The 71,434-nt window shown below is 43.3% G+C and overlaps 1 protein-coding gene and 2 long non-coding RNA genes across 10 annotated transcripts in view; 2 read left to right on the top strand and 1 right to left on the bottom strand.

Moving 5' to 3' along the window:
* Nucleotides 1-1,312, top strand: part of LOC139044136 (uncharacterized) — a 13,566-nt gene extending 12,254 nt beyond the window's left edge. Inside the window, exon 5 of the long non-coding RNA XR_011501189.1 lies at nucleotides 1-1,312. This exon is cut by the window's left edge and continues 1,643 nt beyond it. This is a non-coding gene — a long non-coding RNA (uncharacterized lncRNA).
* Nucleotides 1,313-21,889: 20,577 nt separating this feature from the next.
* On the top strand, nucleotides 21,890-69,271 carry LOC123278831 (protein piccolo-like). Of its 8 annotated transcripts, XM_070503701.1 has the most exons (6): nucleotides 22,468-24,780; nucleotides 38,189-38,364; nucleotides 61,681-61,841; nucleotides 62,612-62,853; nucleotides 64,364-64,493; nucleotides 65,417-68,601. In XM_070503701.1, exons 1-2 carry the CDS (start codon nucleotides 24,433-24,435, stop codon nucleotides 38,270-38,272), a joined length of 432 nt encoding a protein of 143 aa, XP_070359802.1. In that variant the 5' UTR covers nucleotides 22,468-24,432; the 3' UTR covers nucleotides 38,273-38,364; nucleotides 61,681-61,841; nucleotides 62,612-62,853; nucleotides 64,364-64,493; nucleotides 65,417-68,601. The 8 variants fall into 8 exon arrangements, with proteins under 8 accessions (XP_070359806.1, XP_070359802.1, XP_070359801.1 ...); XM_070503700.1 differs by lacking the exons at nucleotides 64,364-64,493; nucleotides 65,417-68,601 and having other exon boundaries at nucleotides 62,100-64,187; XM_070503705.1 differs by lacking the exons at nucleotides 61,681-61,841; nucleotides 62,612-62,853; nucleotides 64,364-64,493; nucleotides 65,417-68,601 and adding an exon at nucleotides 45,832-53,990 and having other exon boundaries at nucleotides 21,890-24,780; nucleotides 38,195-38,364.
* LOC139044135 (uncharacterized) lies at nucleotides 52,998-61,674 on the bottom strand. Its single transcript, XR_011501188.1, has 2 exons — nucleotides 57,020-61,674; nucleotides 52,998-55,345 (listed from the first exon to the last, which is right to left on the bottom strand). It is a non-coding gene; the product is annotated as an uncharacterized lncRNA (long non-coding RNA).
* Nucleotides 69,272-71,434: the final 2,163 nt, after the last annotated feature.

The raw sequence follows: 71,434 nt of genomic DNA, 5'->3' as shown, positions 1-71,434 counted from the left end.
TGTAGAATATTTTTCTGTAAGTCATGTCAGAACTCTTGTTCAAGAAACCAAAGGACACTTGTTATGTCTTAAAGTAATTTTTACAGTTTTGTGTCATTGCTACAGTCTCAAGGAAGTAAATTAGCTACAATTCTATTGTTGTGACAGTGGATTATTTAGAATCTTCTTGATTCCTTGTGTTTTTGTTCATATGCTTCAGAGTTGTTTCCTTACTATTTAAATTAAGATAAGGTGATTATTTACTGAAATCACTACAACATAACTCAGAAGCTAAGGGAACTTTCTAGGAGTGTGCAATTAGTGACATAGTTGTTTTCGATCAGAAAAGTTTCCTTTTCTAATCTCAAAGTAGTTTGTATGTGTTCTTTGTTCTGATGTACAGTTTCTACTTTGGATTTGCATGCTCCATAGTTTTGACTCTGTTTTAAGTTCCATAACCAGTTTAACAGTATGACCTTTAGGGGTCAGAATAAATTCCATTTGCTAGGTAGAAAGGTCTTGATGCCTACCTATAGCAGGAGGAAGTCTGGAATAGGAGAAAAAAAGTGAGAGTAAACCAATTCTAGTCTTCTATAAAATTTGAGTAATTTAAACTAATCTTTCTGCTGTGAAAAAATATTCCTTATTTGACCTTTCCATCGTATGTCTTATATTAGAACTTGGAATTCCATTTCTTTATTACCTATGTGATTTTATTATGGTGAAAAATGTGGAATAAGTTAGAAGTTGGCCAAAGAACAGTTACCCTTCCCTTACATTCTTTGATCAGAGTGGGGAAAGTCCAGAAGCTTGGATCAGATTTATGGAACTCATGTCAAGTCCTGGTAACTCTCTTACTACTTTCCTAAATGCACACTATAATAATAGATCAAGAAATATGGAGGTACCCAGAAGATTTAGAACTTAATTGTCCATAAAAACAAGGATCAGTATCTTTCTACAAGATTATCGTTTAATGGGGAGCCAGGATTAGTTACACCTTTAATACTATAAATAGTTGAAACAGCTTATTTTATCTGCAAAGTAAAAAACATCCAACTATACAAATAAGATAAGGATTGTTTTAACCATTCAGCTTATTCAGCAAATACTTATTAAATGGCTATTTATTTACTAGGGGATACAGTCGTGACGTCCATACTATCCTGTGGCTCTAGAGAGCTGTTTCTTTCTAGTGTCATATGTATTTGTGGAATTTTTATGTAATCAAGTAGAATATGTTTAATTATAGCTGTGTTTGATTTGCTGTAAATTCAGGACATTGGACTCACTTGTTTAAAGCCCCCATCTAATTAAAACATTGCTAAGAATTGTTTTTCCTGAGTACTTTCTTTTTTTTCTTTTTTTCCTGAGTACTTTAAAAATCTCTCCCCATTTTTTACTTGCTATATTAAATGAAAGCAAACCTCTACTTCTTAAGTACTTTGTAATTCAGATCTGGCTAAGGTATGATTTGGGAGTTATCAACTACATTTAGATTCTGGCTCCACAATTTATTTACATTGTGACTTCGGGCAAGTTACCTAACCTCCCTGTGCCTCAGTTTTCTCATCCGTACAATGGAGATAATAATAGTACCTATCTTATAGGGTAGTTCTGAGGATTACCTGAGATAATGCGTGTTAAGCACTTAGAACAGTGCTTAACCCAGTAAATGTTACCTATGGCGGTTGAATCTTCTCTAGGAACACCCAGTGAGGTGTAAGGGCAGGGGACGCTTGAAATGAATGACTTGTATGTTTTTATGTCATGAATTCACAAATAAGCATTAATCCATGTTTAACTGAATATAATCAGAAGTGTGTGAGTTTAAATTCTAGATTTCCTTACTTATATAAATGCTTATCTATACAAATTTGAGTACCTACTGTTTATAGGCCACTTATTCTAGGGTATAGAACACTGAGCTAGGTGTTAAAATAATATTCTTTATATATTTAACTTTCTTATTCTGGAAAATCACAAGTGTATTCAAAAAGAAGAAAATAGAACCCTGCCAAGTACCTGTCACCAAGCTTCAACAATTACCATCTCATGGTTAGTTGAATTTCATATATACCCACCCAGGTCCCCCCTCACTGGATTATTTGGAAACAAATTCCAGACATCATATTATTATATTGAATTTTTTTGTTTTTTAAAAAAACTGTGCCGTAGAGGGTTTGCCTAAAATGAACTATTTGCAAAAAGACAAGTTGATTTTTTTTTATTTTCTTTTGGTGCCAATACAAGAAACAGGTAGCATTCTTGATTTCCTTTAAGTGGTAGTATCTTTGGTGTTTGGCGTCCATCATAATTGTAGTTTAGAGGTTATTATACTCTTCATGTTATTTTTTTAAAGATTTTTTATTTTTTTCCTTTTTCTTCCCAAAGCCCCCCAGTACAGAGTTGTACGTTCTTCGTTGTGAGTCCTTCTAGTTGTGGCATGTGGGATGCTGCCTCAGCGTGGTCTGATGAGCAGTGCCATGTCTGTGCCCAGGATTCGAACCAACGAAACACTGGGCCGCCTGCAGTGGAGCGCGCAAACTTAACCACTCGGCCATGGGGCCAGCCCCTACTCTCATATTATTGAAGTATAAATATTTCAACATTTTATTATGAAAAATTTTCAAACTTACAGCTAGATTGAAAAAATTTTACATATACTTACTGGAGTCTACCTTTAGTATTTTACTGTACTTATTTCATCACATATTTATCTATCTATCCAACTCTCCATTGATGTAACAATCCATCTTGTTTTCTTATTCATTTCAAAGTAAACTGAAGAGATCAGGATAATTGAAGTTTAATTTTTAAAGTTGCCTTTTCAACTAGATTTTATCAGATTTCTTGTTCTGCATAAAATTTGTTGTTGTGAATGATGGTTTATATCTGAAGTTCTGAGTTGTGACAACTCATTCTCTGTGGTTTCAGTGCTTCTCATTTTGAACTTTGCTTTCATACACTGGGAACCTTTCTTAGAGTATTTAGCTTATGTCCCAGTAATTCATATTTAGCCAACACTAAATAGAATGAATAATGAGGGTTTTGCATGTGTGTTTTCACTGGTCTTTTAAAAAACACTATTCTAGGAAGTCCTTGTGTGTCCCAGGGTGATACAGCAAACTAATATGCTATTTTAGGAATCTCCTTTAAATTTTTCCATTTAACGATTATTTTGAGGGCCAAAAGTCGCTGTTTTGGTGTGTAGCTCTTTTTCTTGGATCTTGGTATTCTGTAAAGTGCCTAAATATACTTTGATCTCCACATGACTGTGTAACTTGTGACAGAAAAAGCTGTTCTCCACACCATGAGCTTCTTGAATGCTAATGATAGCCATGTAGTAAATGCTTATTGAGTAAATAAGTAAGGCAAATGTATCAATTTTTATCTTTATTTTGTTTTTTGAAGTTTTCGTTTCCCTTAAAACTTACATGAAGGAAAGAAGGCTACTTTTATTCTCTGTAGAACAAAGTGAAGTAAGTTGTTTATATTCTAAATACTTCGTTAGCATATTTTCAGACTTAAGTTATTGTAAGGTAGAGGTAATGAGAGTTCTAGAACATGCACACTCTGAATTTATTTAATTGTGAAATATTCCAGACAAGAACACAATATAAATACCTTTCCACCTACTACCCAGCCTTATGAAATCTTATGTCACATTTGCTTCAGATTTCTTTTAGAGAAGTAAAACATTACAGGTAGACATGAGGTCTCATGGATTTTAAAATATTGTCTACATATATGAACATATAATGGACACGTTTTTACGTAGTCATAAACATTATTTAGAATTCTTTTGGTTTCCTAAGTTTAAGTTGCACCCTACAGTACATATTATTTTACAGCTTGCTTTTTTGTTTAGTGTTGTTTTGGGGAGTATGAAGTAGCCTCAGATCAGCACTATCCAAAACAATAGCCACTATCTCTGGCTATTGAGTATTTGAAATGTAGCTAGTGTGAATTGAGATGTGCTGGAAGTGTATTTGCACAATGGGTTAAGACAAAATGAAAAAATTATGTAAAATCTCATTACGAATTCCTTTATATTGTATATTGAAGTGATAATTTGGATATATTGGGTTAAATAAGATATTAAAATTAATTTCACCTGCCTTTTCAATTTCCTTAACTTGGCTTCTAGAAAATTTTACATTATATTTGTGGCTCATGTTTGTGGCTTACATTACATTTCTTTTGGACAACACTAATCTAGATTGCTCACTTTTCATTCCTGTTTAGTATTAAGTTGTATGAGTAAACTGTAATTTATCTACCCTTGGTGGATTTTTGAATCTTTTTCTAATTTGGTGCTATTAAATGTGGTTCCATAAACACTCTTCATCATGTCTCCTTTGAACATATGCTAGCGTTTCTTCAGGAGATCAATTTTACTTAGGTCATAATAGTTTATAACATTGTGAAATTCCAGTTGTACATTATTATTTGTCACTCACCATATATATGTGCCCCTTTAGCCCTTATCCCCACCCCCGAACCTCCTACCCTTAGGTAACCACTAATCTGTTCTCTGTCCATGTATTTATCTTCCACATGAGTGAAATCATACGGTGTTCATCTTTTTCTGTCTGGCTTATTTATCTTAACATAATATCCTCAAGTTCCATCCATGTTGTTTCAAATGGGAAGGTTTTGTCTTTTGTTATGGCTGAGTAGTATTTCATTGTATATAACTACCACATCATCTTTATTCAATCATCAGTCGATGGGCACTTGAGTTGCTTCCACATCTTGACTATTGTGAATAATGCTGCAAAGAACATAGGGGTTCATGGGTCTATTTAAATTGTTGATTTCAAGTTCTTTGGATAAATACCCAGCAGTGGCATAGCTGGATCATATGGTAGTTTTATTTTTAATTTCTTGAGAAATCTCCATGCTGTTTTCCATAGTGACTGCACCAATTTGCATTCCCACCAGCAGTGTATGAGGGTTCCCTTTTCTCCACACCCTCTCCAACATTTGTTCTTTTTTGTCTTGGTGATTATAGCCATTCTGACAGGTGTAAGGTGATACTTAGTGTAGTTTTGATTTGCATTCTCCTGATGATTAGTGATGTTGAACATCTTTTCGTGTGCCTGTTGGCCATCTGCTTTGGAGAAATGTCTGTTCATATCCTCTGCCCTTTTTTTTTTTTTTTTGGGTGGCTCAAACAGCAGAAGTTTATTTTCTCATAAGGAGGCTGTAAGTCAGAGATGAAGGTGCCACCAGAATTGGTTTCTGGTGAGACCTCTCTTCTTACCTTGTGGACAGCCACCTTTCCCTGTGTCCTCACATTCCTCTGCCCATTTTTTGATTGGGTTGTTTGTTTTTTTGTTGTTGAATTGTATGAGTTCTTTATATAGTATGGAGATTAACCCCTTGTTGGATATATGACTTGCAAATATTTTCTCCCAGTTGGTGGGTGGGTTGTCTTTTTGTTATGTTCTTGGTTTCCTTGGCCTTGCAGAAGCTCCTTAATCTGATGAAGTCCCATTTGCTTATTTTTTCTTTTGTTTCCCTTGCGAGAGTAGACATGGTATTTGAAAAGGTACTGCTAAGACCGATGTCAAAGAGTATACTGCCTATATTTTCATCTAGGAGTTTTATAGTTTCACGTCTTATCTGCAGGTCTTTAATCTCTTTTGAGTTGATTTTTGTGTATGGCGAGAAAGATAATGGTCTACTTTCATTCTTGTGCATGTAGCTGCCCAGTTTCCCCAGCACCATTTATTGAAGAGACTTTGCTTTCTCCATCGTATGTTCTTAGCTCCTTTGTCGAGGATTAGCTGTCCATAGATGTGTGGTTTTCTTTCTGGCTTTCAGTTCTGTTCCATTGATCTATGTGTCTGTTTGTGTACCAGTACCATGCTGTTTTGATTACCATAGCTTTGTAGTATATTTTGAAGTCAGGGATTGTGATGCCTCCAGCTTCATTCTTTTTTCTCAGGATTGGTTTCACTGTTTGGGGTCTTTGGTTGCCCCATATGAATTTTAGCCTTCTTAGTTCTCTTTCCCTGAAGAATATCATTGGGATTCTGATTGGGATTACATTGGATCTGTAGATTTCTTTAGGTAGTATGGACATTTTAACTATGTTTATCTTCCCAATCCATATGCCTGGAATATTTTTCCGTTTTATAATGTCATTATTGATTTCTTTCAATAATGTCTTATAATTTTCATTGTATAGGTCTTACCTCCTTGGTCAAATTTATTCCTAGATATTTTATTCTTTTTGTTGCACTTGTAAATGGGATTGTATTCTTGAGTTCTCTTTCTGTTAGTTCATTATTAGAGTATAGAAATGCAACTGATTTTTATAAGTTGATTTTGTACCCTGCAGCTTTGCTGTAGTTCTTCATTATTTCTAGTAGTTTTCCAGTGGATTCTTTAGGATTTTCTATATATAAAATCATGTCATCTGTAAACACTGAGAGTTTCACTTCTTCATTGCCAGCTTGGATTGCTTTTATTTCTTTCTCTTGCTTAATTGCTCTTGCCAAAATATCCACTACTGCATTGAATATTAGTGGAGATTGTCTTCTTCCTGTTTGTCTTAGAGGGATGGTTTTCAGTTTTTCCTTGTTGAGTATGATGTTGGCTGTCAGTTTGTCATATATGGCCTTTATTATGTTGAGGCACTTTACTTCTGTACCCATTTTGTTGAGAGTTTTTATCATAAATGGCTGTTGGATCTTGTCAAATGCTTTCTCTGTGTCTGTTGAGATGATCATATAGTTTTTATTCCTCATGTTGTTAATGTGGTTTATCACATTGATTGATTCGCAGATGCTGAAGCATCCGTGCATCCCTGTATAAATCCCATTTGATCATGGTGTATGATGCTTTTAATGTATTGCTGCATTCAGGTTGCCACTGTTTTGTCGAGGACTTTTGCATGTATGTTCATCAGTGATACTGGCCTCTAATTTTCCTTCTTTGTGTTTTCCTCATCTGGCTTTGGGATCAGGGTGACAGTGGCCTTGTAGAACGTGTTAGGAAGTGTTCCATCTTCTTGAATTTTTTGGAAAAGTTTGAGAAGGATAGGCACTGACTCTTCTTTGAATGTTTCCTAGAATTCTCCAGAGCAGCCATTTGGTCCTGGACTTTTGTTTTCTGGGAGGCTTTTGATTACTGTTTTAGTCTCTTTGCTTGTGATTGGTCTATTCAGATCCTCTGTTTCTTCTTGACTTAGTTTTGGGAGGTTGTATGAGTCTAAGAATTTATCCATTTCTTCTAGATTGTCCCATTTGTTGACATACTGTTTTTCACAGTCTTCTCTTATAATCCTTTGCATTTCTGTGGTATTCGTTGTAATTTCTCTTCTTTCATTTCTAATTATATTTACTTGAGCCTTTTTCCTTTTTTCCTTAGTGAGTCTGGCTAAGGGTTTGTGAATTTTGCTTATCTTCTCAAAGAACCAGCTGTTAGTTTCATTGATCTTTTCTACTGTTTATTTGATTTGTTTCATTTTTTTCTGAACTTAGTTTTTATTATTTTCTTCTTTCTGCTGACTTTGGATTTTGTTCTTCATTTTCTCTGTTAGGCATAGTTTAAGATTGCTTATTGGAGATTTTTCTTGTTTCCATGGTGGACCTGGATTGCTGTGAATTTCCCTCTCAGGACCTCTTTTGCTGCATCCCATATGACTTTGTATGATGTGTTTTCATTTTCATTTGTCTCCAGATATTTTTTGATTTTTCCTTTGATTTCTTCAGTGATCCATTGGTTGTTCAGTAGCATGTTGTTTAGTGTCCACATATTCATGACTTGCCCAGCTTTTTTCTTGTAGTTGACTTCTAGTTTCATAGAATACAGTTGAAAAAGATGCTTGATATGATTTCAGTCTTAAGTTCTTGAGGCTTGCCTTGTTTCCCAACATATGGTCCGTCTTTGAGAATGTTCCACGTGTACTTGGGAACAATGTGTATTCTGCAGTTTTTGGATGGAATGTTCTATACATATCTGTTAAGTCCCTCTGCTCTAGTTTTTCATTTATATCCCATGTTTCCTTGGTGACTTTCTGTATGATCTATCCATTGATGTAAGTGGGGTGTTAAGGGCCCCTACTATTATTGTTTTGCTGTTAATATCTCTGTTTAGGTCAGTCAGTAGTTACTTTGTGTACTTTGGTGCTCCTGTGTTAGGTGCATATACTTAAAAGTGTTATATCCTCTTGGTGTAGTGTCCCTTTTATTATTATATACTGCCTGTGTTGTCTCTCATTGCCTTTTTTATCTTGAAGTCTACTTTGTCTGATACAGGTATGGCAAGACCTGCTTTCTTTTGTTTTCCCTTAACTTGGAGTATTGTCTTCCATCCCTTCTAAGCCCGTATTTGTGTTTAGAGCTGAGATGTTTCCTGGAGGCAGCATATTGTTGGGTCTTGTTTTTTTAATCCATCCAGCCACTCTGTGTTTTTTGATTGGAGAATTCACTCCACTTGCATTTATAATGATTATTGACATATGAGGGCTTAATGCTGCCATTTTATCACTTGTTTTCTGGTTGTTCTGTATTTCCCTTGTTTCTCAATCCGGTGTATTTCTGACTGTGAATTAAGTTTGGCGACTCTCTATGAGGGTTTTCTCAGTTTTGTCTTTATTTATCATTTGTGTCTCTGTTCTGAGTTTTTGTTCAGTAGTTATCGTGAGGTTTGTATAAAAGATCTTGTAGATGAAATAGTCCATTTTCTGATAGCCTCTTATTTTCTTAGTCTGAGCAGGTTCCATCTCTTCCTTCTTCCCTGAGTTATTGTTGTCACAACTTAATCCGTTTTGTGAGTTTTGGTTAAAATGAAGTGATTATAGTTATTTTTGATGTTTTCCTTCCCTTTTTCTTTAACGTTATAATTGTTTGCTAACCTGTTGTGATAGAGAGTTGTAATATTCTGTTTTTGTCTATCTCCTCGCTCAAGGCTTGGTTAACCCTTTTTTTTTGAGGTATGAGGGCCTTCGTGATCATTTCTTTTATGTGAGGTTTTGTGGCAGTGAACTCCTTTAGCTTTTATTCATCTGGAAAAGTTTTTATTTCTCCAGCATATCTGAAGGATATTTTTGCTGGGTAGAGTATTCTCGGCTGAAAGTTTTTGTCTTTCAGAATTTTGAATATATCATTCTGCTCTCTCCTAGCCTCTAAGGTTTCTGCTGAGAAATCTGAAAGCCTGATAGGGGTTCTGTTGTAGGTTATTTTCTTCTGCCTTGCTGCCCTTAATACTTTTGGTCTTTGATTTTTGCCAGTTTTACTAATACATGCCTTGGAGAAGGTCTTTTTATGTTGATGTAATTAAGAGTTCTATTGACTTCATTTACTTGTAATTCCAGCTCCTTCCCTGGCTTTGGGAAGTTCTCAGCTATTATTTCTTTGAACAAGCTCTCTGCTCCTTTCTCCCTCTGGAATACCGATTATCCTTATGTTACATTTTGTAATTGAGTTGGATATTTTTTCATTTGTTTGTAGTCTTACTTCTATCTCCTCATCCTTCTGAAGCATTTGCATATTTCTTTCTTCTAAATTGCTAATTTTGTCCTCCATAATATCACCTCTGTTTAAAGACTCCAAATTTTTCTTTATCTTATTCATTGTGTTTTTCATTGCCAGCATTTCTGATTTTTTTTTTCTATATCTCATTGAGTTTTTTTGTGATAGTTATTTTGAATTGTCCGTCAGTTAGATTGTAATTTTCTGTGGCTTCAGGATTCATTTCTGGGTCATTTACTTTCTGGTCTGTAGTGTTAATATATCTCTTCATACTATTTGATGGGGTGGATTTGTGCTGTTGCATAGTGGTAGTATCTAGTCACAGCTGCCTCTTCCCACCACGGGAGGGCCGGGCAGAACCTGTGTATTCTGAGCCCACTGCAATCCCTGGCAGGTGTGCTTGTCCTTTGGAAGTTGTGCTGACAGGGCCCATCTGCATTTGCCCACTGGCCACCGCTGCTTTACACACATAGGTGTGCAGGCGCTCTGGTGAGAGTCCCTTGCTCTGGATGAGCTGATGTGCCAGGCAGGGGAAGGCTGCTTTCTTTTGCTGCGTGATCCTGGGGGTGCTCCTGCTCTGTACTCACTCTCTGCCCTTCTGGGCTGCTCAGCTTGGGGAAGACGCCCCCGTGATTGCTAAGCCTCCTCTGTGTGGAGTGTTGCCACAGGCTGGGAGACAACTCTGAGATTGAATGCGTTCCCCTGGAGGGCTGCCCTTTCCCCCTCTCTTCTCTCAGAGCCATGCATGGTGTTATGCTCTAGATTGCTGCCGTTCGAGGGGCGACAGGAGATCCCCTTACCTCCTTCCGCTGCCTCCTGTGTGGTCCAGCACCTTCATCTTCAGACATATGGCTGTGTGGATCTCTCAGACATCTCTTGTATTGTGTCAGTTTCCTCTGTTGGTTTATGAGTGTCCTTTTCATTGTATCTTAGGGGGGGAGAGTGTAAGGCAAGACCTCACTCTGCCATGATGCTGATGTCACTCCTTTGTTTCTTATTAGAATTGCCAAATTGCTCTCCATAATGACTTTATTAATTTACACTTCCACTGGCAGTTTGAGAATTTTCTTGTTCTGCAGTTCTTTATTGTGGCCAGTGTGTTTTTGTAGACACCTATAACTTACCACTGAAGTTTTTAACAGCGCAGACAAGCATTGGTAATTCTTTAAGTGAAGATAAAATAAGTGTCACCATATTTTTCTCAGCGAATCTTTTGTAATAGTTAATACACGTAGCCCTTATTTTTGTGGTACTTATGATCTGAATAAATAAAAATTGATTTTAAAATTTACCAGCTGTGCTATATATCCTATTAGTATGCAGCTGCAATTCTTACAATGAAAGCATATCCCTCTTTAAGTGCTGTTAGCTGGAAAAAAATCTTATGGCATCTTTACATGATGGAATACTATGCTGCCACTAAAAATTATGTTTTAGAAGAATATTTAATGATGCAGGAAAATATTTACAGTATATTAATGGACAGGAAAGGTTACAAACCAGTAGAGTAACCATTCAGTTTTGTTAAAACCAAATGTGTGTTAACATTTTCCCCTACGATTATCTCTGGATGGTGGGATTTTAGATGACATTCTATTTTGTACTTCACACTTTTCTTTATATTTTACTTTCAGTAGTGGATTTATCATCAGGGAAGAAGGATGTGGAGGAGAGTCCTTAGTAACCATATGCTAAAACTTCCACACCTGGACTATTGTTATAGAAAAGATAAGTGAGTAAATGAGCTGTAATTGTTTTCATTTTCAAAGACGAATTAGTGCTTTTCTTTTATTAAATATCAGGCTTTCCTTAAGATGCAAATGGAACCAAGCTATATTATTGTTTACCGGTTGTTTTTCCATTATTAGAGGAATATTTCAAAGAATATCTCATAAATTATTGAGGGATTGTCATTTAACTTAAGTAAGAGGTCTATTTGCATTTGGTATTTTCTCTTCTCGGGGAAAGGAAGTAGAGGAAAATCGATTAATCTCCAATCCTTTGGAATACAATTCAAATAGTTTGAGCTCTACTCTCAACTTGCTTTCATTTGGAATTACATGATATAGCGATAGATTTGGGTTCAAATCCAATTCTCTTGCTTTGTAACTTTGGGTGACTTTGGAAAGTTGGTTTTTCATCTGTGCAATGGAAACAATAACACCTAAATGAAAATCTTTATAAGATGTTTAGCATAGTGTACGCTCTTAACAAAATTGACTAGCTTTCTTTTCTTTTTTTTTGAGGAAGATTAGCCCTGAGCTAACATCCGTGCCCATCTTCCTCTACTTTGTATGTGGGACGTCTACCACAGCATGTCTTGCCAAACAGTGCCATGTCTACACCTGGGATCCGAATCGGTGAACCCCAGGCCTCTGAAGCAGAATGTGCACACTCAACTGCTGTGCCAATGGGCCGCCCCTCCCTTTTCTTTTTCTTAAGATTTTATTTTTCCTTTTTCTCCCCAAAGCTCCCTGGTACATAGTTGTGTATTTTTACTCGTGGGTCCTTCTAGTCGTGGCATGTGGGATGCCGCCTCAGCATGGCTTGATGAGCAGTGTGCCATGTCTGTGCCCAAGATTCGAACCAGTAAAACCCTGGGCCACCAAAGCAGAGCCCGTGAACTTAACCATTAGGCCACGGGGCCAGCCCCTTGACTTTCCTTTTTTGCTCCTTTTCTATTTTTTGGAGTGGATTTACTTAATAGTTGGAGAGAGAATTGATTAGGTATGAATTCTATGAAAAGAGCTATGAATAGCTGTGATGTACATATCCCAAAGTATGGAAGTTACCATATAAGTTGATTCTGATTTTTCATACCTTCCTTCTCAGGTGTCTATCACCTGGAGTATCGAGTTCACTACATTCTAAAGATGAGCTGAACACTGTTTTTTCGAAGATGATCTAATGTGTTTATATATCTTTTGCCTCTGGCATGATGGTTTTATTGCTTGTGTAAAAAGCTTAATATTATTTCAGAGCTTAATTAATATTTTTCAAAACTCTGTTTAGTTAGCCACTTGTGTTGCAGATTTTATCTGATTCAGTTTTTATTGATTAGGGAAATAAGCTTTGTTTTTATCTGGAGAGATTTGCTTTTTAGCACTCTCTCAAAATTGAGTAGTAGTCCACAAATTAAATGGTTACCATAGTAGCTTGTGGATGGGCTTAGTTATGACACTAAATATTTAGCTATAGAATAGGAACGTGACTTTTGTTTTCTCTCAGGAAATCTAGATTTTGGTTTTCTCCACTTTCTTCTTTACCAAAAGAGAAATAAGGCTTTTATTTAAACTGGGTTTAAGTACTCTTTGTATGACAATATATAGGGATATAAATTCACTCTGAATCAAGTTCTAGAGGAAAATAGATTTTGTTACAATGAGTAGAAGTAAAATTGTATTTCTGCTTCATTTGAGGGTAGTTTGTCTTTTAACTTACTTAAATCTAAATTCATTCCCTTTGAGCTAAAATAAACTTCATCCTGTTAAAAACCTCCTAAAGGTTTCCTTTTTTGAAAGAATTTAGCATGCTTTTGTAGAAAATAAAGGCAGTAATACTTGTTTACTTTTTGTGTTAAAGTGAATAGAATGTATTGAATTTGGGTAGATTTGCCTTGAATGGAATGATAAATCTAAGCTTTGCAAATATTTACCACCTTCAAGTGATCTACGTTTTCCCTTGACTTTATGTTAAACCATTACACCTTTCTCTTTTAATACAGGAAACATTTGTGGTTCAGTGTTTGCTTTTCCAAGGTATTCTTTCAGGAAATTCCTGACCCTCTAGCAAATTTTGGTTCTTAAAATGGAGGTTAGCAGTTGTTGGAAATAAGGTAAAGAGTTTTAACCCTAAAGGAAGCTATATAAAAATTAGGTGTAGTCAAAGATTTAAAAAGCATTAGGTAATTCATAGTTATAGGGATGGACCCCCCCTTTCTTCCCTAGATTACTCCTGGGCTACTTAACAGCCTTTTTTCACTATTAGATTGTGAGTTCCTTGAGGTGAGGTCTTAATATATTTTTTATTCCAATACCAAGTGTCCAGAATAGATTCAGCATTTGGTAAATATTGTAAAATGACTAAGTGAATCTAACTCCTCATGAATAAGACGTGAAATCTGACTGGTTAACTGGGTTTAAAACCCTTATCAATTCGGGAAGAGTTTAAATGGAAGTTTTCCAGGCAACAGATATTTGTGAAGGTGACCTGAATTGCCTTTGCTTTGTAATTTTAATGCTACACGGTTACTTTAAAGGATTTTCAAAAAAGCATCAACCATTAGAAAGTTATATCTATTAGTCTTGTTTCCTTATTATATTGTTACTCCTAGATTATGACTCATCTTTCCCCTGAGGCATCAGCCTGCTAAAACAGACCCATATGACTTTTTCATGTGTTAAACCAGACTGGAAAATTCGAAACTCAGGATCTTTGGCCATTTCTGAATCTCTTTTATTAATCATAATGGAATTATAAGAAAACCATTTAATAGTTAAAGAAGATAGGCTATTTGCATTCTGGGAGTGGTATTAATTTTAGTTTTCTGAGATCGGTGCCATCAGCTGAAAAGAAATGAATGAGGAAGTTTAACCAGAGTGACAAGGAATGAGTTGTAGTTTTGGGTGGTAAGACGAGAATTAGGTTTTACGTACAGGGCAAGATGCTCAACTATCAGAATGAGTACACACAGACTAGGAACTCTAGTTGTCTTGAGGTAGGAGGATTAGAGCTGATGTTGGACAGGTTTGTTGGGTTGTATTCTACTCCTCATCTATCAGAATTGCAGAACTTACTGATTTTCTCTTGTTTCTTCTTAGTTGAGCCCTCTCTTTATGCTAATCTTCATGTAACTTTAATGGTTAGGCACGGCGTACAGAATTAGTTTGCTTCTGATCAACTCCTTATGAATTCTTCCGTTTACTTCTGCAAAGTCTTAAGATGGCTTCTACAAAATGTAGAACCGCTATTCTGAGTTTTTACTCAAATGAGTTAGATCCAAGGTTTTGTGAAAAAAAAGGATCGCCTCCTTTTTGTTTTTAGAGAAATCTTCAGTGGTATTCAAGAGATTTTCCGTGGCTCTTTGTATGCAGGATACTTATTTGTGAAGGACTACCTTTTAATGTATCTTGTGTGAGGACTCAAAGAGAAGGTCTTACGTTTCAGTAATGCCATGTTGGTTGTGGTAAACTTTGGACGCTGTCTTTAGAAAAATAAAATTAATCTTCTAAGATGACTATTCTGTGTTACCCATGCTGGTGTGACCTGTTGTCTCATATACTTAATTTTTATATCCTTAGATGGCTGGGAGGCCTGAATGATTTTTTGAGATGATGTAGAATAGACACCAGTCTTGTTTATTTCTTGTTTCAGTATTTTCTCTTCCCCTCCTTTTTTTTCTTTTTGAAAAGGAACAAAAGTTTGTTATATTCCCAGAAATTTTTGAAGTTTAAGATGTTAATATTTCTCAAGGGTCAAGAGAAGCACGTGGGTTTAAAAAGTCTAGGTCTTTTAGAGGATCTCTAGAGAGATCTCTGAAGAATTAAAAAGGGAAGATACCATTTGACTTCCCTTACTTGTGGCACAAGCTTCCTGCCAGACTGTCTGGTACTTTGGTCCTTTCTGTGTCCCAGTACAAAATTAATATTAAGCAATTAATGTTAAATAGAAAGTAATACAATAATAAGATTCAAGTAGAGTTGAAGGCCAAAAAATCTTATTATAGAGAACAGAAATTGTAAAATCACATTGTAAAAACCTTGTGCCCTTGATGAACATAAAGTGTGGACACTTGGTTTTTTTCTTAATACTGAATGTGGAATTTTTCAGAAAGCAGAGCTTCATTAAAGAGTTGATATCCTAGGGTGAGATCCTTGGTGGAAGGAACTTGTGCTGCTTCTGCTCATTTTTAATATAGTCAATCAATGTTCACTACTGCTTGGCCTCAAAAGGCAACAAAATAATTGTCTTGACAGATAAGTTAAAAAATATGTATATTTATAACAGATTATTTTAATTTCTATTTCCATTCCATAATTTTATAATCTCTGCTGAAGCAAAAAATTCAAGCAATTACAGATTGATTACTTCCTATTTATTCCTTTTAAAGCTCAGGATTCAAATAATATTTTCAGATCATGTTAAATCTTTTAGTTTGAGTTAGGTTTTTCCTCCCTCGTTCTTCTTTGGGCTAGAAATTGTATTAAAGGACAAAATTCCAGTGCAATTACTGTCAAAAGATCTATCAGCAATTCAGTTAATGTGCGTCATTTTTTTAAAATAACAGCTTTATTAAAATAAATCACATTCCACACAGTTTACCCATTTAAAGAGTACATTTCAGTGGTTTTAGTATAGTCACCACAATATTTATCACTCCAACAAGAATCCCCATACCAATTAGTGGGCATGCCTCATTGCCCCTCACAACTTCTACCCTGGATCCTAACAACCACTCTTTTACTTTCTATCTCTATGTATTTGTGTATTCTGAATATTTTATATAAAAGGAATCATACAACATGTGGTCTTTTGTGACCAGCTACATTCATTTTAACATAATGTTTTCAAGGTACATCCACGTTGTAGCATGACTTAAAACTTCATTTCTTTTTATTGTTGAATAATATCCCATTCATCATTTGACAGATATTTGGTTTGTTTCTACTTTTTGGTTATTATGAATCGAATTATGAGTGTGTATAAATTTTTGTCTGGGCATATATTTTCTCTTCTCTTTGGTATATACTTAGGAGTGGAATTGCTGGGTCATGTGGTAACTCTGTTTATCTTTTTGAGGAACTTTCAGAACTGTTTTTCAAAGTGACGATACTATTTGACATTCATATCAGCATTGTATCATGGTTCCAATTTTTCCACATCCTTACCAACACATCCTATTGTCCATCTTTTTTTATTATACCCATTCTAGTGGATGTGAAGTAGTATCTCACATTTATTTTTATTGTGGTAAAATATATCTAACACAATATTTATAATTTTAGCCATTTGTAAATGTGCAATTCAGTGACATTAAATGCATTCACAGTATGTAACAATCACCACCATCTATACTCAGAGCTCTTTTATCATCCCTGACAAAAACTGTATACCTTTCTTGATAGTCTCTTCAGTGAATGGTGCTGGGTCAACTGGATATCCACATGCAAAAGAATGAAGATTGGATCCTTACCTTATACTTTATACCACAACTCACAATGGATCAAATACCTAAATTAAAGACCTAAAACTATAAAACTCTCAGGAGAAATCATAGGGGCTAATCTTCATGACCTTGGATTTGCCAGTGGTGTCTTAAATAAGATGCACAAAACACAAACAACAAAAGAAAAAATAGTTTGGATTTCCTTAAAATTAAAACCTTTTTTCACATCAAAGGGCACTGTTAAGAGAGTGTAAAGATAATCTACAGAATGGGAAAAAATATTTGCAAATCATATATCTGATAAGGGTTTACTATCTAGAATATATAAAAAACTCTTACAACTCAGTGACAAAAAGACAAACAACTCAATTAAAAAATGGCAAAGGACTTGAATATACATCCCTTTACTTTTTAAAAAAATATTGTGGTGAACTACCCATACATAACATAATATTTACCATTTTAACCTTTTGTTGTTGTTGTTGTTGTTGAGGTAGATTCACCCTGGCAACATCTGTTGCCAATCTTCCTCTTTTTGTATGTGCGCCACCACCACAGCGTGACCACTGACAGAGGTCTGTGCCTGGTAACTGAACCCGGGCTGCCGAAGTGGAGCGTGCCAAACTTAACCACTGGGCCACCTGGGCTGGCCCCCATTTTAACCTTTAAATGTACATTTCAATAGTGTTAAGTGCATTTACATTGTTGTGCAACCAATCTTCAGGACTTTCTCTTCTTGCAAAACTGAAACTTTATACCCATTAAACAACAAGTCCCCATTTCCCCCATCATCCCTTTACTTAAAATCACTATGGTTATGTTTATTTTTATTTACTTATTTATTCATTTATTTATTTATTGAGGAAGATTAGCTCTGAGGTAACTGCTGCCAATCCTCCTCTTTTTGCTGAGGAAGACTGGCCCTGAGCTAACATCCATGCCCATCTTCCTCTACTTTATATGTGGGACGCCTACCACAGCATGGCTTGCCAAGCGGTGCCGTGTCTGCACCTGGGATCCAAACTGGCGAACCCTGGGCCACCAAAACGGAACATGCGAACTTAACTGCTGTGCCACCGGGCCAGCCCCAATATTGTTATGTTTCAAGTGGGTTTCTTGTAGACAACATATAATTGAGTCTTGTTTTTTAATTCATTCTGACACCTGATTGTATCCACACTGACACTCTGACACACTCTGACTCTTAGTTGATGTATTTAGATCATTTACATTTAAAGTTAATTTTTATATATTTGGATTAATATCTGCCATGTTTGTAGCTGTTGTTTATTCATTGCACTTGTTCTTTGTTTTCTTTTTATCTTCCCCATTTTGCCTTTGGTTTTAAACATTTTATATGATTTCATTTTCTTTCCTCTTTTAACTTATAAATTATACTTCTTTAAAACAATTTTTATTGGTTGTCTTACAGTTTGCAATATACATTTATAACTAGTCTGAGTCTACTTTCAAATAAAACCATACCATTCACAAATAGTGTAGGTACCTGATAATAGAGCGTTCCCAATTCTTCCTCTTATCTGTAAGGGGATCACACTCACCCGATACATTTTTGCTATTAGGTAAGTTAAGAATAAGAAACATAAAAGATGTTATTTTCCCTTCATTTATTCCTTCTCTAATGCTCTTCCTTTCTTTATCAGATGTGTGTTTCTGACGTATATAATTTTCTTTCTCTTTGAAAAACTTCTTTTAACATTTCTTGCAAGGCAAGTCTCCTGGCAACAGATTCTTTAAGTTTTCATTTGTTTGAGAAAGCCTTTATTTTTCTTTCGCTTTCAAAGGATCATTTTGCTGGATACATTGTTCCTGCTTGGTGGTTTTTTTATTTCCTTTAAACACTTTAAATATTTTATTCCGTGCTCCTCCTGCTTGCATGGTTTCTGACCACATGTCAGATGGAATGCTTATCCTTGTTTCTCTTTAGATAAGGTGTCTTTCTTCTGCCTTCTTAAAATTCTTCTCTGTCTTTGTTTTTTTGCCTGTTTGCATATGATATAGCTCGGTGTAGATATTTGGTATTTATCTTGCTTGATATTCTCTGTGCTTCCTGCGTCTGTGGTATCTATCATTAATTCTGGAAGATTTTCCACCCACCATTATTTCAAACATTTCTTCTGCTCTTTTCTCTCTCTTTCTTATTCCATTATGTGTATGTTACAACTTTTGTAATTGTCCTATAGTTACTAGTTTTTCTGTTTTCTTTTTTTCTCTCTTTTCTCTTTTGCATTTCAGTTTGGAAAATTTCTGTTGACGTATCATCAACCTGACTGGTTCTTTCCTCTTCGAGCTCATTGATTCTTTCCTTGCCTGTGTCCAGTCTATTGATGAGCCCATCAAAAGCATCTTTATTTCTTTTACAGTGTTTTAGATTTATAGCATTTCCTTTTGTTTTATTTAATAGAGTTTCCATCTCTCTGCTTATATTACCCATCTATTCTTGCACGTTACCTGCTTTTTTTTATTGGAGACCTTATCATACTAGTCACAGTTATTTTTAATTCCCCTGTCTTATAATTCCAAAAACCTGTGTCTTATCTGAGTCTGGTTCTAATGCAGTCTTTGTCTCTTAAGATTGTGTTTTTTCTTGCCTTTTAGCATGACTTGCAATTTTTTTTGAAAGCCAAATATGATATTTCTGGTGATAGGAACTGAGGTAATCAGGCTTTTAGTGTGAGCTTTTATGTTAATCTCACTAGGAACTGGGTTGTGTTTAATATTTGCTGTACCCGTAGGTGACAGAGGCTTCATTTTCTTCTAGTTTCCTTGTTTTAATTTTTTTCTTCCTGTTTTCTTTGGATTTCCCTAAGTAAAAACTCCTTCTTAAACAGAGTCTGTTATCTTGCTGTATTCTCACTTGTAATTCACTGTTGTTATGGTGGATCCCTGTTGATGGGGTGATAAGCAGTTGGGGAGGGAAAGTGTTCTGTAATCTTACGATTAAATCTCATTTTTTTCTAGTGGTCCTGAGTCCCTGGACTGTGACCTTCAAAAGTGTCTTTTAGCCCTCCCTCCCTCCCCCAGCTTCGGTGAGACAAGAAGGCTGGTGGAGGCTGAGGTTGCCTAATTGCTCTTCCTCCAGGTAGATGATGCTCTGCTAAAGTACTTTATCTTCAGGGTGTGACTTTGTTAAGAAGAGAATGTTCTGGGCATATTTCAGTATGGTTACTTTCCCCTTCTCCTGCTCAAAGCAGAAGAGGATTTTCCTCAGATCTTCATTGTGAAAACCTGAAAACCTCCTAGGGTTCCTGGACGTAAAACCCAGGAAAGTGTGGGCCCCCCCCCAAAACTGGGACCCCAAGATATTTTAACTCTCAGGCTGATCCATACTTGGTCTCCTACAGTTTGTCAGTTACTGTTGAAGTGTTCCCACTCCAGATAAGCTGTGATTCTCTGTATCTGCCTGTCTCCAGTGTTTTCAGTGGTGATTTGCCCTGTGACCTCAGTTTTCTAAGATGTTATTGATTTACAGTTTCCTTTATCTTTTTTCTTGTTGTGAGCATAGGAGTGAGGACTTATAAGCTCCTTATGGGCTGTAGCTGACTGGTTAGTGTTTTTTGTTTTTTTTTTAAATGGTCCTATGTGAAATGCCATAGCTGTCTGTGGCTTTAGTTTTCGTACTGTCCTTTGTTTGAAATACTTTTGTAACGCCTGTCAAGTCTTGGTCTTTGTGAGGATCGGTTCCAGTTTTAGTTGGAAGTTTTAGGAATTGATTTTAAAATGATTTACTTTTCTTATTGTTAGTGATTTATCTTTAGTTGCTGCTATGTCCAAGTGAAAATAGTGTGGTAAGCACAGTGGCTTAAGCATGAGCAGTAAAGCCAGAGAACTCGGGTAATTTCATGTGTCCATAAAGTGTCTTATTAAAAAAGTAAATTAAATCAATGAGCGTATATAAAACAATAAAGATAGCAATGAACAAAGATGAAAAACTTTGGAAAAGTATGCTCTAGTAACTGAAAGCACTTTCATGGACGTCTTAGTTTGTCCATAGTCCTTTTAAGTACAGACGGTTCCCAACTTAATGGTGGTTCAACTTAACGATTTTTTGACTTTACAATGGTGCAAAAGCGATACACATTCAGTAGAAACTGTACTTCAGATTTTGAGTTTTTTGAGGATTATCTTTTAGGGTAACTACTTTTTCTATTCATTAAATTATATTTGTCACTGTGCCTGGAGTTCCCCTAAGGGGTGCAGTATAGCGTAGGCTTTGGTTGGAGATAGAATTCCTAATTTTCCACTTAGTAGCTGTAAGTGCAAATTATTTAACTCCCTTATTGCATTCAGCAAATAAGTGCCTTTCTGAGCCTCAGGTTCCTGTAATAAAGTTCTCATGAGGTTTAAATCAGGTCAGTGTGCATAAAATGCACATGTTAAAATTTGGTAAGTTTTTGTAAGGAAACCCAAGACACGTGGACCCACTGAGAAAAATTCCACCATTTACCCTAACAACCGGAAGCAGTGGTTAAGTATTCAGCAGCGTAGTGGAAACCTGTATGGGCCTGTATCACATTTGCGACTAAAATCAAGGCATAAAAAGTTTATAGACAATTAGACTTTATTTTATATGCTTATGTAATTAATACTTGGAAGATTTTGATAGAATTTCTTATAATTTTACTTGAATAAGGACATAAGATTTCTAACACTAAAGCAAGGAGTAAACTTGTAAATAAAGGAGGTGTGAAAAGCTAACTATCAAATACTGTTTGATTTATAACTGAAGTTATTATGGATACTAACAAATAAATGAGCTGTATATTTTATAATGCATTGTAAATAGATACTATAATTTTAAAACTAAAAACACATGCACATATGAGTAATTTCTTGAATGGGAGTGGATTACCTTGCAAAATCTTAGGAAAATTAAGTTTTCAACTTTTAAGTTTAGTTTACCTCATACATCTCCAATCTTCATTTATGAACTATAAAAGAAAATTACATGAATTAAAAAAGAAAACAGAACTTTTACAGCATAAAAGCGATAAATTTATAATATGAAAAGGTAGAAAAAGATCACCTATAATATTATCATCTAGATAACACCTACTATTAATATTTCTGACAGTATTTTACTGTAATAGTTTTATTTTATTTTATTTTATTTCCTTTTTTTTTTGGTGTGTGTGAGCAAGATTGGCCCTAGCTAACATCTGTTGCCAATCTTCCTCTTTTTGCTTGAGGAAGATTGTTGCTGAGCTAACATCTGTGTCAATCTTCGTCTATTTTATGTGAGATGCCGCCACAGCGTGGTTTGACAGTGGTGCTAGGTCTGTGCTCAGGATCTGAACCTGTGAACCCCAGGCTGCTGCCAACTTAACGACACTATGCCACCAGGCTGGCCCCCTATTGTATTTTTTTTTGTTGAGGAAGATTGGCCCTGAGTTAACATCTGTTGCTTATCTTCTTTTTGCTTGAGGAAGATTGTTGCTGAGCTAACGTCTGTGCCAGTCTTCCTCTATTTTGTATGTGGAACACCGCCACAGCATGGCTTGATAAGTGGTGTGTAGGTCTGAGACTGGGATCTGAACCCATGAACCCCGGGCCGCTAAAGTGGAGCACGTGAACTTAACCACTATCCCACAGGGCTTACCTCATGTGCTTTTAAACATAGTTGTGATCATATTTTGTCTACAACTTATAGCCTGCTATTTTTGGTTAGCATTGTAGTGTGAACTATTTTCCATATTATAATTGAACTTTTTTGAATTATTTTTAATGGATGGTATGATATTGTATGACTTTTATGCATACCTGTTTATTTAGCCATTATTATACATTTTAATTATTTACAGTGTTTTCGCTGTTGTAAATAACTCATAGATCAGTATCTTTTGTGAGTAAAGTTATTTATTAAGAATTATTTTCTTTGTATAGATAAAAAGAAGCAGAATTACTCAAGAGATCAAAGGCTTATTGCCAAGTTGTTTTCTAAATCCTTTTATTACCACTGTCCATATGTGAGAGTGTCTACTTCAGAGTAAGTTGTCCTACAATGGGTAGTCTTTTTTTCCCTTAAGTATTTGATAAGTAAAAAAAGATATACATTTAACACTTTTTTATGGAGTTAATGATAGGTTACAATCTTGTGAAATTTCAGTTGTACATTAATGTTTGTCAGTCGTGTTGTAGGTGCACCACTTCACCCTTTGTGCCCACCCCCCACCCCACCTTTCCCCTGGTATCCGCTAAACTGTTCTTAGTCCATAATTTTAAATTCCTCATATGAGTGGGGTCATACACAGATTATCCTTCTCTTGCTGGCTTATTTCACTTAACATAATTCCCTCAAGGTCCATCCATGTTATTGCAAATGGAATGATTTTGTTCTGTTTTACAGCTGAGTAGTATTCCATTGTATATATGTACCACATCTTCTTTATCCATTCATCTGTTGCTGGGCACTTAGGTTGCTTCCACATCTTGGCTATTGTAAATAGTGCTGCAATAAACATTGGGGTGCATAGGACTTTTGGGATTGCTGACTTCAAGCTCTTTGGATAAATACCCAGTAGTGGGATGGCTGGATCGTATGGTAGTTCTATTTTTAATTTTTTGAGGAATCTCCATACTGTTTTCCATAGTGGCTGCACCAGTTTGCCTTCCCACCAGCAGTGTATGAGGGTTCCTTTTTCTCCACAACCTCTCCAACATTTGTTAGTATTAGTTTTAGATATTTTTGTCATTCTAACGGGTGTAAGGTGATATGTTAGTGTAGTTTTGATTTGCATTTCCCTGATGATCAGCGATGATAAGCATCTGTTCCTGTGCCTATTGGCCATCAGTATATCTTCTTTGGAGAAATGTCTGTTCATGTCTCCAGCCCATTTTTTGATTGGGTTGTTTGATGTTTTGTTGTTGAGTTGCGTGGGCCCAGGCGACTCGGCCCCCACTGCAGCCTTGGTCCTTCCTGCGGGAGCGGGCGGAGGTGCCGGGTGTCCGTGTGTCCGCTGGCCGCATCCTCAGTGCACCTGCTGTCTGCTGCCCTGTTGACGTTTATGTGACTGGCTCCTACCTTATGGTGTGCGTTAGCGCTACATCCTGCGTTGTGGTTACGTTCTGCCCTGTTGGTACTTTGTGCACTGTCGTTATTTTGGACGTTCTGGTTACTTGGTACTTTGTCGTGACGTTCCACACTGTCGTTCCATATTGTTACCTTGTATGTTGTGGTACTTTCTGCCCTGTCCTGACATTCTACGTTTTGTCGTGTGGAACCGGCACCAAGACTACAGAAGCCAGAATACTCACCCCCTCACCCGATTTTTGAAGAGAAAACTTTCCGGTGTCCTCTGCAGCTTCAGTATGTTTTCTCAGCCTCTAACGAGCAGGGGAAGCTGGGGCGGGCAGACCCCTTTGTTCCCAGTGCGTTTTCAGGGAGGGAACAGCTGCTTGGCTGCATCTGGGTCCCAGGCTGGGGCCTCAGCGTAGAACCCGCTCCTCCGCGAGGAGCCTGTGGCAGGTCCCCTTTAGTCGTGGGCGGGCAGGCAGGCTTTGCTTCTGGGGAGAGCGCCACCTCCCCGCTGTGCGAGCGCTGGCAGGCGGCCCCAGATCTGCCCCAGATCGGCTGTCCTTGCTGACCTGTTTGTGCCCTGTGCGTCCACACTGAGCCACAGCCGGGGTCCCTGCAGACACCGCCCCCTGCAAGGCCTCCCGCACCCTCAGCAGCCTCGCAGAGAGCTGCTCCGTCAGGGCGCGCCAGCTGTCCCCTCCCACCTGCACAGCCGCCGGCCCGCCCGCCCGCGGGAGGGGTGGCCTGCCACCCCTCCTCCAGCCATGTGCCCTCCTCAGCCTGTGGAACGCGCGCCGCCTGGGCCGGCCCCCACAGCGCCTGGCCAGCGACGCACGGAGTGCGCTGAGCCCAGCCACCCCAACCGTCCTGCCGGGCGCAGCTGCCGCCCCGAGCCCAGCGGCCCCAGCCAGGCCCAGCCCCGAGAGCAAGAGCCAGAGCGAGGTGCCTGGCCCGGGCCCTGGCGGCCCACGCGAGCCGACATGCGGCTCCACGAGCCGTCGCTGTGCCAGGACCCCAGCCTGAGGCAGGAGCTGGCCTCACTGGCCCGCGGCTGCGACTTCGTGCTGCCCTCCCGCTTCAAGAAGAGGCTCAAGGCCTTCCAGCAGGTCCAGGTCTGCCGCATGTCACCCCCCCGGCCCACCCGGGTCCCTCCCGAGTCCCTCCCTGGTGTGGGGGGGGCGGGGGCTGCTCGCACCCACCCGTGCAGGGAGCGTGGGTCCCGCGTGAAGTCGCTGGGAGAGCTCCTAAGAGCTCGCCCGTTGCTGGAGTTTTGGCGGCAGGTGCCGCGGTGTGGCCAGGATGCAAGCCCCCAGCGCGTGGACAGGTTCTGGCTCGGGTGGGGACCTGACCCTGTGGTCCCGGTGGGAAGCCTGGCCCATGGTCACGGCCATCTCCGTGATGACACGGCCCTGTGGGACGCCTGGCCTTCTCGGCCACATGGTGTTTACTGGGCTGTGGGGATCTGCACACATGGGCCGGGCAAGTGGATGGCTCGGTGCTGATAGTGAGTAGTTGGCGTGTAGACACCCTCTCCATGGTTGTGTGTGCTCGGAGGAGTAAGACCTGCTGTGTCTACACCTTGGACGTGTTACGAGTTAGTTTGAGGGACCCAGTCGTTTGGAAGCATCAGACAGCCCGTGATCCCCAGAGTCTGTCTGTGACTCGAGGGGTCTCCGTGGCATATCTTGTCCTCGCCTCAGCTCTGGGCCGGTGCTGGGGGCAGGGCCACAGGGCTTGGGGCCGGGGCTCCTGCTCCTGAACGCCTCACCTCTTGCAGTTAGACACCCGCACTTTTTCTCTAGGCCAGGACTTAACGTCCTGTTGTGGCCAAAAAAAATGACATCCAATCAGACCGGGCCATCTGGGGGAAAAAAAGACCTGCCTTCTGCTGATATTTTAATGGGAGTTTTTCTGGGATCATATCTCAGCTTTTACACAGCTTGGGAATTTTTCCTGTCTTGTGTCTTCCAACTTCTGAAGTTTTGTCTGCAGCTGGGGAAGGTGTGAGTCTGTCCCTAGATTTTAAGGAAAGTGCCTGCATTTGGAGACCCAGGAGTGGAATCTGCCCCACGCGGGTCCTGCTTTGACGATAGGAAAACAGATGTGGGGCAGTTAGGGTTTCTCCTGATGGTCCACTGGGCTGTGTGGGAGACCCGGAAATCCCTCCAGCCTCGCCCAGGATGGTCGTGCCTGGGGGCCCGGCTCCCCACAGAGCCCATGCAGGAAAGTCTGCATTGCTTTAGGGCTGCTGCTTATCAAATGAAAATCACTTTTTGGGAATCAAACTTTATGAATTCATTTCATGGGAAGTTGTTTCTTGTCACAGAAAACATGTCTCAACCTTGCTTCTCAGCCGTGACGATGTGCATTGCGTAACGTGAGTGCTCCCTGGGCTGCAGGCGGTGGACCAGTGGGTCTTTCTCATGGGGGTTGTGGGAGGAGCAGAAGGAGAGTTCTCCTGGCTCCTTTCATCCCAAGATGTTGGAGGGCGGATTCGGGACACAGCCTTGGGGGGGTCAGCCAACATCTTTGGGAGAGGCTGGGGGTAGAGGGAGAGGCTGGGGGTGGAGGGAGGGAGGTGGTGCTTCAGCCTGACGGCCACGCCACCCGCTCAGTGGGCCCCCCTGGCCCGGAGCAGAGGACCCTGGGGCACGGCTGTGCCGTCCACAGTGGAGCCATCCCTGCTCCCGCCTCCCATGTCCACCCGCCCACCCTGCCCAGGGATTCTCGGGCCTTCTGGGCGCCGAGCAGCGCCAACTCCCGGTGGTCACTGCAGGCTCTCTCAGGCCCAGGACATGCTCGGCTCACCCCGCTGGAAGGGGTCCTGAGCGTCCTGTACCCCGGGGGTCCCATCACCCACTCTCCACAAACAGGCTCAGGCACAGTTGACGGGCGCCTCTGCTCCTCCACTCTGTCACCTTGCTGTGGGCCCGGACACGCTGTCCAGCCTCCCTGCAGGGTCCTTCAGGGCACACAGACCCCGCTGAGCGTCATTCCAGACCCCAGTGTGGCCACCCCCTGGGGACAGTCCTGGACTCTGAGCTGACCTCCCCTCCCTGGGGTGACAGCGTGGCCTCCCAGCTCTGCCTGTCCCAGATGGCAAGTGGGCCACAGTCTGGGGTCCTAGTCTGGGTGGGGTCACAGTACCCTGCAGGAAGGGTCATGAATACCCCCTTTGATCCACATTCCCAGGACCCTGGCAGCTGGAAGCGGCCCCTCTGTCCACTCGGCTGTGGATGCAGGTTCCCCTCACAGGCCACTCCAGAGCCGCACACACGCCCCCTTGGGAGCCCGTCCTGTGGGGCAGGTGCAGAGCCAGGCTGACAGTGTCCAGGCCGGGGACCCCGCTCAGCCGGGCTCCCCCGTCTGTGTCAGTGTTGGGAACACAGCTCTGCTCCCTCCTGTGAACGCGGCTGGCCCAGCAGCCTCCACAGTGAGCCCGGCCCCTCCTGTGCTGGAGGGAGATCCTTCGCACGAACCCGTGTGCAGGGCCTGGCTCCCCCGTTGTTGTCTTTGGCTCCCCTGTGTTAAACTTTGACCTCTGGCTCCCATCTGTCAGCGTGGAGTGTCGTTCACGCGTTTAGTTGGCGCACCTCCTGCCAGCTGGGGTGGAGGGTCCACGGGAGCCGAGGAGAAAGCTCGCGGCCCACAGGGGCCTCCTGTTGGGTGCAGCATCTTTGGGGCCTGGGCTCACCTGGAATCCACAGGCTGTCCCCCTGAGCTCCCTGGCCCCGTCCAGGGCCCCGTCCCGGCCTTGCTGCTGCATCCGGTCTCAGACGGGGCCGCCCAGGACGCTGCTGGGCTTGGCCGCTCCGGCCCAGCGTCCCTGCCTGGCCTGCTCTCATTCTGCCACCTGTGCCCTGTCCTGGCCCGTTGGAGTCGGAGGGACCCATCTGATGTCCCAGCATGTGCCGTCTGACCCCTCTGGGACCTGACCGTCCGAGGCTGGTGTTGGGAGGTGTGACCCCAGAGACACAGCTGGACGGATTTCTGCTGGGCTCCCCCATACCCTTCTGCGGGAGAAGAGATGCCTTTGCTTTATCCCAGGGCTTGGATTTTGGTCGTGGGGGCACCGCTCCGCCCCACTGTGTGTTCTGGGAGGCCCATGGGCGAGTCTGAGGTCCCAGGAGTGGGGTCGAGTCAGGGAGCAGGCGGCTGGGGCCCTCTACAGAAGTAGCTCTCCGTGAGGCCGTGCCCCTTGATCGGGGCTGCAGGGGGCCTGCGTGGGGCGGGGCGGGTGGGAGCCCAGGCAAGAGGCTTGGGGACCCGAATGCCCCTTGGTCGGCTGGTTGTCATTTTTTAAGAGGCCTGAGCCGTACTTTAGGACTCTCCTTTCACACACACACGTGTGTGTTTTTGCCACTTTTGTTCATTCCAGTCATCTGGCCGCGTCCCCTGGAGGTCGGGGAATGCGCCCCACGGTCCCTGCAGGACCTGCTGAGACCTGTTTTGCGGCCCAGGAGGTGGCCAGCCCCCAACGGCGTCCTGTGTGTTGGAAAAGAATGTGAGAGCTGCAGCTGTGCTGGGGCCGCATCTATTTCTGTCCCGGAGATTAAACTTGTAAATCTCCCGTGTCTGCAGCAGGCTGTTTGTTTCTCGTTGTCCCGTCAGCTCCGTCATCGCTCCGGGGAGCTGGGCCCGGCCTCCCTGGGGGCTGGACCTCTGCTTTTCCCTGCAGCGTCTGCCGTGTCCGTGTGGGGCTCCTGGGGCCGGCATTGGCCAGCTCTGAGGCATGTCGTTTCCCCTGGTCGCCTGCCCTGACGCGGTCCCTGTCTCTCTCTAGTACTGTCCACACCTCCACCTCTTGTGTGCACATCAGTCCAGCCACCCCACGGCCCCTCTACCCTTTTCCGTCTTTTGAGAAGATGTTCACCCTCTGCACCCTTACGTCTTATGTGTGTCTCTTGTGAATAGACACGATTCTCTTTTTCCTTCTGATCTTCATCTTTTAACTGTGCCGTTTGTCTGTTTCCACGTGTTATGACTGTTCGTCCATCTTGGTTTATTTTCGTCCTGTCCTTTCTTGCCTCCTCTTTCTCTTTTCCTCTCCTACTTTGGAGTATTCCCTTGCTCCTAGCTGACTGCTCATCCTAGAAATGGCCACTACTGGATTTTTCCAGGTGAAAAATTAATACCTTTGCCTTCCAGCTCAAAACACTCAGATGGGGGCTGGCCCAGTGGCGCAGCAGTTAAGTGAGCATGTTCTGCTTCAGCGGCCCGGGGTTCACCAGTTCGGATCCCAGGTGCAGACATGGCACCACTTGGCAAGCCATGCTGTGGTAGGCGTCCCACATATAAAGTAGAGGAAGATGGGCACGGATGTTAGCTCAGGCCCAGTCTTCCTCAGCAAAAAGAGGAGGATCGGCAGATGCTCAGGGCTAATCTTCTTCAACAAAAAAAAACAAAACTCTCAGACACTTCCATTCCATGACCCCATTCATTTTATACTGCTGTTGTTGCCTTCGGAGGGTTTTTAAAAAGAAATAAAATCGCCGCCTTATGATGATTCACACAGTCAGCGTGTTGAGATTTGCCCCCCATACGCCCCTTTCCTGCATCTCCGACCTGCGTCAGGAGCACTTGGCTTCTGCCTGACGCACGGTCCCCCGCACATCCTGGACCAGCGTCTGCTGACAGTGGCCGGCTCGCTTTTGCTTTTCTTCCGTTTTGGTCTCAAACTGTCTCCATGTTGGTTTTGTGTGGCAGACACCTCCCGGGAGGTGGCGTTTGGGCGAAAGGGCAGCCGCTCTCCTCCAGCTCTGGCCCCTGCATTTCTGTCGAGAAGCTGGCTGCAGGGCTCCTGGGTCGCTCCTTTGGAGACGGTCCCCTTTTCTGTTCCGTTCCGTCTCCTTGTGGCAGGTTCTGAGGATCTGCCGCTGTCTTGGATGTTGTCCAGTCTCGTCGTCCGGTGTGCAGTGTGGGTCGCTCCAAGGACTCCTGCTTGGGGTTCCTTGGGCCTCGGGTCTCAGGATGTGTCTCCAGCTCTGCAGCTGCAGGCTCAGCACCTGCGTCTCCTCCCTCCCGGGGCACGAGTCCCTCCCAGCTGTGCTGCTCTGCTCTCCAACCCAGAAAGCAAGTGTGTTTCCTGTTCTTCTGGACGTTTTATTTGGGGCTGTCTTAAGTCTCCTCACTCTTGCATCTTCAAGCCTCTCCCTGTCTTGATATATGAAGCGTGTCGGCTCTCATTCTCAACAACGTCAGAGTCCGGAGTCTTCGCCAGCCCAGCTGCTCCCTGCTTGCCGGCTCTCCCCCATGGTGCCTTCCTTTCATGTGTGTTTGTGCATTTTGATCATGAACGCCTCACTTTCCTTGGAACTTGGGGCGTTTTCTGAGTCCCGAGTTGAGGATGGTTCACCTCAGCACATCTTGCTGCTTCCGGGCACTGCTGATCTGTGGCAGCCTGATGTCGTCGGCTGGAGGGTTTGGGGACCAGGCACAGGATGTACATTTGGTTTGCACACTTGACTGGGAGTCTGCTGTGAGCTCTCGGGAGCTTCGCCACCACCCCTGCCCACAGCCCCTTGATGCAGCACCAGCTTTCAGGCCTATGATTGTCCTTTCCTTCCTGGGGTCAGAGGTTGGTGGGGATTTATTTCCACTTCATTCTTCTCACTGCAGGGGCAGCCCCCAGGATCCCGCTCAGGGGGCAGCCTCCGTCGAGGATGCTGGATGTTGCCTCCTGTCCCCGAGCTCTGCAACACTGTGAGGTGACGGTCACTTCACCCCCTTGAGTGCACTCCCTGAAGGCAGCGCCTGTCCAGCCTCTCCTGGCCTCGCTGGGTGCCCCTTCCCAGCGTCCGTGCCCTGAGAGTCCTTCCTCTCTTGCCAGTCCGTGAGGCACTCAGGAAGATGTTTGTCAAGTGCTCTCCCCAGCATTTCCAGCTGCCTTCCTCAGAAGGGCTGGTCCGGGTACCTGGGTCTTGACAGGGCCGCAGAAAGAGCACACATGTTAGCATTTACTTCTCCCTGAGTCGATCCTGCAAGTCCAGCACCAGAACTGGGTCATCCAGTGTTGCGCTGTGCCTCAGGGAGTGAGTTGGTGGGAGACGCTTGCTTCCCCATGAGTGTGAGAGACATGGAAGGTTCCAGGCTGGGAGAGACTCACTGTGGACAGAGGGAAACAGAGTCATGTGGCCAAGTTCTCTGAGGTAGCAGCTTTCCGAACACAGCGAAAGGTGTTTTCCTTTCAGGGGAGCTCTTTGGGATGTGCGTTCCATCACTGCATATTGCTGGGGGCCTGCTCTGTGCCAGGCACTGGAGGGTAGCTGCACCTTCTAGTTGGGATGACAGAAAAGCCTACAGAGCCTGACTGGGATGACAGTACCTGTGAAGGGGCGGCAGGTGGGGTGGGATGTGTGTTCTGTCAGGGATGACCTTGTGACCTGCGGTGATGTATTCTGTGAGGGGGCAGCAGATGGGGTGGGATGTGTGTTCTGTCAGGGATGACCTTGTGACCCGGGGTGATGGTTCCTGTGAGGGGGCAGCAGATGGGGTGGGATGTGTGTTCTGTCAGGGATGACCTTGTAACCTGGGATGATGGTTCCTGTGAGGGGGCAGCAGGTGGGGTGGGATGAGTGTTCTGTCAGGGATGACCTCGTGACCTGGGGTAACGGTTACTATGAGGGGGCGGCAGGTGGGGTGGGATGTGTGTTCTGTCAGGGATGACCTTGTGACCTGGGGTGAGGTTCCTGTGAAGGGGCGGCAGGTGGGGTGGGATGTGTGTTCTGTCAGGGATGACCTCGTGACCTGGGGTGATTGTTCCTATGAGGGGGCTGCAGGTGAGGTGGGATGTGTGGTGTGTAGGATGACCTTGTGACCTGGGGTGATGGCTCCTGTGAAGGGGCAGCAGGTAGGGTGGGATGTTTGTCCTGTCAGGGATGACCTTGTGACCTGGGGTAACGGTTACTATGAGGGGGCGGCAGGTGGGGTGGGATGTGTGGTGTGTCAGGGATGACCTTGTGACCTGGGGTGATGGTTGGTGTGAGGGGACGGCAGGTGGGAGTGGGCTCAGGCGGGGGGTGTTGTGTTGTCTATTGATGACATGCTAGTGGCAGGTGGGATCTGATCATGGTCTTAGATGAGGTAAGGCAGTGTTTGTGGGGCGCCTGGGAACAGTAGGCACAAAGGCCCTGAGGTGGGCAGTGACAGGGGCAGTCATTAGCGCCTCCACACACCCGCTGTGCCCCAGGGAGCTGTGGTGCAGTGGTTCTCAAACTCCTGACCCAGGGGACCGTCCTCCTGTACCAGCGTGTTGGTGGAAGGGACGTGTGGCACCCTCAAGGGAAGCCCTCCTGCTGGCAGCAGCCAGTGTGGCCATGCGGGGTGTCTGCAGGGCGCTGTCAAGAGCACCAAAGACCTGTGGTTGTGTCTTTGCCCCTAAGTTTGTAGCTGTCTCCCTTCCTCCCTCCCTCCATCTGCCAAATTCCCCCCAAATTCCCCCCGTCCGCATGGCTCTGACCACAGGGGCCGTCTCTCACTGCGCAGCCCATGTGGGCGTCCTCCCTCCACCATGGTCAAGCTCCCCAGGCAGTAAGCTCGCTCGTGTCCCACTCTGCTCGTCCTGTGCCGCTGTCCAGAAGGTCATGTCTCATGGAGCTATGCGTGTGTCCTCGGGGCCAGGCCTCAGGGCCCGGAGCAGAGGAAGACAGGAGCTCTGCTGTGTTCCAGGGTCAGAAGGACCCGGGCTGCCGCACGAGGCGAGGGGTTCCTGGAGATCAGCGAGCTGTGTGTCCACCCCCAGGAACAGACACACGAGCTGAGGCAGAGACAGGCCCTCGCGTGGCAGCCCTGGGCGTGGAGGCCTCATGCGTGTGTGTGCGTCTGTGTGTGTGTCTCCATCGCGACCAGCAGGCCCTTCCCCGCCAGTCCTGACTGGGAGGCCCATTTGGCTGTTGGGCCCCATCCCCTTCCTGTTCCTGCCCCTGGAGACAAGCGGACCAGCAGACGGTGGGGGATGGAGAAGGAGGAACAGGTGACTGAGCCGGTGCCATCGCTGTCGTGGGAATCTCTGCGCCATGTGCTCAGGAAGCGGGTAGAAACCGTCAGATGTGGTTCATCCCCTGCAGTGTGAATACTGCCTCCTAGAGTGCTCAGTCTTTGCAGCTTCGGAAGACACGTTGGCGCGTCTCCACCCACAGAGGTTTGGTGAACTTGCTCCTGATGCGTGGTTTCTGCCCCTTGCGAGGCCCACACAGGACCTGGGGCTCCCCGTGCCCTTGGCCCAGGCTGGCCCCTCTGCCCGGGTGGCCCATCAGCTTCTCCCTCTCGGACTGCGGCCGAGCCTGCATCACGGGGGCCCGGTGTCCATCCTCCTTGGAACTGGCCCCCCATGTCCTTCTCTATACCTCTGGCCTCTCCTGTTGTCCGAGGCCTCCCCGCCCAGCAGGGCCATGGGAGGGTCGATGGGCCACTGTACAGACCTCAGACGTTGTCCCCGTGGTGCCGGTCGTTCTGAGTTCGTGAGCACAGGGCACGTGCTCAGATGTCATAAAGTAGCTCCCAGTGCTGCCTTGGACCATCTGTTAGACCAACGAGAGAATGAAGCCGACTACAAACGTGATCTAAAAACTCCCGTGTGGTGACAGACGTCACAAAGTAAATAAAAAGACGTGGGGCCTGGGGACGGAGGACAAAACTCACAAAGCCGAAGACACGTGCCGCCCTGGGAATGGTCAGAGGAGGAACAGAAATGACGGCACAGCGTGGAGTAGAGAAGGGGCAGGGAAGATGGTGTCCTTGCCTTTTAGACAAATGAGGAGATGCTCCACCTGGTTCAGAGTACGGTGGGGGTGGAGCCTGATGCCTGTGTGGTGTCTTAGTTCCCCCAGACGGCGGAACCTCAGTTTGACAGCGCCCTCTGCTGACGGGGCAGGAGGGAATGCGGTGTCGGAGATGGTGGTGGCCCCCGGAGCTCCTCCCGCAGGAGCACGTGGACGAGCCACACTCTTGCGGTGCTGAGGCCGTGCCGGCTGCCTCCCTGTGCTCCCATTCAGATTGGGGCCTTTGTAAGCTTCTTGCACTCGCTCACCTTTAAACAACGCAGGACAGGCGCCTAGCCCGTGGTGGGGACCGCCCACCTTTAGGACTGTGGTGTGTGCAGACACCAGCACCAGGGACACCAGGCCCCCAAAGCCCCCTCAGGAGGTGCTCGCATGTATCCTCACGCCTAGGACAGGAGCCACGAGCACTCGCTGCTGCTGCTGCTGCTCCACAAAGGGGCATGCTGGCCTCCCGCCCTCCCCTCACGTGTGGTGGCGGCCGGGTCACCGCGAGGTCACCAGGGCACAAAGGCCACGTTACTTCCCCAGGCAGAGCCGCCAGGACCCCAGGGCAAAGCCTTGCTCGCGGATCCCAGCCTGGATTCGCATCTGCGTAGACTGCGGATTCATGAGGAGGTCTGGTCGCCACGCGTGACTTGTGCAGATGAAGACAGACTTCCTCGTGAGTGTCCAGCGAGGTTCCAGAGCTGTCGCTTGGCAGCCCTTGGGCAGGAAATGTCCCTATGTCTCCACAGGAGGGGGGCACAGATAGTGGGCGTGAGCGACACAGGGCCTGACACCACATGTCCAGGACGCCCCAGTGAGCCCACCCCGCTGCTTTCAGGGCTTCGTGTGGTGGAGTCAGCATCACGCCGTCACCAGCTGGAGTGTGCCTGTGGCCATCCAGGGGGAGGAGGGCACCCATGGGGACGCTCGGGCCAGCCAGGGGGGCGAGGGTGAGCCTCGTGGTGGATTGCTGTGCACTGACAGCCGCAGGAAGATTTGATTTAAGTTCTTTGTCACGTTCTGTCCATTTTGTCAAAGTCCATTTCTCAGGACCGGCCTGAGTATTAACTGTGTAACGGGTCTGGCAGAAGCCGGCTGACACGGTGACAGCAACCTCGTTTTCAGGAATCACACCTGGTCGTAGGCGAGAGGCCGAGCAGTGTGTCTGCATGGAGGCGTAGCAGCGCTGTCATCCCTCTTCCTTGTCCTTTCCCAGGTGACCAGGTGCGCGGCCTCCTAGCGCTGACCAGCAGCGAACGACGTCCCTGTGACTTAGCAGCCCAGGGGTCTGTGTCAGCCCAGCCATGGACTGGGGAGAAGGCACATGGTTGACAACGGCTCCAGAACCAGCCCAGGGGCAGCCACCCCACAGTGTAGGTGCCCTGCCCTCTGCCTGGAGCGCCAGACTCCTTGTGCCTCAGTTTTCCCACCGTGAATACAGGATGCTGGTGGCACGTCAGTCACAGATTGTCCTGAACGCGGCAGTTGAGTGAGATGGCTCATGGGAAGATGTGGTCGGTGCTCAGGAAACACCAACACCGTATTGCACAAAGGTACAAGGGCAGCGACTGTGGCCGACAGCTCAGGGCATTGGGCTCGCAATTCATTCCGCCTCGCGGGAGAGAAGAAAAGAGAAAGACGGGAAAACGGAACCACCGCCACAAGGCAAGGAAACAGGCACTCAGGGGCCTGCCCCGGGGGCACAGCAGTTAAGTTTACAGGCTCCGCTTCGGTGGCCTGGGGTTCGCGGGTTCGGATCCCAGGCGCAGACCTAGCACCGCTCGTCAAGTCACGCTGAGGCGGCCTCCTTCATATGAAGTAGTAGACGATTGGGACAGATGTTAGCTCAGTAACAGTCTTCCTCACAAAAAATTAAAAAAATGAAAAATGGCCCTCAGTCTTTGTTCCAGAAATCGAGGGGAAAAGTTATCTTCCTCAAAGCGAATCGTGGGCACCCCCAGCAGATCTGTTGAACCGAACCCTCTCCTTCCAAGGAGGCAGCTCTGGGTGTGGCTTCCCCTCCCGCCTGTCCCTGGGCCACGGTGGGTGTGGTTTTGGCTCAGTGCTGCTGTGCAGGGCTGTCACATCAGGACTCAGTGATTCTGACACTGTAACCCAATCCCCGTGGAACAGGACATCCCGGGCTGGGAGGAGGGGGATCAGCCTGTGTCCCTGGGTGCTGACTCGGGCCGAGTCTCGTGAAGGGTGGGCCCGAGGTCATCGTCCAGCCTTTGCTCTGCTCTGAGGCTTAGTCCACAGTGTGGTCCTCGTGCTTCCCACCGTCCATGGCAGATCCACCTCGCTCAGCACAGCCGGCCTGCAATAGGTGCCGGAACCTCAGGGCCGCCCTTTGCAGCCTCTCCTTTCTGATCACCGTGCCGTCCACATCTGCCTCTCGGCTCTCAGCACTGAGGTGACCCTGCGTCAAACCCCTGACTGTTTTATTTGCCCTGTTGTGATCACAGGGCTCATTGTCGTGCGTCTGCAGGCTCTCCCCATAGCCCCCCAGTACAGCAGACTCAGGACAGCAACACCTCTGGACGTGTTGCTGTCGTCTGTGGGTCACGTCAGTGGGGCAGGACAGAAAGCGTTTACAAGTGACTCCTCCTCCTAGTGCTGGAGGGAAAACAGACAGGTGACACAGGGCGTCCCGGGACATGACTGAGGGGACGCGAGGCCGTCCCGAGATGTGACTGAAGGGGACATGGGGCCATGCTGAGACGTGACTGAGGGGATGCGGGGCCACCCTGAGACATGACTGAGGGGGACATGGGCCCCTCCCGAGACGTGAGTGAGGGGGACGAGGGACCGTCCCGGGACGTGAGTGAGGGGATGCAGGGCCGTTCTGAGACGTGACTGAGGGGATGCAGGGCCGTCCCGAGACGTGACTGAGGGGGACGTGGGGCCATCCTGAGACGTGACTGAGGGGACGTGGGGGGCCATCCCAAGACATGAGTGAGGGGGACGTGGGGCCATCCCGAGACGTGACTGAGAGAACATGGGCCGTCCCTGAGATGGACTGATGGACTGAGGAGGACACTAGCCGGTCCCAGAGGCTGCAGCTGGGTGGTGAAGAGGCCCCCGTTGCAGGACGAGATGTGTAGGACACCCGCAGGTTTCAGTGGGGAGCCGTGTTGACTGTGTATCCTGGTGGCAAATTGGTAGTGCTGTTGGTGTCTGGTGTTCCAGCCCCTGGTCCCTGTGGCATGAGGCGGTGGCTGCATGAGCTGTGCTCTGTCACTCGGCCTTGGGGAGGGTGGCTGACATGTGAGTGCCCCGTGGCGCATGGAGGGGACCCCCCACCTGGGCGTTCGGGCCTGCTGGCGGTGCCATTCCTCTGGGTAAGAACCACGATGTGCCCGGTCACTGGGCCGGCCCTGAACCCTCTGTGGTGTTTCCTCGGCCTGCTGTGTTGTGTGTGTGTCTCCTGCACGCTCAGGGTCTGCAGGTCCTATGTGGTCCCGTGGTGTCCCGTGTGCATTGGGTTCCCCAGACCTTGTTGAGTTGGGGACCCTCACAGTGCACTCTCCTGACCATCTGCCCACTCCCGGCCCCATCAGCCCCCGTGGCCTCAGGCATTGGGTTTTTGCTGCTCAGTCCAGTCCTTCTCCAGTAGGACGCTGGGCTGTTCCTGCCTCCTGAGACTGTGGCCTCGTGTCCCCAGCCCTAGAGAATGTAGGGTGTAGACCGGAGATGCGTCCATGGGCCAGACTGTGCCTCCCCGTCACTGCCCGTCGAGGCCGACCGGGTGCCTGGTCCTCGGCGGCCGTCTACGACCCGGCTCCCAGGAGCTGTTTCTGGCCCCAGAAGGCCTCTCCTGAGTCAGCAGGGAGATGCTGCTGAGTCCTGCTGGGCGACCGTGCCCACCGTAGTGGGAACAGCGAGCCTCATGGGCTCGGCCTCAGAGGAGATTCAGAGCCTCTCCCCCCTCGGTGCTGCAGACCTGGCCTGGGGCCAACTTTCGGCAGTCATTCCTTAACCGGGTCCACTGAACAGCTCTTTCTGCTTGGGGGCATTTTAAACAACCGTGTTTTATATACAGAGTCCCCCCTTCCGCCTGTAACGACAGCCCCACAGCAGGTCAGCTCCCTGAATCCCCGAGGGCACGTCCCGACACCACTGTGTCTTGGAAAGCATGTCAGGAGGTCAAACTTCTCCGAAGTAGTTGCTGCTGAAGGTGCTGGCTTCACTTGGGGTGGCTCAGCTGCCGTTCTGCCTTCTGGCGAGAAAGAGGCTGCAGGGCCAGATCCTTTCCCGGAGGGCCATCCCAGGTCAGGTGACAGACGTACGTCCCATTCTCCGGGAGGCACACGTGGGAACCAGCGACTGCAGGTGTGGGCCCCAAAGAGAGGCCACACCTGTCCTGGCTGTGAGCGAGCGCCATTGACGACCCGCCTGGAGGACCCTGACCCCAGGAGGACTGCGGGGCAGGCTCCCCACAAGGACCTGTGCCAGCCTCCCTGGCAGCCTGGGCCGTCAGCTGTCACTGTTGCGGGGTCACACTGAGGCAGGGCTGGGGGAGGCTCAGCAGTGTGGATCAGTGGTATGTGACGCTCTCTTGTGGTGTGTGACCTTTCGGATGCGGGTGGCCTCATGGCTGGAGTTGGCCCCCAGGATTGTCTGGCGTTCTGTGCACATTGGGGTTCCGTGGCCCCGTGCGCTCACTTTGAGAACGGTGCCGCCCCTGTCTGTTACGGGTTCATGTGAGGACGATGTTTCCTGTTCCCAAGTCCTCACCACCTGTCTCATTTCTCAGGTCCAGACAAAGGAGGAGCCCCTGCCACCAGCCAGAGCATCCCCACCTTCTACTTCCCCCGAGGCCGTCCGCAGGGGACAGTGAACGTCGATGCCGTCATCGCCAAGATTGAGCGGACCTTCGCCCAGTTTCCGCACGAGAGAGCCACCATGGAGGACATGGGCAAGGTGGCCAAGGTGGGTGCCCTGCGTGCTGCCTCTGGGCAGCACCACGTTCACGGGTTGGTGCTTGTGTTCTGTTTTCAGGATCTGAAACACAGTGGAGACTCTGTATTAACGGTTGTGCCAAATATTGAAGACAGACATGCCTGTGCGTTGTTGCCCTCCCAGATGGAGCAGCGTTCACCTTTGCATTTTTTAAGCAACTGATCCCCTGAGGTCCAGCCTGGCCCTTCCTCTGCGCCCTCCTGCCCCCTGTCTCTCCCTGTGTAGGGTGGGTGCTAGTGGACCCACAGTCCATGCGCAGCAACATGTCGATTTTGAACTTAGCCTAACACATGATCCCCCGTGCATTGTCTCACCATTTGGTTTTGAAATTCGGTGGCATGTCTCCAGGCCATCCATGTTGACATGTGTAGACACATGTAGACGAGCACAATCGTGGTTTCCCACATCGCCTCAGCCGCGTGGGAAGGCTCCCGTGTAGCCGGCAGCTGGCACGGCCCCTCCTGGGTGCTGGCGTTGACGCGTCCCGCTCCCCCATGGATCGGGCTGCCTTGGGCTGTGCTCCTGAGCTCCGCCTTCAGGCCGCATTGGGGTGCTTGTGCTTCCCCTTTGCCCCTGTGCTTCCGGGGTGCTTTCTCTCTCTTCATCCCCACCCTCCCCTCTGGAATGTCTCTTCCTATTCTGGATGCTGACCCTCCGTCCATGTGTGTTGTGAGCAGGTTCTGTTCCACCTGCTGAATGGTTCACGTGCTTCCTTTTGCTTGCAGTTTTTAGGGCTTGTCCTCTTTTCTTGTTGGAACTGCTTTATTGAGATATAACTCTCGGACCACAGTTCACCCATTTAAAACGTACAACTCAGCACAATGCAGTGTATGCCCGGAGTTGTGCAGCCATCATCGTAGTCAACTGGAGGACATTTTTGTCACCCCTAAAAGAAACCCTGTACCCTTTAGCTGTCATCCCCCCTCCCCCACCCCCAACTAATCCACTTCCTGTCTCTGTAGGTTCGAGTATCCTGGACATCTTATGTAAACAGATCCATACCATGTGTGGCTTTTTGTGTCTGCCTTCTTTCCCTCAGCACACAGCCAGACCCGGGCGACACTGGGGGCTCGGCTCCAGGCCCCCACAACAAAGTGAATGTCACCATAAAGCAAGTCACACGAATTGTTTGGTTTCCGAGTGCAGATAAAAGTTAGGTTTATGCTATGCTGTAGTCTAAGTGGGTGATAGCATTATGACTAAAGAAAAGTGCATACCCTAATTAAAAAATACCATATTGCTAAAAAATGCTAACCAGCACCTGAGCCTTCAGCAAGTCATCTTCTCTTTGCTGGTGGAGCATCTGGTGAAAAACGCAATAAAGCAAAGCGCGGTAAAGCGAGGAGCAATAAAGGAAGTGCTTTATTGCAAAATAAAGCAAAAATACAAGTGAGCCTGTGTTTTCAAGGTTCGTCTGTATTGGGGCGTGTGTCAGTGGCACGTCCTTTCAGCGTCCCGTTGTGCATTTATCCATTCATCAACTGATGGACGTCTGGGTTGGCCCACCTTTGGGCTGTGGTGCACAGGGCTGCTGGAACACGCGTGTGCGAGTCTTGGTGTGCAGGTGTAGGGTTCTCTCAGATATACACACCTAGGAGTGGAATTGCTGGGACACATGGCGACACCATGTTTAACGCTTTGAGGAGCCACAAGACCATTTCCCAAAGCAGCTGCCCCATTTTGCATTCCCACCGGCAGCGTAGGAGGGTTCCGATCTCTCACACCCTCGCCAGCACTTGTGTCTTGCTGATTGTAGACAGCGTGTCCTAGGGGGCACGAAGTGTCTCCTGGTGGTTTTGACTCGCATTTCCCTGAAGACTGTCATGTTGAGCAGCTTTTCATCTGCTTATTGGCTATTTGTGCATCTTCTTTGTAGAAATGTTTGTTTAGATCCTGTGCCCGTTCTTTAACTGGATTGTCACTTTATTGTCCAATTGTAAGAGTTCTTCATATATTCTAGATTCAAGTCCCTTATCCAATACTTGGTGTGCATTTTTTCCCATTCTCTGAGTTGTTTTTTCTTTTTTTTAATTATATGTACTCAGCACCTGAAAAACTGAGAATTGACCTGAGTCTTTTTTAACCTTTTCTTTTTTGCTGAGGAAGACTGGACCTGAGCTAACATCTGTGCCAGTCTTCCTCTATTTTGGATGTGGGCTGCTGCAACAGCATGGCTTGTTGAGCGGTGTGTAAGTCTGTGCCCAGGATCTGAACCCACCAACACTGGGCCACTGAAGCAGAGTGTGCAAACTTAACTACTGTACCACCAGGCTGACCCCTTTTTTCAGTTTTTGATAGTCTTCCATGATGCCAAAAAGTTTTTGTTTGTTTGATAAAGTTCACTTTATCTGTTTTTTCATTTGTTGCCCGTACTTTTGCCGTCATATCCAAGAAATCATTGCCAGATGCAAGGTCATGAAGATTTGCTTTTGTTTTTTCCTGAGAGTTTCTAGTTTCGGCCTTTACGTCTAGGTCTTTGATCCATTTTGAGTTAATTTTTGAATATAGTGATGCAGCGGTCAAACTCCATTTTTTACGTCTGGAAATCCAGTTGTCTCAGCACCAAGGCTGAAGAGACCATTCTTTCCCCGTCCAGCGGCCCTGGCCCCCTTGTTGAAAATCAGTTCCCCATAAATATGAGGGTTTAGTACTGGATTCTGATTCTAGCCCTTGACCTGTCCTTGTGTCTTTATGCCAGTTCCACCCTGTCTTGATTACTGCTGCTTTGTAGTCGGTTTTGAAATGGGACGTGTGAGTCCCTTCTCAAGCTTGTTTTGGCTCTCCGTGGACCCTTGCAACTCCTTATGGATTTTAGGGTCAGCTTGTCAGTTTCTGCAGAGACGCCAGCTGGGGTTCTGCTGGGCTCGCGTTGACTCTGTAGATCGGTGTGGGGAGTATGGCCGTCTTACTACTGTCTTCTCATCCGTGTACATAGGACGTCTTCCACTCATTTAGGTCTTAGTTTCTTTCGAAGATGTTTTGTAGTTTTCAAGTATAAGTTTTGCACATCTTCTGTTAAATTTGTTCTGAAGCATTTTATTCTTTTTGATGCTATTATAACTGGAATGCTTCTCTGAATTTTATTTTCAGCTTGTTCATTGCAAGTGTATAAAAATGCAATTAATTCCTGTGTACTGATCTTGTATCCTGCAGTCCTCTGAACTCATTTATTCGTTCTAATAGTGTTTTAGCGTATTCCTTAGGATTTTGTGTGTACATGATCATGTTACCTGCGGCTAGAAATAGTTTCGCTTCTTCCTTCCCGGTGTGGATCTGTTATTTCCTCGTCGCTCCCGACTGCTCTGGGAAGAACCTGTAGCGTGGTGTGGTGTTGATGTCCGAGAGTGGAGGTTCTTGATCCTGCCCTTGGGAAAAGCATCCAGTCCTTCACCGCTAAGCATGCTGTGAGCGTGGGTTTTCACAGATACCCTTTATCGGGTTGGGGACCTTCCTTTCCATTCCTGGTTTGGTCAGCGTTTTTATCAAGAAAAGATGTTAGCTTGGTCGGATGCTTTTCCTGTGTCTGTTGAGAGGCCCGTGTGGTTTGGTTCTTTATTCTATGGATGAGGTGCATTACGTGAGTTGGTTTTTCCAATGTTAAACCAACCTTGCGTTCTGGAGCAAATCCCACTTGGCCATCGTGTGTGGTCCTTTTTCTGCGTGGCTGGATTTCACTGGCTGGTATTCTGTGGATGGTTTTTGTGTCCGTATCCAGAAGAGATACTGGCTGGCAGTTTTCCTGTGATTCCTGTGTCTGGTTTTGGTATTAGGGTAACACTGGTCCAAGAGGAAGATCGGAAGTGTCCCCTTCTCTTCTGTTAGAGATCGCCTTTTTAAAGTATGTTTTTAAATTTTGTTTTATAAGTATGTAAAAACGTACATGGTTCCAAGGTCAAAACTCACAAACCAGATATATTCCCATAAGTCCAGAGTCTACCCCTGTCTGTTCAACTCTGCTCTCTTCCTCCCCCATAAGTAACAGTTTTCATAAATTTGGCTTATCCTTTATTTTTTAATATGAGCAAATACCTACAAATATACATCTGTGTATGTACACACATATTTAATTTCTTCCCTTTCTTGGATGAGAAGTAGCACGCTGTTCTATGCTTGGGTGTGTTCTCTCTGAACATTATGGGTGGCGATCACTCCCCATTGGCGAGGTGGCCCTCGCTTTGCATGTTCGTGTGGGAGCATGAAAGTGACCCCACGAGCTGAAACCTGTGTAGCTTTTCTACTTCTTTGGCGGCTTTCTCCGGGCACGGTTGCTGGGCGAGAAGCAGTGGGTGTCTGCTGTGGACAGTTTGGTGAGTTCCAGTGGGCCTGTCAAGCCGTCAGCACAGTCAGCATGATGAGCGTCTCCACTGGCCCCTAAACTCTGCTTCATTCTCATCCCTCCCGCCCCCAGCCCCAGGCTCCCTGTGGTCACTATTGATTAGGGATTTCTAGAATTGTACATAAACTAAATCATACTGCAGATACTTTCATTCTTTTTATGGTGGTAAAATTCACATAAAGTTCCACCAGCATTTTAACCATTTTAAGATGTACAATTCAGGGGCCTTTATTTCATAGACAGTGTTGCACAACCATTACCACTGTCTGGTTCCCGAACATTCACATCCCCCTACAAGGGAATCCCGGGTTCTGTAGCAGTCACTCCCCATTCCCCACGCCCAGCCCCTGGCAACCATGAGTCCCCTTTCTGTCTGTGGATTGGCCTGTTGTGTTTCAAAAAGATCTGGGCAAAAGTTTTGATACAAATGAAAATAAAACCAAACCCACCTTCCCTAAGCGTCATTTTTTAAGAACAGCCAGAGAAGTGTGATGGTTTGGTGCCTAAGCTTCCTTTCCTGCTGAAATTCTCATCCAGCCTGGCACCAACCTGAAGGAAATCACCTCACTCCTCATGCTCATCGCCCTTCCCTCTTGGGACCTGGGACCTTCCTCCCAGGACCTTGGGGTTAGGGGCTAATAATGGAAGTGAAGTCACTTAGAAAACACAGAAAAGCAACTTTAGGAGATATGTCACTTCAGGTAATCTAATCCCATCCATCAAACAAAATCTGCAAGTGTTTGGTGGTGAGGATGTGGTCTATTTTCCAGAAATCACAGACAGCTTATATTGCTTCCTGTGAAAACTTTTTCACCTCCTGTACAAGCTCCCATCCAACCCAAGTACGTTTCTTAAGTAGTCTCAACAGAAAAACTAACCTGAGAATGATTTAACGGGACTTTCAATTCTAAAAGATCCAGTGTCAAACGCTTTATGATCAACTTCCTTTGGCACCGCAGAGCCCACGGCCTCAGCACGCTCTCCCGGCTGCATCCTCTCTCTCATTGCCTTCTTCACAGCAGCGAGGCGACCCCCATCTGCGATCCCAGCATCATCATGTTTTGGTTCACTCGCTATACCCGAGACAACTTTTTCCTACAAAGAGAAATTATGACATTTACTAAAGCAACTCATTACCATCTTATAAGAAAAATGAATAAAGCATGCCTAAAATATTTCACACATCCATCTTATGCTTATCAAGTTCCTAGTATGTGCTAAACATGCTGGGGGTCAAAGGTAAAGGACAAAGTTCCTGCCCTCAAGGAGTTAGTTGTGGTTGTCGTTTAATGTAAACAAAGATAGGACCCTTCAACATGTCTAAAAACTGATGGAAAAGAGAGAACAAGGCTAAGTGATGGGATGAGAGGTCAATGACTAAGAGATCTGGGGGAATGGTTCCAAAGTACAGATAAAAGATTAGTTTGATTTTAACTGTTCAGTAGTCTTAACGGTGGCCTATAAAATAATGTAGGAGAGAAACACTGGTGGTAAGGGGCAGAATTACAAGGCTCCGACATAATGCTGTCTTGACACAGCCGTTATCTGCGTCACTGATGGTGTTATGTCCCCAGGACTAAGCACCCGATAAGAAATCGCACGGCAGGTCCAAATGTCCCAGCATCCTTCCTGTTTAACAGACTTGAAATTCATTCAATCAATCTCGTCACTGTCCTCAGGGCCTTTGTCATTAGTAAGACATTACTAACGTCTTACTAAGACATTACTTCATTAGTAAAATAAGGAGACTTCATTAGTAAAACAATCCTACAATAATCCTTTAATACTCTAACATCTTAAACTCCTAAGACAGAATTCAAAACAGAGTTTTTATTTGGATTACACAGCATAATAAAGTACCAGTTTAGAAACCTGATTTTACAACCAGAGGCATTTTTCTAAAATCTAAAAGAAAAAGTGGCAGGGCTCCAAGCTGGCTTGAGAAGTAGCAATTCTGAACCAAAAGCTTGGAGTTAAAATATTTTGGGAAAAAAATTAGTACTAATAGATAAGAATGGAATCTATCATGTCAACAAAGCCAATTTTACAGAGAAAATAGGAAATTTTACATGATAAAATTTGGGAAGAAGAGAGAGAGTCTAAGAGTCATTGTTCCTCTTTTCTACTTAAAAAGTTCTTTCATTTTGAAATATATCACGCACAAGAGTATAGAAAGCAGAGATGGCATAACCTGTGGGTTAAGAACATGGGTTCTGGAATGAGAAACCCAGCTCCACCCTGGGCACGTGCTCGAGTCTTCCTGGCCTCAGATTCCCCACCCGGGGATAACGGCACCCACCTCACAGGACTGTTGTGAGGATTAACTGAGTCAATGTGTGTGAGGGCCTGGGAAGCATAGTTGGCACATTATATAAATTATGTACTACTGCTATTATTACTGCAAAACAATGTATAGGTACAGTTTAAAGAATAAAACACACTGGTACATACCGTTACTTAGCAACTCAGAAGCTCTCAGGAGGACCAAATCCAATCTCAGCCCCACCTCCCCCGCCAGAAATAACCATCCTGAATTTTGTGTTGACCTTTCCTCACTCTTTCAAGACAATCAGGACATTGTAATAGATGACACGTTTTGTGAAATGAAAAACCTGAAGCTAAATGTTTCTAAAGCTTAAATTCATTAAAGTAAAAGTCTATATTAGAAATCCACAAATTTACCTGAAACACATCTTTGCTCGTATTGCTGGCTTTCTCCCATCCACACTCCTCAAGTATGGTCAGATTGTTGAATTTCTGGCGTAGATCCTGTATCTGTTAATAAATGAAGCACAAGTTTATCAGATTAATGCTAACCATATTAAATTTACAAATTAATGCATAAAAGCTTCAAACAAATTGACAACGACTTGGACTGGTGACATAAAATTAGACTGTCATTGTCAATTTTGTATTCAAATGAATTCTTATGGTAAAATTGTTCATTGTTATTTTATGTTAAAAATCTACATAAAGGATGTCATATGTGAATAACTCCCAAACTATTTTGATGACTAAAATGGTAGGAGAGATATCCTAAATTATACAGTGTGAACACAATCTCTCCGTTTTTTTTTTGTTTTTTTGTTTTTTTTTTACAGTTTATTTATCCCTTCTCCTACTGAGGAGCATATCCATTGCTTCCAAGTCTTGGCAATTATGAACAATGCTGCTATAAACATCTGTGCACATGTTTGTCTGGACACAGGTTTTCAGCTCATTTGGGCAAACACCAAGGAGCGTGACTGCAGCATCGTATGGTAAGACTCTGTTTAGTTTTGTAAGAAACTGCCAAACTGTCTTCCAAAGTGGCTGCACCATTTTGCACCCCCACCAGCTATGAATGAGTGCTCCTGTTGCTCCACATCCTCACCAACATCCGGTGCTGTCAGCGGTTTGGATCTTTGCCATTCTAATAAGTGTGTACTAGTGTCTCATTTTACTTTTAACTGGCAATTCTCTAAGGGCATATGATGTTGAGCATCTTATCTTTTCATACACTTACTTGCCATCCATCTGTCTTCTTTGATCAAGTGTCTGTCTGTTCAGTTCTTTTGTCCATTTTTAAATCAGGTTGCTTGTTTTATCATTGTTGAGTTTTAAGAGTTCTTTGTATATTTTAGAAAACAGTCCTTTATCAGATAGGTCTTTTGCAAAAGTTTCCCCTAGTCTGTAGCTTGCCTTCTCTTTCTCTTGACATAATCTCATTTTATTTTCATTTTTATTGTTTTGGTGAGGAAGATCGGCCCTAACATCTGTTACCAATCCTCTTCTTTTTTCGCTTGAGGAAGACTGGCCCTGAGCTAACATCTGTGCCAGTCTTCCTCTATTTTGTACGTGGGTCACCACCACAACATGGCTTGATGAGTGGTGTAGGTCCATGCCTGGGATCAGAACCCGCAAACCCTGGGGCAATGAAGTGGAGTGTGCCAAATTTAACCACTATACCACTGGGCTGACCCTGGCACAATCTCATTTTAAAGGATTCAAATAATATACATACTAGCAGGATGGGAATGTATGATCCCATCCTTCTGGTATTTCCAATCTCCTCAAAGTGGTAACCACTGTCAACAGTTGGGTAAATATGCTTTGAGTCTCCGTTTATACAAATAGGTACTCTATTTGCATTTATACAAATAGGTACTCTATTTGCATTTATACAAATAGGTACTCTCAATCTCCCTTTCTCAAAAAAATTTAAATGTCAAAAAGACTCAGGATTACACTTATGACCAATTGATTTTCAACAAAAGTGCCAATGCAATTCAGTGAGGAAAAGATAGTTTTTTCCAACAAACAGGACTGAGAAAAGTGGATATCTGCAAGAAAAAATATGAATTTGGGCTCTTTCCTACACCATACACAAAAATGAACTCCAGAGCCAGCCCTGATAACCTAGTGGTCAAAGTTCAGTATGCTGTGCTTTGACAGCCCAAGTTCAGTTCCTGGGTGTGGAACCACATGACTTGTCTAGCAGTAGCCATGCTGTGGTGGCAGCTCACACAGAAGAACTAGTAGGACTTACAACTAGAATACACAATTATGTACCAGGGCTTTGGGGAGGAAAAAAAAGAGAGGAAGACTGGCAACAGATTTGCTCAGGGCAAATCTTTCCTAGCAAAAAATAATTAATCACAACTTAATTTTTTTAAAAAATGAACTCCAATTGTTCACAGACCTAAGTGAAAGAGATAAAGCTTTTAGAAGTAAACATAAGATAAAATCTTTGTGACCTATGGTTAGGCAAAAAGAGTTCTTGGAAATAATGCCAAAATCACAACATTAAAAAAATTGATAAACTGAACTTCATCAAAATTAAAAACAGCTGTGTTCCAAAAGATACCATTAAGAAAATTAAAGAACAAGCCACAAACTGGGAGGAAATATTTGCAAATATTTCTGATAAAGGACTTGTATCCAGAATATACAAAGAACACTTACAACTCAATAATAAAAAGACAGACCCAATTAAAAATGGGCAAAAAGATTTGAATAGATATTTCACCGAAGACGACATACAAATGTCTAATAATAAGCACATGAAAAGATGCTGATCATCATTACTCATTAGGGAAATGCAAATCAAATCTACAATATGACAGTTCACACCCCACAGGATGGCCGATACTAAGAGAGACAGGAGCAAGCACTGGTGAGGATGCGGAGCAACAGGAGCTCTCACACACTGCTGGCGGGCACGTGAAAGGGTGTAATCAATTTGGAAAGCAGTTTGGCAGTTTCTTAAATAGTTAAACAGAAATTTACCACATGATCCAGCCATATCTACCCAAGTGAAAGAAAACATGCCCACATGAAGATTTGTAAGTGAATATTCATAGATTATTCGTAATCGTCAAATAGTGGAAATGTCCATCAACTGGACGATACAGACTGATGTCTCCATGAACCGCTACTCAGCCATGAAAGGAACAAAGTACAGGCATGTGCTGCAACATGGAGGAACCCCAGAGACACCACGCCGAGGGAAAGAAGCCACATACAAAAGACCACATATTGGGTGATTCTTAGAATGAAACGTTCAGAAAAAGCAAATCTACAGAGACAGTAAGGAGACTCGTGGTTGCTTGGGACTGGGAGTGGCAATGGGAACTGACTGAAAACAGGCAAGAGGCATCTTTCTGTGGTGAGGAAAACGTTCTAAGTTTGGATTGCAGCGACGGTTGCACAACTCTGTAAATTTACTAAACATCATTGACTTTTACACTTAGAATGGGCAGATTTTATCATATGTAGATTGTTTATCCTCAGTATAGCTCTTTAAAATAAATAAAAGCCCCAGGAGCCAACTTGAAGAGGCTCCCACTGGCCAAAACTGGGAAATGAGCATCACTAAAGATAATGACTGTAAAAGATGCCAACACAAATACTTTTAAATCCATAAAATAATTATGATACTAAGAAAGACAAAATTAATTGGTCACCATTGAAGGATGCTAGTGAACCAACTCATTATTATGTCAACTGGTCATAAAGTGACTCCATAAACACTATTCACTTCTGCGCCATATAATTACCAGAATATTGTGTTTCTTCACATTTTTCTCTAGACTTCATCATTGCTTTGCTTTTTGTTTGCTTAGTTTTTTAATGTATCTATCATCAATTTGCCTCTAAAGTCTGCACAGTATGTATAAATTCCCTCTTAATACAACTAGAAAAGCAAACCACTCGGGTATTCTGTTCCGTTCAGCCTCAGAGACAGTATCTCGCCGAGCCCCAGCCTCCTGCTCCAGTCTGAACAGCTGCTTCCTAAGCCTGCTGCTCACCCTCTTTACTCACCTCAGCCACAATTCCCTTAGACTTTTTGGGGATCTGTCCCAGCTCCTTCCCCTTTCTTGGCTTACTCCCTCATTTTTGTGAGGGCCGTTCTCAGTTTCCTGAGAAAGGGTGCCTGGGAGGTAAAATTTCAGACTGTGTGTGTCTGAAACATGCCTTTCCACCCTCAAGCGTGACTGGCTGGGTATACAACACCAGGCTGAGTGTTATTTTCCCCGAGAAGTTCGAGGGCCTTGTTCTCCCAGCTTTCGATGTCGCTGTTGAGAAATCTAGGGATATTCTGATTTTTGACCTTTTGTATGAAACTTGTTTTTGCTCTCTGGAAGTTTCTAGATGTTTCTCCTCATCCCAAGAGTTGTACAATTATATTTCATTGTGCATTGGTGTGTGTCTACACTGACATACAGTGCTAGGCACTCAATGGGCTCCTTCAATCTGGAATTCAGGTCCTCCAGTTCCAGGAAAATGTCAAACTATTTCATTGATCATTTCCTCTCCACTATTTTTTCTGTTCTCTTTTTCTGGAATCCCTGTTATTTGGATATTATACTTCCTAGACTGGTCCCCTTAATATTCTTATCTAGTCTCTCCTCTTTTATCTCTCTCTTTTTGCTCTAATTTATGGGAGATCTCAGCTTCATATTCCATCTTTCTAGTGAATCTTACATTTCTGCTCATATAGTTTTTAACTTCAAAGAGCTCTTGTTGTCGTTCTCTGAATGTTCTTTTTTGCATAGCTGTTCTCATTTGGCAGAAAAAATGCCTGGTCTCTTTGAGCATATTAACACTTGCTTTTAAAGTTCTTTCTCCTGGATCAGCCCATGGCCTCATCCAGACAGCTTCCTTCCTGTGCTGCTGCGGCCCCTTCTTCCAGGTTTCGGGCTGTCTGCAAATGTCTCATGGTTCTTGGCCACTGGTTCTTGAATTAGTATTTTATATGCTTATTTCTAAAATAAGCTCAAAAAGCTAGAAATTGTCATCTCCCTACCTTCACTGATTTTCCTAGTAACGGCCTCTATCAGCGCTTTCTACACCAGATTGGTATGAGGGCTATGTCTGACTCTGATAAAACTATAAACTCCTCTGGGGTAGAGAATGTGCCTATTTGTCAGCTCCTCATACAACGCCTGACACACAGCAGGGACAATAACTGCTCGATGGACCCAGCTACTGAAGACTCGTCCTCATTTTCGCACACATGGAATCATCACAGACTAGGCAACAGCTGAATAGAATCTCAATTTCCAACCCATATAGAAATTACCCTGACAGTATGCAGGAGGAGGGGACAGCAGCCATAAAATTTAGACAGTGCTTTACAGTTTGTAAAGGGGCTAATATCTCCTTTAATATTACAGATACCTAAGCAGCCTCTACTACTCCCATTTTACTACTGTTACCTCACTTCCAAAAACATGCGACTCGAAAGTTAAGCCATTCCAAATCCTGGCCACATACCTGAAGGCTGGCCATGTTCCAGAACCCATCCAGGTCTGCACAGGTGGTATCCTTTTTGCCTCATTTGTATTCCAAATTGTCCACCAGTTCTTCAAACCGTTTGAATATTTCTGCCTTAAGGAGTCTTTTTTGACCAACTGCGAGGGGAATAAGATCTTCTGCTAAGGAAAAGATGAGATTTTTAAAAGCTAGAGAACAAAACAGGACCTTGATTGCAAGTCAGCCAGCTGATAAGACGACCTCACCCCAAATATCCTGGGGCTTCCAGAATCAAACTCTTACCTTAAAGCAAAACAAAAAAACATCGACTACAAAACTTTGTCATACAAATACTGAGCATTAACTGTCTGCTTCTGTTCCCACTAAAACGTAGCAATATTCATTCTCATATATGTTGCTACATAGTAAACAGCATTCTGCTCACCTTGTATTTTACAAGAATTCAACCTCAAACAACTCACTGTACATCAGCATCTAAGGACTTCACACAGCACACAAATGATTTTTTCTAAAAAGCTTCTCCAAATAAGATTAAGGAAATATCAGAAAATTTGTTCCATATTTATTTAGGTCATTTTCATTCAGAAAATATTTTGCATAATTAAACAATACTAGATATAGATGTCACTCAAAAAGTCATAAAAAATCTAACAATAAATAGGCAAACGTTTAACTCCCAGGAATGATTGCTAACATTCTAATTACTTACACCTTATAAGTCATCTACCATTTTAGCACAGAGATACTAGTGAACGTATGTTGAGAAATGAAAAGTCTTGCTATTTTGATTAACAAAACTATAAAGTTCGGCAACACTAGATTTTTGTTTCAGATAAATGTAGACATATTAAAATAAACAATGCAGAGCCACCCTGGTGGCCAAGTGGTTGGGTCCATGCACTCACCTTCAGCAGCCCAGGGTTCACTGGTTCAGATCCTGGGCCCAGACCTACACACCGCTCATCAGGCCATGCTGTGCTGGCATCCCACGCAGAAGAACTAGAATGACCTACAACTAGGATATACAGCTATATGTCAGGGCTTTGGGGAGAGGGAAAAAAAGGAGGAAGACTGGCAACAGATGTTAGCTCAGGGCCGATCTTCCTAAAAAGAATAAATACATAAATAAAATAAAATAAACAAAGCTAAGACAAAAAACATAAATGTTCCCTCCCCTTTGTTTGGAATCTATACTTCAAGCTTCCTTTCCCACTCAAGGCAGTCGGTCAATATTAATTCCTCTCTTTCATATCAGAGAATCTTTCTAAAATTATGACATGTTTCAGCTTTACAAATGTTTCTCATACTAATATCTAAGTATTAGCAATATGACACTTATACAATAGCGATTTTCCAGAGCTGATGCTTATTTTATGAACTGTGATATATTAAAATCCATAAATACAAGTTGATATCCTATACATGTCCATCTTTCTACACCTAAAACTTACGTGGATGGTTAATGCCAAGAGCAACTTTCCAAGCTAATATTTCTAGTTCTTTCCGTTCTCATTTATCAGAGATGAAACAGAAAGAACCAGACATGCCTGAGTTCTGTCTTTACTTCTGGTATTGCCCATGGAACTGAGACCAACCCAACTGCCCAGAGTAAGTTGAAGCTAAACCCTGTAAGACTGGAATTACAGTGTCAGGGCCTCACAGATTCTAATTAGTAGGCTTTGCTTGTCCAAGGGCGGTAGTTCTCAACACTGGTCAATTTTGCCCCCCAGGGGACATCTGGCAGTGTCTAGAGCACCTTTGTCACAAACCAGAGGAGTGCTACTGGTCTGGGACGTTACACAACATCCTGCGATGCAGAGGACGGCCCCACAACAAGAATTATCCAATCTGAAATGTCAGTAGTGCAAGTTGAGAAACCCCGGCCCAAGATAAATTGAATCTGTCTCTTTATAAAAAGCATCTTAGCAGGAGAAACTGAGGATAGTTTTTTTTCTTAGAAGAAAAAATTAGCTGTTTATATCTAATGAAAACTTAATTAATGAGAAAGGAGACTTGTCTTAGATCCGACATTATTTAGTTGGGTAAATTGCTTATTATCTCAATGTCTCAGTCCAACAACACGGTGGACTAGCTCATCTCTAAAATCCCTTACAATCATAAAACCTTACGTTCTACAAACAGCTGAAGTGGCTCTGAAATATACTCATTCATAATAGAACAAATGAGTATTAAAAGTATAGGAAGATAATATTTCTCCTCTATTTGATTGTCAAAGCCCAAAAAAGTGGTTAGTACTGTATTGGAAAAGATGTGAGAATCTCCTTGCTACATTCACTCAAGAACATAGTATGTCATCATTTCCTGTGTGATGTGGAGCGTTGGGGCCTTTCTCCAGATGCAGTCCTCTGATCTGTGTCCAAGGCATTTAGGTGACATGGCTTTTAGGTTCCCAAACAGGAACTCTAATTTTCAGTCTTCATAGTTGGAGAAACATAATCCTATCTTATGATTTAGTGGGCCAAGGAGCCTACCATCATCTCCCTCTATCCTTCTTTTGTAAAATAAACATTAACTTAGTTTCTTTGTTTGAAAAAAAAGGTATGATAAAATAGGAACTCCCATATTTTGCTGAGGGAATGTAAATTGAGGTCTTTATTTATTTGCACAGGAGAGGATTGAAAAGCATCCAGGCTTGTTTTTTGCAGGCTTGACAGTAATACTACCAGACTGAACTCAATGGAAACAACCAGCAACAGGGACCTACTAAGTAAATCGTGGTGTAGCCATACAATTGGATACCATGCGGCCATTAAAACACACACAAAAACAGCATGAGAAAGTTCTTAAAGGACTAAAATGGAATATCTCCTACATTTAACATTAAATGAAAACAGAATAGTATGCTACTGTTTACATTTAAAAAAAGTTTATCTACATATGCATTATGTATCTCTGGAAGAATTCACAAGAAATGAATAACACTTGCCTCTGTGGAAGGTTCGAACTGTAGGGTTGGGAGCAGAGTTGGAAAAAAGGCTTCTCACTTGTACCTCTTTCTATCTTTTAAGTTAGCAACCACATGAATATACTAGCCATTGAAAAAGATTTTTAATTTAAAAGATAAATAAAAATCACTCAAGGTCAGTTTCCTCCTAATTCATCTACGTATTATATTAAGGTTAAAATAGTTTAATTTTGGTTTTAAATGTCTAGACATTAATACAAAATGCTTACACTGGGAACAAACGCACAGACCTGAAATGCAGCACATGTCGCTGCTGAGATGTCTGATCCTCCTTTATTTCAAGTGATGGGACTTCTTTTATTGGAAAGCCATGTAAATTTTCAGTAGTAGTTTCATTTTTATTTAAGACACGATCTATAGATTAAAGAAAACATTACATATACATTTCAAAGCAGCAACTCCTATAACGACATCCCCCACAAGACAAATTTCTTAAATCCTTCAATTTTTTCAACATTGAAATTTAAAATTGTAAATAAATTTAAAATTTAAATAAAATTTTATTTCTGCCTCAAAGATTTCATTCATCAGATCTCCTTTTACAGTGTCTCTCAATGTTCTTCATCTCTTGAAATTTACATTTCGGTCCCCCTCTCAGTCTGCAGTCCTCATTCCAGCTCTGTTTCCAGATAGCCCTCCCCATGCTTTTCCGTCTCTTCTGACCCTGAGATCACACCCTGAGCTACATGGTGAGACACATGGTGGAAAAGACTCTAAACGATCTCTGATAAACCATAACCCAGAGAAACAAGTAAAAAATTCATGAAAATACCATACCTGTGCTCCCAACTGTCAGAGAACTCAAAGGACGGCGTAATTCGTCGGAATCTTGATGTACTGAAGTTTCACTTTTGTGTGCCAACATTTCTTTTGTTACTTCTGGAGCCTCATCACTAAGCAAGAGCAAAAATACACTTCGTAAAACATGAACCCATACATCTCACTGAAGGATTTCAAAATTATGTTGTTTTTTAAAAACATGGGATAAAATAGAAATATGTTTCTGTTTTTTAAAACATGTCTAATCTAGAGGGAAAAACCGTAAACACCTCCAGCGGGAAGGCCCGTCTCTGCCCCCTGTGATGAGATCCACAGATGCAAAGCCCTCTCAACCGGACATACACACTTAGGAGTCTCAGATGCCGCAGAGCAGTTCTCGGTCAATCTGCCGCCAGCCAGCCTTTGGAAAGCAACCTTGCCATTTCTTGTAAAGATTCAAACTGATTTTTTCTCCCCACTTTACAAGTTAATCATTTTGTCTTTTGAGATAGCTTTTATAAAGTAGTACTCAGTAAAAAAAACACAAACAAAAAAATCCAAACCATGTCTGAGCTGCAGTATAGCAATTTCTTCTTTCTAAAAATTTATTTCTAAGTGTTGCAATTAAGTCACTTCTTAAAAGCAAAAAAAAGCAAATTGAATCGTGAAAATAATAATGCACACAAAATATCAAATCTGACAAATACATTATTGTATCCTTCTGAAAAATTTTTTGGAAAGGTCAAATTTTCATGATTTATAATGAACATAGTTTACTAACTAAATAACTTAAAAAGCACAGGCCAAATTTAAGAAAGGCATTCGTTCTCCATGTCAGCAAGGAATTCATTCATAACATCTCATTCTGTCACTGGCTGTCAAAGTAGCGGTGCTTGTTGGAGTCTAGGTGTTACGTCATAGCTCTTCAGACCATCTGGTGGCCGAAACAGAAAATCTACTGGTGCGAAGGATGGCCTCCCTTTCACTTCTGCAGGATTTGTCTCAGGTAACTTTTCCACTTTGGATAAGACTCCATCTGGATCCCTTCCGTTTGTCACACTGGTTTGTGATTCCAAAGTATTTACTTCGCTATCAACTTTAAAAGACATGACCTGGATGTGAATAAACAGAATAGAGTGAGAGTCTCTCTTCTTGGGATATATTCCACCAATTTTTTAGGCCCGAAAATGTGAAAGTTAAGAGATATGTCCCACGTACATAATTTAAGAAACAAAAACAAATACAATTAAATGTTTACATGGAGTCAGAAGACCAGCTACATAAACCATTGCTATGGTCCAGAAAGAGGGAGAACCAATCCATATTAAAAAAACTATATAATAGGTTTTAGGTATTACCAAAAATTAAAATATATGAAAACTAAGGTGGAAAAATTCTCTCACCTAACAAATACGTATCTTTTTACTTAAATTATGTTGATAATTACAAAGGTTTGAGAATCAGAAATCCAATGTTTATTGGATTACCAGTATTGTCAAGGACAAAATCTTTAATAACTTTGGATTATTATAAATAAGTTTATCATATGAGCAAAACTATTTTTCAATGTGGCACAGTAAGATTAACCATATAAAATGTGAAGCGTATTTTCTTTTTCAAGTCAATTTGTTATTTGGTAGTTTTTTTTACTGTAATATAATTGGCATACAACATTACATTAGTTTCAGGTATACAACATGATTCAATATTTGTATATTGTGCAATGATCACCCCAGTTAGTCTAGTTAACATCCATCACCATGCACAGTTACAAATTTTGTTTTCTTGTGATGAGAACTTTTAAGATCTACTCTTAGCAACTTTCAAATATACAATATTATTAACTGTAGTCACCATGCAGTACATTACATTCTCTACTTACTTATTTTATAACTGGAAGTTTGTACCTTTCAACCACCTTTGCCAATTTAATCCACTCATTTCAACATAATTTTTAGAGGTTTCTACGTTTCTGAGTTTTAATGAGATACGTATTTCTACCCGGACTAGAGTTTAAGGGTAACACTGTGCTTGAGGCCTGTGTGGCTGCAAAGGTAGACACTAGCGATAATCCTTAAGGAGAAAACCAACCTTGAGGGAGGAGCTGTGAGGTCCAGCTGCTCGCCTGTGAAGATCACCCTGTACTGCCTTCCTTGGAGGATCTATGTCTGATTTTTGGTAAGAACCTAGCCAGGTTTCTTACACTTTGGCATAACTTTGTTTTTTTTTTTTAAGGCTAAGGAATTATAGCATGGATTATAAATTAAGGGATTGGGTCCTCGAAATGGTGGCTCTTTTTGAAGACTCTACCAGGCACTATGCTAGATGCTGTCAGAAACGTCAGGTGATTTCATTCTTGAAACTACTCTGTGTAGATATTACATGTTACAGCTGGGAGAACAAACTCATAGCTTCCCCAAGATTATATAGCCAATTGGAAGCGAGACAATAGGCAAACTCAGGCCTAGCTGAATCCAGAGTCAACGCATTTCACCCACTGCACCCATCTCCTAGCCGATGCTCACATGAAGGTTTCCGTCAGCTGTGTTTTTATTTTCTCTCTTCTGTTAACCAAACTACACATTCTCTACCTATAAGGTTTTAAAGATGAGACACCTCACAAACCATAACAGTAAACCCTCTTGACGCTTCCTTGTGCTTCAAGAGGTTTTCACACACGTGGAGGTTAACCTCTTGAAGCAGTTTTGTAAGCTTAATTTCAGCTTCATGAAAATAAAAATGAGATTTTCCAAATGTCTAGAAATAAACAGATACTTATACTCTACCTTGCCTGGTTCTTCTTCGATCTTTTTGGCAGGCCTTCCTTGATCTGGTACTTTTCTTTCTGTTATATTATCTAAAATAAAAATGACATAACAGATCCATTTTGACTAGATAGAAAATTCTGCATTAAAAATGCTAGGTAAGGAGCCGGTCCAGTGGCATAGCAGCTGAGTTCATACACTCCACTTTGGTGGCCCGGGGTTTGCTGGTTCAGATCCTGGGCATGGACCTATGCACTGCTTATCAAGCCATGCTGTGGCAGCTGTCCCACATATAAACTAGAAGAAGATGGGCACAGATGTTAGCTCAAGGCCAATCTTCCTCGAAAAAAATTAAAAAGTACTAGGTAATTTGGGAAAGAAAAAAAGGCAACAATATGAATCTATGCCTTAATGGATTTTGTGATTAAAAGTCATTTTAAAATATCCTATTTAAAATACCCTATTTAAATACGATAAATACAGATAAAACTTCCTGCCAAGTATAGGATATCTGTTTACAAAACCAAAGGTGCTAAAGTATTTTACCTTTTGCCTCTGACTATCAAATGCATATTTATTATAGAAAATCAGGAAAAGCAAAGCACAAAAACAATGCAAAAAACATCACCCCAGAGGGGCTGGCCCCGCTGCGCAGCAGGTAAGTTCACGCTTCTGCTTTGGCAGCCCAGGTGCTCAGATCCCGGGTGCGGACCCACCCACTGCCTGTCGAAACCATGCTGTGGTGGGTGTCCCACATATAAAGCAGAGGAAGATGGGCACGGATGTTAGCTCCGAGCCACTCTTCCTCAGCAAGAAAGAGGAGGATTAGCGGCAGATGTTAGCTCAGGGCTAATCTTCCTCAAAAAATAAATAAATAAAAATCACTCAAGATGACCTTACTCAGAAATCATCACTGCTGACAATTCAGGGTATGCTTTTCCAGTTTTTTTCCTATGTTCACATATTCACATACATATTTTAGAATTGTGATCACACTGTTCAGAATTGGACCTGTTTTCTTTGCCCACTTAATACATCCTGGACCATGTCATGAAGTGTCTTTCACAGGATCGTTCTTAAACGCTACACTGTATTCCACCAAACAAATGGGCTGTAATTTACTGGGGCCATTAATCTTCACTTTGTGGCGCTGCCCACCGATGCACACGCTTCACCGCTTGAGCGCCCACTGTGTGCTAACTGGATGGTGGGGCACTGAACCTGTCTTGGGGACCTGGAATCTCCCGTTTCCTCCTCGCCTACTCAAAGAAGTACACGATGACTTTAAAAACTGAACACGAAAAACCTCAGGGACCAGAGCATTCTACTTCAGCCACTGATGAAGGAACAGTTCTCACCACGTGCCGCTCGCGTGGCCGGCACAGCCAAGGCTGCTCCCGCAGAGGCTGCACTGGCGGTGCCTGCCCCCGAGGTCTGCTTCGCTCTTTGAGTCATCGACCGAGTGGTTCTCACGCACGTGGGCATTGCAGGCTGCCCTGCTGCGGGAACCATGAAATTAAATGCTTTCGGTAATTACTAAAGCATTGTTGCGGCAACGTCAGAGCTTACAATAATAAGCTACCTTTTTCTCGTTGGACACTTTCTTTTCAGAAGTTTGTCTTTGACCAGATCGTGTTGCTCGAACATCACTCCTATTAATGATCTATTGAAAAGATTAGGTGGTATGTGATTTAATTGCTTGATGAATCAAATTACCACATTTTCAATCGGTATTTTGACCCCTCATCTGAAATCTATTGTAAATGACCCAGCAAAAAATCCACCACCCCAAATAAGATGAGATGAAAAAAGTTTTCCATTATATAGATTTCCTTACAAACTTTTTGTAGAATCCTAGAATTTTGAAAATGCTAATAGCCTAAGCTATTCTAAATAGCTGACTATAATCTTCTGAGAGTCCTTAAACATACCAGCATGTTTTCGCTTCAAAACTTTTGAATTTTGTCTGGAAAAATCTTCTCCTGGATAGAAAACTCTTCCCACAGTGCACTCTGCAACTTCCTTGGAGACTGCATTCAAAGCGCCACCGTCTCAGTGAGGCCCCATCGGAAGCTCACCCTGTACCAGCTTCAATACTCCCCATCTGCCTTCTTTTTTTTTTTTTATTTCCCGCATAATACTTAGGACCATCACATACTATATATTTTTCTTTTCATTGCCTATCTCACATGTAAGCTCCATGAAAACAGGGAATGTTGCTTTATTCATTACTATATCCTAGAGCCTAGAGGAACATGGCAGTGACTCAATTTATTGAATACGTGAAACGGAGCCTTCTCACCTGATAAAGAGACATGCTATTTACCTCCTTGCCCACTTCACTTTATTTTAGTAATCGTCCTATTAACTTTGTCCATAATGGTGTTCTGAAGACCCGTAAGTTTATCCCCCACCCTACGTGCTTTATATCCCTATCTGCATTTTATAGTGACATGGATGCATAATAGAGCCCAGTAAACAAACAGAGTGACACACAGAGTTGGTATAGATCTCATAAGGGATGTTTGGCAATGAATATTTCAAGTGAGTACTTCCTTAGCATCTAGCCAAAACTGCTCTATGTCACCATGCCAATAACAGGGAGTTTGGTACTGTTAACTCTAGTAAAATAATCACTCTGATTGAAGCTGATAATAGATTTAAAATGAATTTACTTACTCTGAGAAAAGGAGCACGATTCATCATTTTAGTAACAATTATCTACTATCAACTTCACCCTAGTCAGCTCCATTTGGGCTTTGGCCTTTGACCTGGCAATCCATACAAGATGGAACAGCATTAAAACAATCAAAAGCAGACAAAGTTAAAAAAAATGAACTGCCATAATTTACTTCCATGTCTCATTACAAAATAAAGTCTCCATTTTAAAGTTAAATTTTACCCTTAGTCATCCAACCCTTAATCATTTATGGCAAAAAGATACTTGCTAACTTAAATTACTCTCTTTTCTGGTTCTGGTTTGATTTAAATTATGCTTAAAAGCCTCAAAACTTACTCATATTTCTCAGTGAGCACAAAGGAGAAATTTCATACTATATTTTCCAGGTATTAGAATCCTTGTTAATATGATGAACTGGAAATATTTGGAAGGGGTCAATGAAGAAACTAGAGTATTAAGATCTCTTCTCTCCTGTTTATGAAAAGATACTGCACAGCTTACTTTCTTAGCTTTGACAGTTTGCCTTCAAATCCAATGATTGTGCACTTGTCCTCTGTCCATAAGAAAATGGAGACCTGATCACAAAGCAAGGAAGAAATCCAGCAAGAGAAGGATTGATTAAAAGTGATAAGTTATTTATCAACTCTAAAATTCCTGAAGAAGCACAATCAGACTTCTTCTGTAGATTAGAAGCCACTTGCTTCTCCAAATCTCAGGGAAGATCTAGTGCTGAAGAAACGAGGCACAAAGTAAACAATATTCAGCGATGGCTATTGTCTAAGTAGAATAAAAAACTACTGGTGAATCGTATTATTTAACACAACAATGTGTGTCTTTTTCCCCCTACATATAACACTTTGTAAATAGCTGTTTACAGTTTAGACCAATGACTGGTGCCTTACATACTCTTGAGAAGCCAGATTAAATTCAGCCCCTTCCAAGAGGTCTTCTCTGATGTTCCTCCAAACAGAAACAATCTCGCCCTCCTCGAACACATACACACCATATTTTTCTGTATCTTTCCACCTTGAGCTACATTCTACTAATTTTGGTCACTTCCACCTTATCCTAAGGTCACATGCAGAGTAATCAAAGGTCTCTCAAATCAATGACATTCCTGAAGCAAACAAAAACAGGCGATATCTTGAGCTTTTATATTATTCAATTCTTATTTAAATCAGGAATGAATACACAGCCAACAAGAGACGACCTTGAAAAGAGCAAATCACCAGTGACTACCTAATTTACAAATCCAGCTGCCTGTGTTCAAACTTCATCCCCCTTAACTCATGGATCATTCTCTTCTTTAGATCACCCCTCCTCCAGCTTCTGTCCTGTTTTAGCTCTCCTGACAATCTGACCTATCACTGGTACCTGACTTCTGCCCACTTGAAGGTGCTCTCTAGTCCTCACTCTTTCACAATGTGTATATCTTTACTGGAGTGGTCTCATTTAGCCCTACAGCTTAAACCCCCATCCATACTCCCAATATCATATCCTAAATCCACCACTCAGCATGGATCTCCGTCCTGATTTTCAAATTTTTATTCCCAACTGCCTGTTATCCAGATGGCCCAAATGAGCTGCAGAAAAAGCAGGAAAAGCATTATCAATATGCACCCACTTAGGCATGTTCCTTTTCCTGCCTTCCACCCCTCTTTTAGCAGCAGCACAATTTATATGGTTGCTCAAACTAATTTATCTTCAGAATCATCTTATCTCCGACTCTTCAATTTCCTTCACCCCTCACCATCTGCTTGGTCCCCGTCAAATTTATCTCCTGAGATGTCTCACACCTGTTTCTTCCTTTAAGCCCACTGCCCCAGTCCCCTTATCCTGTCTCATCTATTCCATCACGACAGTCTCACTACAGTCTTCCTACCTATAAGTTCTTCCCCTTCCAGACTACGATCTTCCAGCCTAGGGTAATCTTCCTGAATTATTAATCTGATCATGGTACAAGCTCATGTATAAGCCTCTCTTGACTCTCCGCATCCGACAGGGTGGACGCCAGATCCTTCGCCCGGCCTTGCCCGTCCAGCCTGGCTCTGACTGCTTTGCTAGTTTTATCCCGTGTCAACCTACCTATGGCTGCACCAAGAGACCTCATCTCCATCTTCTGAACTATTAGGATGTCACTCCCAGCTCCTGCCAACTAGCTAAGTGAGTAAAGGGACTACAGGGAAAGGGTTGTTTTAGTCATTTAAACTCTCAAATAATCGCTTCTTGGCCTCTTGGCTAAGATCAAGTATAATCTCTTAAAGAAAAGTCTGGTTAAGAACTATTCCTGAATATCAAGTTATGATACTAAATTTACCTTTTTTGGTTGGTGTGCTGGTATTCATTAAAGAAAAATAGTCTTATCATGTCTATAAACACCCACTATAAATGGTCATCGCTGAAGGTTTCTCAATTTTTCAGTCGCTTTTCCTCTAGGTATTTCTGGAACATTTGTCTTCGTTGATCACTTAGAAGAGACTTTGCTGATCCTAAGCAGGGGGGAAAATAGCATATAAAACATTCAAATAAAAAGTTATCCAAATGTCTAAAATACCATTATCTAACTTCAACAGCTGCTAAGCAATACTTTCAGTAACTTCGTATTGATTCCTTAGCACGCTAACCACACAAGTCATTTCAACCCCTGTTCTTTCAAAATTTCTCTCCCTTTTGCCTTCTCTTGTTCACAAATTAACTGCTTGCCATCCCCTAGGCATCCATTACTTCACTTTTAAATTAATTAACTTCTATGATCACCCACCTCCAAGCTGACCTCCAACAATTCTCACCTCCTGGTAGTCATGCCCTTGTGTTGTCCCCTCCACACAGAATAGGGCTGAGCTGTGTCACCAAGAAAAGTGTGGGAATGATGGAGTGTGGCTTCCAAGACTGTATCATTAAAGACAGTGCAGCTTGGCCCTGCTCTCTCTCAGATCACTTGCGCTGTGGAAGTCAGTGGCCATGTGGAGCCTTAAGGAGATTCAGGCAGCCCTATGGAGACACCACATGACGAAGAACTAAGGCCTCCTGCCAAAAGCCAGCATCGACTTGCCAGTCATGTGAGTGAGTCATCTTGGAAACAGCTCCTCCAGCCTCAGTCAAGCTTCAGAGGCATCCCTGGATGACACCTTGACCTGTCAGATTCCTTATCTCCCACCTGTGATTCTCAACTCAGGTTTCTACTATGTATTTTCATGTTTATTTAAACTTGTTTGAAAAATGTGAGTGGCTACTATGTACCAGACATTTTTAGGAAGTAAGAATAAGAGAATTTCTGCCCCTGAAGGGCTCACAGTATCGTGGGGGAGATGAGCACAGTTTCAATTTGGTTTAGCATGGAATGAAGACTACGAGAATGCACAATCGAGAATCAGTATAAACCTGTCTGGGGAGGTCAGGAAAGGCTTGTCAGAAGAGAGAATACCCGAGAAGGTTTCTGAAGAATGAGAGTGCGTTTGCCCACTGGGTGAGGGTTTAAAATAATCCAGGGAGATGACTGCACAACTCAGTAAATTTACTAAACAAAAGGCATTTACTTAAATGGGTGAATTTTATGGTATGCAAATTCTACCTCAATAAAGTTGTTTAAAAGAAATAATCCAGGCAGAGAACAGAAGATGCGAAAGCTCAGATGATGAAGTGGTTAATCATCGATGAAACCCCTATATCCTCAACTTCCCTGAAGTTCCTCTTCCCTTCATCTCTTGATCTAACCGTAACCTGGCTCTCCCCTGAAGACAACGCTCCCCTAGTTGTCCTCTCAAGTGGTTGACTGTTTTCTTCTCCCACAAAGGTCATATCACTGGGCCTGAAGCGGGCCGGGGTGGGGGGTGGTCCCTCATTGCTGTTTCTCAATTATTTCTTCCTCTTCACTAAAACAGCCCAGCTTTATATTTCACATCATCAGACCATACTAGACAGCACCCTGACTTGCCATCTATAGATGGCAAGTTCTTCTCTCAGTATTTTACAACTTAGTAAATGGCCACTCCATTTTTTTAGTTGCTCAGGCCAAAACCCTTAGAACCATCCTGACTTTTCTTTATCAACCTACATCCACTCTATTAGGAAATCCTATTGGTTCAAACTTCAAAATGTAACCAGAATGAAACCACCCAGGGTTGCCGTTCCCACTGTGGTCAACCATGAGCTAAATTATTGCAGTTATCTCCCAGCTGGTCTTCTGGAGGCCATGCTGGTCACCCTACCATCCGTAAGTGATGCTTTAAAACATAAAGCAGATTATAAACACACTAATCCAATAATGGCTTCTCATGTCACTCAGAGTAAAGCTGGTCTCCCTGTAAAGAAGGCCCTTGGGCTGCATATTTCACTGGTCCTGGAAAATGACAAAATTGAAGCAGTGAACATTTAAACAACTTGAGACCTGATTTAGCTACAAAACTTCTATTTTAATGTCCCTTATCAATTAATCTTGTCAACACTTATCTTATTCAAACTCCAGAAGTCAGAACTTACAACACTCCACAAGCGAATGGAACTTTCACAGCCTTTACCTTAAATAGGAAGTATTTAGTCATAGAAAATATCAAGTTATTTAGAATGGTATTTCAAAACTCCATTCTTCTGGTAAGTTTTTTTTTTTTTTTGATGTGGAAGATTGTCCCTGAGGTAACATCTGTTGCCAAAGCTTCCTCTATTTTGTTTGCTGGATGCTGCCACAGGCTTGAGGAGCAGTATGTAGGTCCACGCCCAGGATCCGAACCCACAAACCTCGGGCCGCAGAAGCAGAGTATGTGAACCTAACCACCACACCACCCAGCTGGCCCCTGGTCAAGGATTTTTTAACCTCAGGTATTAAACCAACTTTTTCCCCTCTTCAAAGCAGTTAAAATTACAATAGCTCTTTACTTACTTTGCCTCACACTCATCTCTTCTGGAATAGGCTCTTGAGATGTCTCCTCTAATTCAAGATTTCTACCTTCCAAGGTTGGAAGGTTGACATCCGTCAAACCAGAGTGTCTTTTTCGTTCATATTTATCATATCTGTCTGCTTTCTGAGAGAGAAAACTCTCCTCAGCAATTTTAGTTCTAATCATCTCAATACTTAAATCCTTTCTCAGTTGACTGGCAAAATGTGATGCAGCCATCCTGCCAGGGAAAAGAAAGGTAGACAACTTATATAGATTTTCATATTATTTAAAAAATTAAGATTCCAGTTCACCTCCTGCCCCACCTCAGAGAATTCTGAAATAAAAAATTTTCAGTACAAAATGGAATAAATATACGACACTGCAGAGTGGGAAGAAAGTTATCAAAAGATAGTACGATCTATTTTGGGCTTCTACATAGGGCCTTGCTTGACAGATGAAGTGAAGCCCAGGAAGCTGTGGGCCATAACACAAACAAGAGGCTCTAGGCTCACCGCACAGCATTACAAAGTGACAAGAGTGAAGGAAAGGAGAGAATAGGGAAAGTAAGTGAAGGACAGTATACAGAATCGTTTCCTAACCTTTCCCTGTGATGAAGGCAGGCAGCCTGGCATTTTTTCTCAAGCCAAAAAACAAAACAAAACAAACACACGAGATGCCTATTAGACAGACAGGGATGATAAGCAGGCAGTTGGATATACAAGATTGAGCAAAAGATGGGATTTTAGAAGAACTACCATGGTGATACAGAAGGATAACCATAGTTTGCCATTTGAGGGCATAATGAAATTATTTTCGGCCATGTGAAAAATCATATTGTTTACCTGGCCCATACTCTTTTCTTAGAAAGATTCTTGAGAACGTGTTCAAGCAAAACAAGGGAGAAGGACAAGAAACAGGATGCCATGTGTTCCAGGAAATCCTTCATTCAAATGAGGAAAAGAATAAAGGAAAGTGGAAAGTCTAAGGGAGTCACCTATGCAGCTGGTATAGAAAAGAACCAAGCCCAATGGGAGAAAGATGACTGATTCTCCACAAGTGTTGCTGGCTCAAAAGAAAAAAAAAGAAAGAAAAAGGGGAAGGTCTGCAATAGGAAGATAGAAAAGTTCTAAGCACACTATACTCTTCAACAACAAGAATAACTGAGACAGTCCACTAGAAAACTCCAGATAAAAGAAAAATCTGCACAAGAAATGCAACCCATTAAAATGTTACATGATTTTAAGCAATCAACAGAGTATATAAAAAATGAGAATTCTTCTGACCTGGATGCTAATAACATTCTCCTGTAAGAGCCCAGGGGAAGTGACAAAGGACTCTACTTTTCAGTAAGCATGCTCCTCTACTATTTGACTTGCCACCTCCTGCAAGTATTAATGTGCTAAATGTTAAACAATAAACCATTAGTTATTTTAAAATACTGCATAGGACTATGCTCCACAAAGAGAGACAGGGTGTGTGCAAAAGCTCGAGTTAATAGTAAAGGCGTGTTTAATTGTCACCTAAACCAGCACAGGTGGTTAGTGTCATCGCTGTTACACAGGTGAGGGAGAGAACTGCCAACAGGCGCTGGAGCTGGGATCTCAAGCCCCGCAGCCTGGCTCTTCACATACAGGACATCTAAGTTCCCCTCTTGGCTGAGTGGAGTTTCTTCCAGCTTGAAAGTCTAGAATGCCTTCGTCTTGCTTGCCTAGAGGTTCCCAACCAGGGCCTGTTTAGTTGTCGCTGGCTCTGGGGGCAGCTACTGGAATTGAAGGTCGGGGCCAAGGATGCTAAGCATCGTCCCGCCCCAGAGGCCAATCACGGCCCAGTGGTGAAACGCTGACTGCTGCATAGATTATGGCAACAAATACTTACTCTTCTGGAGGACGGAGCCATCGGCTGCGGGAAGGACAGGTAAGTGGTCCTAGAGGAGCCTCCCCCAAGCGGCGTCCAGCTCGCCACTGCCCACCTCAGACCCTTCCAGACCTTCTAGGAGGAGGCGAGCCAGCGCCCTTCCTCCAGCTCCCAGCACTCACCTTCCTCAGGCAGCCTGTCGCGTGAAACCTCAGTCAAACCAAAAGGAAAGGAACGCTCCCTGTCTGGAGAGCCGCCGCCGCCGCCTCGGAGCAGTGCCGCCTACACCTGAGCCGCCCAGAATCCGAACTTCCCACACCCAGCCTCTGATTGGAGGGCCTTTGAGCAACCCCTGCGGGAAAGGGGCCCGCCCCTTCTCTCCCACGAGGCTTGCGATTGGTTCTCTCCCTGTGCTATTCGAACTGATTGAAAGGTGAACGCACGGTTCAAAGGATGGGCGGGTACGACGGGATTATGCCTGAGGGGCGGGGCCGGGGCGCAGGTGAGGCGTTAGGGTCCCTAATCCGACCGGAGCTCCAGGGCCCCAGCATCCGAGGAAAAATGAAAGCGCTCCTCGGAGCAGAAGGGATTCACTGTTTGCAGGGCTTTTTAACGTCCTTATTTAGTCACACAAATACAGCACAGCTTATTGGAACGTTTTCTTCACTTAATATTTTTTAAAAAGGGTTTACTACCGCAGATTTCTCCTTACATCGCTTAGCGTTACTTTCCAACATCGCCAGGCTTTTTTTTTCCCATCCGCTTTTTATTGAGGTAAAATTTAAATACCGTGGAAAGGATTGATCTTTTAGTGTGTGATTTGATGAGTTTTGCTAAACGTAAACAGCTGTGTAAGCACCACCCAATCGGGATACAGAGTATTTCCATCACTGAGAGTTCCCTCATCCCCTTTCCAGGCGCCCACTGTTAGGCAGCCAACCTCTGCTCTGATTTCCATCACCACACACATAAAGGGGGTAGGTCCTCTCCCAGGTGGGCCTTCTTTCTCTAACCATGCTTTCCAGATCCATCCCTACTGTTGCGTGATCAGGAGTTGGATTTTATTGCTGAAAAGTATTCCATCGAATACTTTGTCTACCCATTCACCCATTGCTGGACATCTGGATTGTTTCCGTTTTTAGCGATTATGAATAAAGTTGTGTGGAAATTAATAAATAGAAACTTCATTAAATTGGAGTCTTGGGGCCCAAAGGCGGAGCTCTCACACCCTACCTTCTAGCAGAGCCCAACAGGAAGAAGACAGACTTCTTCTTGACCAAGAAGCTCAGCCAATGAGAGACTATCACAACTCAGCTAGTGAAACGCTGCTATACCTCTGGACTCCATGTTTACAATGGCCGTCCCAACTTGCTCTTCCTCCCAGAATAGAGTTTCTCCTCCATGCTGCTAGCGACTTGCACCTGGCTCGAGATGGTTTCAGACTTTGAACTGCAATTCTTTCCTGGTCCCCATAAACCCATTTTTGCTGGAGAAATAACTGACTGTCTGTTTAAGGTCAACAGTTGCTATAAACATTCTTGTACAAGTCTTTTTTGTGGGCATGTTTTATTTCTCTTGGGGAAATATAGATGTGGTATTTCTGGGTCATTCTGGGTATGCTTAACTTTATAAGAAATTGCCAAGCAGTTTTCCAAAAGAAAGCTGGCACATTGTTAGGAACAGAGAGGGTCATGGTGCAATGATAAAACATTCTATTCGCCAAGCTAGAGCAATTTTAAACATGTATGGAGCTAATAAAATAGGCTCACTATTGATGAAGCAAAAATCTACAGAACTACAGAGAAAAAATGATGAATCCGCCGTTATCGTGAGTGATTCAACACACCTCTCTCAGCACTGATTGACCAAACAGACACAATTCAGCAACGATATAAAGAAGATCTCAACAAAAGCATTAACCAACTTGACCGAATGGACATTCAATAATCAGAGAACACATATTTTCCTTGAGCACGTATGGAGGAGTTACAAATGATCACACACTAGGCCATGAAGAAAACTTCAACAAACTGCATAGACTCAAGAAAGTTAGAAATTAAAAGCGAAAAATAAATTTAAAATCCCTGTGTAGTAACTTCTGGGTTTAAGATGAAACTTATGATGGAAAATGTAAATGTCTAAAACCAAAAGATAATGAAGAAGCAAATCAAGACTAGTGGGATTAGGTGCTTTGAAAGGAATTTTGAAAGAAATTTTAATGCTTATATTAGAAAAGAAGAAAATCTTAAAATTAATATGTGTCCCTCTTAAGAAATTAGAAAAATAATAACTGAGTAAAGTCAAAGAAAATAGAAAGATAGTAAAAGAAAGTACACAAACCAGTGAAATAGAAAGTAAAGATACAATAAGAAAATCGACAAAGTTAAAACTTCATTCTTGAAAAAATTAAAATAGATAAAACTCTAGCAAGATTGATCAAAAAAAGAAGACACAAACAGTATCATGAATGAGAATACACAAAGGGGACTATATGCGTTACTTATTCCTTTGTAGCAGATTACCCAAAATGTGCAGCATAAAACAACCACCATTTTATTTGCTCTTGATTCAGTGGGTCAGGAATTTGGGCAGACCTCAGTGGAACAAGTCATCTGTGTTTCATGTCTGTGTTCTCAGCTGGGTTGGCTCAAAGGGCCAGGCACTGACTGGGATGGGTATTGATCCCCTTTCTAATTCTCTCTTCTCATTCTCCCACTAGAGTGAGAGAATCCACGGCCGTCTCGCTCATCTTTGTGGACCCAGTTGCTGACTATCAAGTGGGGCCATTCTCTCCCTTTGGTTAGGCTTTCCTTCCCCAGCAGATTCTCCATTTGGTCTCTCTTGGACTTCTTTGCCTGGTAGCTGGGTTCCTTCTTGGCATATGTGGAAAGCCTCATAGACCTCGATTTGGAAGTTCCATATTGGCAGAGGAGAAAAACAAGAGCTGGAGGTAAAGGAACTTGCCCACCTTCTGAAGGAAAGTAGACTGTGAAGAGGGCACTGAGTCTGTGTGCTTGCCTGTGCCATCTTGCACTCTCTCTTATTCAGGATGATGTGTAGTTTTACATGAAGTTTAGATCTCAGGAGTAAATATATAGTGTAGTGTGCACTGATAGAGATTACATACAGGAACTTTGATGGAATTTAGCAGGGTGCTGGAATATATCTTTAAAGTGGTTTTACTGTACCAGAGGACATGATTTTTTTTGCGACTCTGATAAAGAAATATTTTGAATGATTTCTTCTTTTGAAAGACGGCGTGCTCATTTACCATTGCCTTGTCACTCTTGCTAATTTTTGTTAGTGTTTCCTTCTAGTCGTTTCTCAAGTATTTCTTTTTGGCTAAATTATTTGTTTATCTATATAAAGCTAAGGGGGTTTGTTTTTCGGTGTGGATTTTTTAGCAGCTCTTCCTAATATGGGAAGGAATTTAATAGTGAATTTTAAAGTAAAGGCCTAGTGCCCATAGGCACATTTTAATGTGTGAATTCTTTATTAAGTATGTCTTATAAATGTTGATGAGGCAGTGTGTTAAAATAGTCATTTATTTTTAACTAACCTAATTTTTGTTAGAAAAGGATTGCATCATTAAAAAAATTAAAATAAAAAAGCTTAAAATGAAAATAACAAAGTCTCCCTCCTCTTCCCAGTTTTCTCCTCTTCTCCCTAGGCCCTAACTCATTTCCCAGAAATCACCTCTGTTAATAGTTTTTAGTTTAGTTTTATATCATATTTCTTCAAGTTTTATCAAGTTTATACAGAATCTATTGATATTCCACTCTGAGGGACTAAGAATTTATCATGATTTAACTCCCCTTCCACCTCTGGATTATATTGTTTATATTTTTATTTCTAGTCATTGCCCTTATTTACTCTAAATAGCATATATAAATGTTTAATTCTTGATTTATCAAATTTACTATGGATTCAGTATCCACAATGAAAGGCAAGAACACTACCCTTCTACTCCTCTTCTCTCTAGTTACCTCCCTATTGTTCTCAGTATGTTAATATTGTCTGAAAAATACTGTGTGATCTTAATTCATGTTTCCCCTTTTCCATTTTTCCATTCAAGCAGTAACATGCTGTGAATTTTATTGCCTCAGGAGAGGCACAGGGCAGGGAGGAGGGCAGAGTTAGCCAGTCAAATGTTTGCCTGTTTTACTTGTCCACACACCTGAGCTCAGCGAGGAGCACACGACGTTCAGGAGGACGCAGGGGCCCTGGAGGAGCAGGGGCAGGAGAGGCTCCCCCGTCGGAGGTCCGCGAGGGCCGGAGCGGTGCTGTGAAGCTACGTGGGAAACAAACACTGCTCCATGGTGGAGCCCTAGGAGGGGCAAACCTCAGAAAAGGTAGTGGTGTCAGCTATTTGGGGAAAGCAGGACCCTAGCACGGGTCCAACCTCAGCTGAGACTCCCATGCCGCGCGTGGAGCCCCAAAGGAGCAGAGATCTGCTGCGCTGCAAAGAGTCATTCATGGAGGCTCCGGTTACCCGGGTGTGCAGATCACTGAAGCCTGGGGGGCGCCCTTCTCTCTGAATATTTGGCAACTGCATACCTTGGTGGGACCCCAGGAGGGCAGAGAAAGCCCAGGAATGTCTGTGGTTACATTCCATCAAGCAGGTCTTATGAGAGAGGTAGAGGGAGAAAGAGAATATTTCCCAGAGGTGGAAATTAAAACTGATGTAGAAAATAAAGTGATATTTCTTTATACACTGGAATTTGTTGGCTGAGATACCTGCCACGTAATCTTTAAATTGCCAAGATTTATTGAGATTTACTTGCTGTTCTGTAATATAATTATTAAATCTTCTGTGCTTTTGACATTGTTTGACACCCAAAAGTGAAAATAGTGGGGGGATGTAATTATAAGATTACATAAGTATTATTCACCGCCAAACCAAACATTGCGATTGAACTAATTAGAAGGAACTGAAGGCTACGACATAAAAGTTTGCTGCTTAAATTTTTCTTTTATTTTTTCTGGTATGTACTTAGTTGCCACCATTATGTACAATCTGATGTATGG

The sequence above is a fragment of the Equus asinus genome, unplaced genomic scaffold, assembly GCF_041296235.1.
Source record: "Equus asinus isolate D_3611 breed Donkey unplaced genomic scaffold, EquAss-T2T_v2 contig_619, whole genome shotgun sequence".
NCBI classification, from domain to species: Eukaryota; Metazoa; Chordata; class Mammalia; order Perissodactyla; family Equidae; genus Equus; species Equus asinus.
This window is presented reverse-complemented; position numbering and strand designations above follow the sequence as displayed.

Coding starts and splice junctions, on each gene's coding strand:
- LOC123278831 (XM_070503703.1), top strand. CDS start 24,433: ATGTGCCCTCCTCAGCCTGTGGAACGCGCGCCGCCTGGGCCGGCCCCC. Junction 24,781..38,188: donor AGGCCTTCCAGCAGGTCCAG/GTCTGCCGCATG, acceptor CTCATTTCTCAG/GTCCAGACAAAGGAGGAGCC.